The sequence below is a fragment of the Carcharodon carcharias genome, chromosome 14 (assembly GCF_017639515.1).
Source record: "Carcharodon carcharias isolate sCarCar2 chromosome 14, sCarCar2.pri, whole genome shotgun sequence".
Classification (NCBI taxonomy): Eukaryota; Metazoa; Chordata; class Chondrichthyes; order Lamniformes; family Lamnidae; genus Carcharodon; species Carcharodon carcharias.
In genome coordinates this window covers 148,299,695-148,363,271 of record NC_054480.1, presented here as the reverse complement: position 1 = coordinate 148,363,271, position 63,577 = coordinate 148,299,695, and the positions used below count along the sequence as shown (strand labels likewise).

At 41.1% G+C, this 63,577-nt stretch overlaps 2 protein-coding genes across 3 annotated transcripts; one reads left to right on the top strand and one right to left on the bottom strand.

The window, feature by feature from the left end:
* Positions 1-4,851: 4,851 nt before the first annotated feature.
* On the bottom strand, positions 4,852-9,966 carry LOC121287175 (protein ANTAGONIST OF LIKE HETEROCHROMATIN PROTEIN 1-like). 2 transcript variants are annotated; one of them, XM_041204797.1, is made up of 2 exons: positions 9,780-9,966; positions 4,852-6,117 (listed from the first exon to the last, which is right to left on the bottom strand). In XM_041204797.1, the coding sequence occupies exons 1-2, from the start codon at positions 9,939-9,941 to the stop codon at positions 5,002-5,004; spliced, it is 1,278 nt and encodes a 425-aa protein (XP_041060731.1). In that variant the 5' UTR covers positions 9,942-9,966; the 3' UTR covers positions 4,852-5,001. The 2 variants fall into 2 exon arrangements, with proteins under 2 accessions (XP_041060731.1, XP_041060732.1); XM_041204798.1 differs by lacking the exon at positions 9,780-9,966 and adding an exon at positions 7,382-8,117.
* Positions 9,967-10,370: 404 nt separating this feature from the next.
* fzr1a (fizzy/cell division cycle 20 related 1a) lies at positions 10,371-60,553 on the top strand. Its single transcript, XM_041204710.1, has 14 exons — positions 10,371-10,535; positions 15,781-15,891; positions 19,826-19,951; positions 27,280-27,343; positions 33,322-33,449; positions 33,906-33,988; positions 35,841-36,024; positions 39,263-39,328; positions 40,657-40,759; positions 44,346-44,530; positions 45,633-45,866; positions 46,880-46,984; positions 52,242-52,334; positions 58,199-60,553. The coding sequence occupies exons 2-14, from the start codon at positions 15,823-15,825 to the stop codon at positions 58,238-58,240; spliced, it is 1,482 nt and encodes a 493-aa protein (XP_041060644.1). The 5' UTR covers positions 10,371-10,535; positions 15,781-15,822; the 3' UTR covers positions 58,241-60,553.
* Positions 60,554-63,577: the final 3,024 nt, after the last annotated feature.

The following is a 63,577-nucleotide window of genomic DNA, read 5'->3' as shown; positions in this document are numbered from 1 at the left end:
TCAGTTTTTCACTCATTATGGCTACCAACTGAAATACAATCTGACCAAGATTCTAACTTCATGTCTAAAATTTTCCAGGACATAATCAGCAGTTTGGGTATCAAACAAATAAAGCCTACTGCCTATCACCCACAGACACAGGGAGCTTTAGAGAGATACCATCAGACTCTCAAAACCACGATTAAGACCTATTGCTATGAATACCCTAAGGATTGGGACAAAGTATTAGATTTCTTACTATTTGCTACCAGAGATTCTCCAAATGAATCAACTGGATTTAGTCCATTCGAATTGACCCATGAAATAAGAGGTCTGTTAAAAGTGACTAAGGAAAAGCTCCTAAAGCAGAAAGACAAATCCTCCATTTGGATTACATGTCCATGTTTCTAGAAAGACTCACAGGAGCATGTAAAGTAGCACGAGAGCACTTAAAAATTTCCCAAGCAAAAATGAAAGAATGGGCAGACAAACATGCCACAATTACAACATTCCAAGCAGGAGATGAAGTATTGATATTATTACCTTTGCAGAGTGAACCCTTGAAAGTGAAATTTGGTGCCCCCTACAAGGTAGTTAGGAGAGTTAATAAAGTGACTTATCTGATAGATACCCCTGAACATAGGAAGAAGAAACGGTTATGTCACATAAACATGTTGAAGCAATATCATCACAGAGATGATGGGAAAGAGCAAGTATGCCGGCTGGTCGGAGTAATGGAGGATGACAGAGACAGTAAGAGTAAGGTAGAGGTAGAAGTAGAGAGTGCAAAAAGCGAACTTCTGACAGACATTGTGTTTTCATATTTAAAGGAAGGGCCACAGGAAGATCTAATAAGGTTACTTAGAAAGTTTAAGGGAATTTGTAGGGATACACTTGGATGTACTACGTTAGCTAGACATGATGTGAACATAGGAGCCTCACTGCCAATAAAACAACATCCTTATCGGCTGAGCCCAGAGAAACAAGCTCAGGTAGAAACAAAGATCCAATATATGCTGGAAAATCTACTAGTTGAGACCAGCCAAAGCAGCTTTATAAAAACAAAAAACTGCGGATGCTGGAAATCCAAAACAAAAACAGAATTACCTGGAAAAACTCAGCAGGTCTGGCAGCATCGGCGGAGAAGAAAAGAGTTGACGTTTCGAGTCCTCATGACCCTTCAACAGAACTGAGTGAATCTAAGGAGAGGGGTGAAATATAAGCTGGTTTATGGTGTGTGTGTGTGTGTTTTGGGGGGGGGGGTGCGGGGAGAGAAGTAGGGGGGGGGCTGGTGTCATTGTAGGGACAAGCAAGCAGTGATAGTTGCAGATAATCAAAAGATGTCACAGACAAAAGAACACAGAGGCGTTGAAGGTGGTGATATTATCTAAATGAATGTGCTAATTAAGAATGGATGGTAGGGCACTCAAGGTACAGCTCTAGAGGGGGTGGGGTGGAAAGGCTAGGGCATAAAAGATTTAAAAATAATGGAAATAGGTGGGAAAAGAAAAATCTATATAAAGCAGCTTTAGTACTGGTTCCTAAGTTGGATGGAACAACTAGATTTTGTGTAGACTACTGGAAAGTGAATGCAGGAATGAGGTCAGATTCGTACCCAATTCCTTGGTTAGAAGATTGCATCAATAGGGTTGGCAGTGCCTAATTTCTTTCTAAAATTGATCTATTGAAGAGGCACTGGAAATGCCATTAACATCAAGGGTAAAAGAAATATCTGCCTTGGTTACACCAAGTGGATGGTATCAATGTCGAGTCATGCCATTTGGGTTTAAAAACGCTGAGCTACACTCCATAGACTTATGAATCAAGTTGTAGATGAAGTACATAACTGTGCAGTTTATCTAGATGATATTGTAATACGTAGTAATACATAGGAAGAACATGTAAATAAATTAAAGGACCTGTTTAAGCAATTGCAGTTGGCTGGCTTAGTCATAAATCTGGCCAAAAGTGAATTTGCAAAAGCAAGAGTAACTTACCTAGGTCACATTGTAGAACAAGGGCAAGTAATGCCAAGAACAGCAAAAGCGAATGCTCTAATAGAATTTCTCATTCCTAAAACTAAACGAGAAATTATGAGGTTTTTGGGAATGTGTGGGTTTTAGAGGAAGGTTGTGCCTAATTTCAACACAATAGCTGTACCTTTCACCAATTTGTTAAGAAAACGGACAAAAGTGGTTTGATCAGCAGAATGCCAAGCAACCTTTGAAAAGCTGAAGGCAATCTTAATAAATGAACCAGTGTTGGCTGCTCCTGACTTTGCCAATCCTTTTAAAATGGCCATTGATGCTAGTGACTTGGGGGTAGGTGCAGTCGTATTAGATGATAAATTAGGGATAGAGAAACCAGTAGGGTGCTATCCCAAGCAACTAAATCAATATCAGGGCAAGCACTCTACTGTAGAAAAATAAACTCTAGCATTTTGTCTTTTCAACGTTTGAAGTTTACGTCTGACACAATAAAAAAGAAACACTAATCTACACTGACCATAATCCGCTGGCATTCATTGAAAAGCTTAAAACTCGAAATGTGAGACTGTTTAGATGGAGTCTATTGTTTCAACCATTCAATGTAAAGATTGTTCACATTGCCAGCAAAGATAATGTGATCGTGGATGCATTGTCCCAGGTGTAAATTATTAAAACAAGTTAAAGGGGTAAGAGATGTTGAAGATTGTATAAGGGGAAGGATGAATGGAATTAAGTCTGGTGCTTTGTTGTCCATATGTCACATACCTTGTGATAAAATGCATTTTTGAAATGGTTTTTCATCTCTTTTAAGGGTGGAGACATGTAAAGGACTATCATTTTACTTCTGTTGGACTGTGGACTAAAATTACAATGGCTGCAGTTGAAAGATATGTCTACTGGAACAGTGTGAGGGATATATACACTGTTGCTATCCTGGAACAGAGTATGCCATGAAAGACAGAATGGCGCCGAGGAGGAGTCTGGTCTAATGGGGAACTGCCTGGAAAGAACATTTTAATTGGCTCCTGAGTAGGTGACCAGGCTTTATGTGAGAGCAGTGCAGCAGAATAACTCATATCCTGAAAGGAAAAAGACCTAAAACCTCTCTCTCCTGTGTAAGATTCCACTAATTCTACAATAATAATTAAGTGGCTTTTTCTTCTCATATCTCTATAACCTGGTCTCGCTCTGAAAATCCCTGTCAAGATGCAAAGGGAAAAATCACTGTTAGAGACATTGAACGGCAAGTGCTCAACCATTGAACTAAAGACTGAAAGTGTTGGGAGACCATCTTGCGTCATCAACAAAGAATTGAAAGCAATTTGGAAGGCATCAATCAAAATCAACTAATCAAATCCTGTATTCTGGTATTTGTGCTATTGAACTGTATAATCCCATCCTTAAAATCCATGTTTTTATGTGTCTTATATGAATGTGTATAAGGATTTAAGGAGTAGAATTTAGGTTATAGTTAGAAATTAGCAGTTCATATTTCTTTCTTTTGCCACTGGTTAAAGGCAATTTATTCAATAAACAGTTATTTACTTAAGTTTACTAACCTGGTGCTCGCACTCTGTTAGCCTAAATTAAACAATTAGGTGGGTTGATCAAATCTTTTCACATTTGTCTTGGCTTGGGGGGCAGTGGGGCTTGATATTGCAGCGTACTATCCCCGGTGAGTCATGACACCTGCCACCAGCGATGATTTGAGCACATGTATGCATTCAGGTCTTCCTGGTCCTGAACCTCCTTTAGAATTGTACCCTTCAGTTTACATTGCCTCTCCTTATTCTTTTTACCAAAATGTATCACTTAACACTTCTCTTAAATTAAGTTAGGTAAACATAATTTGCCTTTAACAAATCTATGCTGGTTTTCCTTAATTAATCCATTGTTGTCCAATTGACTGTTAATTTTTGTCCTGTGCTACATAATATTTCAGCCCTGGTCCAATTACAAAGTCTGCATTGCTTCTTGCTTTTACATTCAATGGTCCACATAAATTTCAAAATCCCATTTGTATTTTATGACCTTTTCTATCTGCAGTCGTATCTTTGAAATATATTGATCTTTCTGTTACTCCATTAAAAGAATTTCATACTGCTCAATACTTCATTTCTGCACTTAACCATTCATTCTATTAACCCATGTCCTCCGACAATCTTAATTTTTGATTTTGATCTTGATTTTTTTCTGCAATGCTCTTTTAACCTGATTGGTTTCCCTTAGTTGGGTATCTAATTTTTAAAAAAAGCTACGGGAGTCAAAACAAGTTCTGCAAAAAAACTGCCACTCTTCTGAGCTGTCTCACAAAGTTTTTACTTCCTCCTAGGCATTGGGTCTCAAAATGAGTATGGTACAAGCATGGTTAATTTGTATTTGTATGTTGTAGTTTGGAATTTGATGGTTTAAGTACAATCAACCCGATCCTTAAATGATTTCCTGAAAACTAATTTTGCTCTTACCTTTCCAGTGTATTTTGTTTGTCTTACTTTAATGATTGCTTTTAAAGTTTTTAATCTAATGTATTAAATTTACTAATATGTTGTGTATTTTTCTTTGGTAGATTATTCATGAATTTTGTATTTTTTTATTTTATCTTCACCAGATATTCAAATGATCTATTGATTTTCTAATCTTTAAGCTACTGATTAAAAATCTTTGCTAATAATTGTACAAAGTCCTGTTACAAATATCAGAGAGAAGTTGTTAAACCAAGCGTGACTGCAACTGAAACTTCTTAAACTGAGCATGCAAACAAAATATATTCTTAAGGATAAATCTCAGCTGCTATTCAGGTTTCAGCAGCTGCACATTTAACCAACTTATGGCAAGATGCCATTTGTAACAATGGGCTTTACCATTGCTATAATAAGAAAGGAGATAATATTAAGTGTTTTATTGCTACATCATATAAGTATACAATATCAAGGCATTCCTAGTCAGTGATGAAAATCCTATCGAAAAATTATCATACATTATTTACAGTTTCCATAAATGCTACTATTACAACCTAAAACTGAAAGGCTAACATTTAGCTTTCCTTTAGACCCATAAAGTAAGTAGACAATACTTGACGAATTTCTTCAGCTTGCCTATCAACTGTTCTATCTGACATTGTTTGATTTGGCTGAGGGAATTCCTCCTGCCCAAGAACACGCAGCCAGTCATTATTAAAACCATCGTTATGTTTTTCGCAGATATTGTGAAGAATGCAACAGGCAGTGATCATTGTTGGAATCAGTTCAAGGCTACAGTCATTCCTCTTAAGAAGACATTGCCAACGTGCTTTGAGTCGTCCAAATGCATCATCTATCACAGTGTGAGCTTGGCTTAACCTGCAGTTAAACACAAGTTGATGCTGTGATAGTTTTGCTGTTTCTGAATATGGCTTCAGGAGCCATTCCTGTAGTGGATATGAAGAGCTGCCTATCAGTAGGTATTTCACTGGTGTTCTCAGAATATTTTTTGAGCAGTCAGGGAACAACCTTCCTTCAGTAGCCATTCTCCATAGATCAGAATTCCTTAGAATTTTTGTATCAAGAGAACTCCCAGAAAATCCAGTACAGACGTCCCAGAAATTCCCAGTACCATCAACTACACCTTGTAATACAACTGAATGCCATCCCTTTCTGTTTAGGTAATCTTTGTGATATTGTGGAGGGGCAATGATGGGTATGTGGCAACTATCAATGGCACCAACACATTGGGGAAAATCCCACTTTCGACCAAACATCTGAGCTATCATTTCAAATTCTTGATTAGAAGGCATCCTAAGATACAGCGGCTTTAAGAGAGACACAATGGCATGACATACTTCCCTTACACATTTACAAACAGTTGATCTGCCTATACCAAACAAATGGCTAATAGTTCTATATTCGACATTAGTAGCAAGTCGCCAAAATGCCACTGCAACTCTTTTCTCCAGGGGCAGTGCGGGACGAAGGTGAGTATTGCGACGAGAAACCATGGGCTTCAGCTTATTACAGATGTGGAAAAATGTTTCCTTAGACATTCTGAAATTTTCCAGCCAATCATTTGGCTGAAAGTCCTTCATAACCACACGTTCCCACCAATCCGAACTTCTTGGCTTACACCAGATTCTTGTACGACAGTTACACCTACTACCTCCACGTGCCATCACCATCTGCAAACATCAAATAAAAGTGTTGTTACAACCATATGCCTTAAACATCCAGCAATTCTGCAAGATTTAAGAGAGATCTGTATTTAAAAGTTATAGTACAAAGGACATATGCTGTTACAGCTATTTCCTGCTAAGGTGTGCTGGGATCATAATGTGTATGAACATCACACAAGTATTCAAAAAGACACACTTCAGATGTGGTAACACAATCATAGTCAAGATTTCCTTTTTGATGAAAATCTTATTAACACAATGTCTGAAAATAAATAACTTTCTCTTTAAATCATTGGACATGGGGTTTTTAATCATTATGCCCAGGAAGAAAAGCTAAGCTAATTTATAACAATTTTAAGTGCATCAGAAAACATAATAGAGCTATATAATTCAGAGTGTGTTCATAGAAGGCATTTGCCACATTTTGAAGATCTTTTTTGAAAGGTTGAATAATATAAAGAATCATGGAATGAAAAAAGGCTATTTGGGCCTATCGACAAGATTTTATGCTTTTAGGAAACATTGCAGAATTTCACAATGATATAACTTTTAGCCAGCTTGCAATTTAATGCAATGGAATTTATTTTTCTCAAACTCAACCAAGCATTAACGTGAACTCCATTCAATTCATTTCCTACAGGCACAGACTCCATCCCAGAAGTAAATAGAGGTTTCAATCAAAACACTATTATGTTTAGAAGGAAAAATAAATTGGATTGGCATACAAACTGGTTTAATAAGGCCTTTGCAATTTTGCTTAGGGTTTAAAGTTTTGCAATTTCTTAATGCATAATTAGTTTTTAAACTTTTAAACATGATCATAAACAGAATTATTGCCAATTCAGTTGTCAAATTAAAGTGATACATAATGATAATAGCTATATCTAATTGCTTTTTTTCTGGCTGTAGGGGTTGGAAAAATAAGTTACTCTTCAGCTCTTGTCTACAAATGTAGTCTGCTAAAATTCAGAATAAACTCTGAAGCTTTGTATTCAGGGCAAGGGAAAATGATGTAAAGAAACCGATTTTTTTTCATTTCAGACACCCAGTGCCAGAACCTGGTACTTACAGCCAACTGTAGCACTAAGTTCATTATATTCTAGCCTGACAGTAGTTTACAGAGAAACAAAAATAACTGAAATAAATCTAATTTAAGAAGAGCACCCCTCCTTCCCCAATATTCATTTAACACGATCCTTACAGTCAGCATGTGGAAAATGAATCTAAATCTAATCCTATTTGGGAGTAGCTAATTGCTCTGTGCACTTACTCTCCCAACACGGTCCATCCAGTTTCTGAATAACCTTAAGCCAAGAAATATCACATTTGCAGGGCAGAGCAGATATTTGCGAAAGAAGGTTCGAACTTCACTATACAGGAGATCCTTTGGTCCTTTACACCAATTCTGCTTTTCTGAAAGAGGCATGTACCTAGTCCCATTCCACTATCTTTTATTTATGTCTTTTCAAATATTTATCTATTTCATATTCATAAGCTACTGTGGTGTCGGCCTCCATCACTTATTGATGAGCTACTCCAACGTTCCAACAATCCACTGTTTAAAACAAAATCCCAACCTGATTAGAATCAACCAGCCCATCTCAATTTCAGTCATTAATGGGAAGTATTTCAAAAATAGGTCTCCATGTACTTCATGCCTGGCGCTATTTAAATTGTATCAAATAATCTGATTTGACACCTCCCTTCCTGAAGTAACGGGATCCAAAAAGGAAAATGCATCTGCTCGCCAAAGTCACTAACTTTGCAGCATTTATTCTGAGTTTGACTGGGGTTACAAACTCCTCTCTGTTCTGGTGAAGAGTCACAACGGACTCGAACTGTTAACTGTCCCCCTCCCCCCCTCTGTCGCTGTCAGACCTGCTGAGATTTTCCAGCTATTTTTGTTACAAACTCCTGCTGGGTTTCAGCTAATGGATGAGCAACAATAGTGAGCATGAAGAAGCACTTTGCCTGTTCATGCGAGCCCCGCTGACAGGAGTGGGCGCCAGTGAAAGTTATGCCTTTTGTGTGGCCGCACACACTCGGGTTTTGGCGTTTGTTCCCCTTCTCCACCTTTCCCCTCTCCCCCCGGCAATACCCCCTCTCTCCTCTCCTCCCCCCCCCCATATACCCCACTCTCTCCTCCCCCCCCATATACCCCACTCTCTCCTCCCCCCCCCATATACCCCACTCTCTCCTCCCCCCCCATATACCCCACTCTCTCCTCCCCCCCCATATACCCCACTCTCTCCTCCCCCCCCATATACCCCACTCTCTCCTCCCCCCCCATATACCCCACTCTCTCCTCCCCCCCCATATACCCCACTCTCTCCTCCCCCCCCATATACCCCACTCTCTCCTCCCCCCCCCATATACCCCACTCTCTCCTCCCCCCCCATATACCCCACTCTCTCCTCCCCCCCCATATACCCCACTCTCTCCTCCCCCCCCATATACCCCACTCTCTCCTCCCCCCCATATACCCCACTCTCTCCTCCCCCCCATATACCCCACTCTCTCCTCCCCCCCCATATACCCCACTCTCTCCTCCCCCCCCATATACCCCACTCTCTCCTCCCCCCCCATATACCCCACTCTCTCCTCCCCCCCCATATACCCCACTCTCTCCTCCCCCCCCATATACCCCACTCTCTCCTACCCCCCCATATACCCCACTCTCTCCTCCCCCCCATATACCCCACTCTCTCCTCCCCCCCATATACCCCACTCTCTCCTCCCCCCCATATACCCCACTCTCTCCTCCCCCCCCATATACCCCACTCTCTCCTCCCCCCCATATACCCCACTCTCTCCTCCCCCCCCATATACCCCACTCTCTCCTCCCCCCCCCATATACCCCACTCTCTCCTCCCCCCCATATACCCCACTCTCTCCTCCCCCCCCATATACCCCACTCTCTCCTCCCCCCCCATATACCCCACTCTCTCCTCCCCCCCCATATACCCCACTCTCTCCTCCCCCCCCATATACCCCACTCTCTCCTCCCCCCCCATATACCCCACTCTCTCCTCCCCCCCCATATACCCCACTCTCTCCTCCCCCCCATATACCCCACTCTCTCCTCCCCCCCCATATACCCCACTCTCTCCTCCCCCCCCATATACCCCACTCTCTCCTCCCCCCCCATATACCCCACTCTCTCCTCCCCCCCCATATACCCCACTCTCTCCTCCCCCCCCATATACCCCACTCTCTCCTCCCCCCCCATATACCCCACTCTCTCCTCCCCCCCCATATACCCCACTCTCTCCTCCCCCCCCATATACCCCACTCTCTCCTCCCCCCCCATATACCCCACTCTCTCCTCCCCCCCCATATACCCCACTCTCTCCTCCCCCCCCCATATACCCCACTCTCTCCTCCCCCCCCCCATATACCCCACTCTCTCCTCCCCCCCCATATACCCCACTCTCTCCTCCCCCCCCATATACCCCACTCTCTCCTCCCCCCCCATATACCCCACTCTCTCCTCCCCCCCCCATATACCCCACTCTCTCCTCCCCCCCCATATACCCCACTCTCTCCTCCCCCCCCATATACCCCACTCTCTCCTCCCCCCCCCATATACCCCACTCTCTCCTCCCCCCCCCCATATACCCCACTCTCTCCTCCCCCCCCCCCCCAATAACCCTCTCTCTCCCCCTCACCAATATCAATTTCCGCTGCCGTTGCTGGAAATACTGCCTCAATCTCAGCCTCCTCTGCGTATCGTTCCTCCTCTCGACGCTCGCACTCTCATACTCGGCGCGGCGTTTCATTAACAGAAATAGGAATAAAAACATCACGGGCAGCACCGTCTCCTGCGCCATGTTGACTGACCTGGGAAGTGCTCGGCGTCCCCTTCCCCCTCCCCCTCCCCCTCCCCAGGGGCCCGAGCCTGGCGCCTGGGCCCTGGGCCCTAGGCCCTAGGCCCTAGGCCCGGAATATCCCCCATCGGCAATGGGAACCCGATTCCACCTCTAAAGCCCGGCTCCCTCTTTCCAGTTATTCACGGGGAGAAATAGAAATGAACAGTGCGTTGGAAAGACTGTTCCATTTTATACCTATGGGGTTTATTGTGATGGCGTAACCATGGTGACTTGACGGCGACCCGCCCCCTCCTCCCACCCCCCCTTTCCCGGGCCACCCGCGTCGCCATGGCAACGACGCACGTCCGGTGGAGATTTGAATTCCAGTGACGTCACAATGGTAACGGTCGCCGGAAGTGCGGCCGCCATGTTGTTGGGGGTGGGGGGGGGGTGGGGTGGCGTGGAGGGGTTTGGCTGGATGAGCGGTTCAAGTCGGAGCGGAGGGCACAGCGGGTGGAGAACGTTTCAATGAGAAGCTCTGACACGGGCAGCATGTGAGGGCCCGTCCGCCAGCCTTTTGGTCGGGATTCCTCAGCAGACGGTCCGAGGCTGCAGGTACGGGACAGAGTTAGTGTTCTCACTCTTATGCTGAGGTTACTACAGGTGCCCAGCCTGGTGCCTCACTGTCTGTAAAGGCGTTGATGGCCAGCACCAACCCTGACCCTTAACCCTGACCCTGACCCTAAACCCTGACCCTAATCCTAATCCTAACACCAACCCTGACCCTAAACCTTAACCCTGACCCTAATCCTAAACCCCAACACCAGCCCTAACCCTAACATCAACACCAATCCTGACCCTAACCCTAAACCCTGACCCTAATCCTAAACCCTAACACCAGCCCTAACCCTAACATCAACACCAATCCTGACCCTAACCCTAAACCCTGACCCTAATCCTAATCCTAACACCAACCCTGACCCTAAACCTTAACCCTGACCCTAATCCTAAACCCCAACACCAGCCCTAACCCTAACATCAACACCAATCCTGACCCTAACCCTAAACCCTGACCCTAATCCTAAACCCTAACACCAGCCCTAACCCTAACATCAACACCAATCCTGACCCTAACCCTAAACCCTGACCCTAATCCTAAACCCTAACACCAGCCCTAACCCTAACATCAACACCAACCCTGACCCTAACCCTAAACCCTGACCCTAATCCTAATCCTAACCCTAATCCTAATCCTAACACCAACCCTGACCCTAAACCTTAACCCTGACCCTAATCCTAAACCCCAACACCAGCCCTAACCCTAACATCAACACCAACCCTGACCCTAACCCTAAACCCTGACCCTAATCCTAAACCCCAACACCAGCCCTAACCCTAACATCAACACCAATCCTGACCCTAACCCTAAACCCTGACCCTAATCCTAAACCCTAACACCAGCCCTAACCCTAACATCAACACCAACCCTGACCCTAACCCTAAACCCTGACCCTAATCCTAATCCTAACACCAACCCTGACCCTAAACCTTAACCCTGACCCTAATCCTAAACCCCAACACCAGCCCTAACCCTAACATCAACACCAACCCTGACCCTAACCCTAAACCCTGACCCTAATCCTAAACCCTAACACCAGCCCTAACCCTAACATCAACACCAACCCTGACCCTAACCCTAAACCCTGACCCTAATCCTAAACCCTAACACCAGCCCTAACCCTAACATCAACACCAACCCTGACCCTAACCCTAAACCCTGACCCTAATCCTAAACCCTAACACCAGCCCTAACCCTAACATCAACACCAACCCTGACCCTAACCCTAAACCCTGACCCTAATCCTAAACCCTAACACCAGCCCTAACCCTAACATCAACACCAACCCTGACCCTAACCCTAAACCCTGACCCTAATCCTAATCCTAACCCTAATCCTAATCCTAACACCAACCCTGACCCTAAACCTTAACCCTGACCCTAATCCTAAACCCCAACACCAGCCCTAACCCTAACATCAACACCAACCCTGACCCTAAACCTTAACCCTGACCCTAATCCTAAACCCTAACACCAGCCCTAACCCTAACATCAACACCAATCCTGACCCTAAACCCTAATCCTAATCCTAACACCAACCCTGACCCTAAACCTTAACCCTGACCCTAATCCTAAACCCTAACATCAACACCAATCCTGACCCTTAACCCTAATCCTAATCCTAACCCTAACACCAACCCTGACCCTAATCCTAACCCTGGGCTGGGATAAATTTCTTCAAGGTCTGCGCTGTTTTGGACTATCCAGGTCCTGCTGTCTCCCGTCCTTTCTTTTTTATAATCATTTGGAGCTGGATTTGGGATTGCTCTTGGTTTTATTTTAATGAGCAGGAATGTGGCTTCACTGCAGATATAAAGATGCATTTTCTGTGCTGCTGTGGGAAATGTTTCTCAAAAGACATCTCGGTTTCCTTTGAACACATCAGAAATAGCTTCCATTTATTCATGTGCTCGACAGCCCAACCCCTTTCACGACTACAGCAAAATTTTGAAATAGTATAACTGTTAGAAACATAGTTAACAGTCAATCTGCACACACAAACTTCCTACAAACAATATTGAGATCACTGACCGGTTAATGTTACCCGTGGTATTGGTTTAGATAATCGTTGACTAGGACTCTTAAGGGTGTGTATTTGTTCTTCTATTAGTGCCCTTGGATTGTTTTTTTATCGTCCACCTGAAGAGACAGGTGTGGCCTTTTTAAATAATGAAAAACAAGGCTGCAGACGTTGGTAATCTGAAAAAGAAAACGCTGGAAACGCTCAGCTGATCAGGCAGCATCTGGAGAGAACTGATGAACTGAAGTCAACACATTTAATGCCTGTCTTCATCTAATAGACAAGATTCTGTACCAAAAGGAAAATTATGTTTATATAGTTTCTTTAATGTAATAAAACGTCCCAAGGTGCTTCACAAGAACATTTTAAAACAAAGTATGACACCAAAGCCACTGAAGTCGGATGACCAAAAGCTTGAGAGGTTTCAAGGAGTGTCTTAAAGGAAGAAAGTGTAGTGCTCCCACTACAAGTGACTGCCACAAACACCAGCCCTTTTCAATTGCAAACATAGGAATTGCTAGACATAAAAGGACCAAGGTTTATCTACTATGTATTCTACCATCTTTGCAGTTGCATGTTGCCATGATAATGGAGCTGATTAATCCTAGCAATCAGCCTCTTGATTAGTCTATGTGAGGGAAACCTCAGTGAATTGGGAGCCACAGGTTAAAGTCACATTCCTTTTAAGCAAACTGCGCTGACCACATGTCATATCTGAAATTATTCATGCATTGCACCCCAAAATGTTATTTACTGAAAGAAATCTATCTAATTTACATTTTAATAAGTTAATAGGAATGTTTTCCACTGTATCACTTGTCAGCCTATTCCATAAATTAACTGCTTTCTCACTGAAATATTGTTTTTGTGATTTAATGGGTTTTGATTTTATTCCCTTTCAAACGTAGAGCATATTCTACTGTTCTGCACAAGGTGAAATGGATTGTCATGGTCTGCATTATCTGGCAAACATACCACATACCCAGCTCTTTGTAGCGTGAACATGCCTAATTCCAGCCGCTTCTTCATTCTGAATGTTATCTCCTATCTTTTCAATAACACTGAAGTGTTATGTAATCAGTCAGTTCAGGATGGAAATATTTTCCTGGGAGTTCAAAACTGCATACACATGCTGTATTAGCTTATTGTTACCTTTCAATTGTTCCCAATTGGATGTTTTCTCTGTGTCAGTTTAATGCATCCCAGTTGTCAGTGCCAGCAACCATGTTGCCAAGTGCAAATTGTTATCTATGTGCAATTTCTAGAAATTGCATGCTACTTCATTTATCTCAAAATATTTGTATTCAAGAGAATGGGTGCAGAGAAACTTTACTACTTTCTTATCTGAATAGATGGGATTACTATTGTAATACTGATTGACAAATGCAACAAACTTGCTGTCCATTTGAATTAGTAAAATACATAGTGTGAGAAGAATAATTCAATGTTTTATATATTGCATTGTGTGAAATTAAATTTTTAAGAACACTTGTTAAAAGGGGTGAAGTGATGTGTTTTTGGGGTCTTTTGAAGGTAGAGAGCAAGGCATAGCATTTTTCGAAGATATTCAAACAGTGGCATAAAAGCTGAGGCATTGCTCTTCTATAGTAGACGTGGGCAAGCAATAATTGGGAGAGAGGACCGGAGGGCGTAGGTTTCGACTTATTGTACAAATAGAGTATAATGAGGTGGGTTAGGAATTTGAAAACTTGATAGTTTATTGTTGAATGTGGAATGAGTCATGGCCAGGAGGGACCTGTGGAGTTTTGGATTTATAATATTTACCATCACATCAAGAGTTTGTACTGATTTGTTAATTGTACAAACTTCCAATATTTAGGATCCAATTAGTCGCAATGTCTTTGGGATTTACCAAAGTTTTTCACAGCCACTGAGTTAATTTTTGTATGTGCTGTTACTTTTGATATCTAAGCTAATGCGACCACCAGTTTTAAACAAAGAAAGGCCCCAAAAATAGTGATGAAATGTAAGTTGTTAATGGTGTTCGAAGGGTAGATGATGTTAGTCAGGATGCCAGGAGAACTCTGCTCCTCTGCACATGGTGCAATGGGATCTTTTACATGAGTCTGAACAGAAATTTAACATTTTGATCTCCTCTAAATGATGAAACCTCCAACAATTCCTCAGTACTGTACAAGAATATTGTGGCTGGTTTGCTGTAGAGTACAGGCTGGAATGCAGCAGTCAGAGATTCTTCTGGCATTCAATCTTCGATGAAGTGTGAGTTTTGTCTTTTAGGCTTAGCAAGTGCATTGAATGCTATTCTATTCAGATCAATTCAGGAACTTTGTGTAGTGAAGTGTGAAATTATGAATTATGCTTTTTTTTTTGCTGCTAAATCCCTCATTATGTGATTATAATTGGTGGTGACAGTAATGTCAAAAGAGTTCCTTTATTTTTTGCCCTATTCTGAAAAGTCAAACTTTAAGCTCTCGCCATTCTCTGACAAAGTACTATAATCCCAATTTTAATAAATCATGTTTCCCTGATACCAATCTTTCCTGATATTGAGGAGACAATGAACACTTCTAAATTCTTTGTATTCTTGCATTTCCAACTCTGAATATTTATGCATTTTCCTCTGTCTCTATGCCACTGTTGGAGTCAGAGCCTTGAGTAACTTTGATCGTATGAAACATCTACTTTTTTTTTTAAAAAAACTTTTTCCAAGTCCACCTTTTCAACCTAATCTATCCTTTATGGCACAATGTTTGTTCCCCTATCAATTCCTAGTTTTACTCCATTCCCCTCCCCCTGTGCAGTGCCTTTGAGTGCTTTCTACATTAAAGCTACAAATATAAGTGCAAGTTATTGGTCCTACATGATCAGCTTGATGCTGTCATAAGGTCTTATTTCCAAGAAAAGTGAAGACTTTTAAAAAATTTGTTCTTTTAAGGAAACATTTGCATTACAAGTTGGAACCTTGGACAGTGCCCTTCAGTTATGTTACTAGAATCCCTTTCCATGCACACACTGATATCATTGAATCAGATGAACAGTCAAACTCATTCTGTATGATCAGTTCCAAAAGTGTCGTGTCTCAAAGTTCCGATTGAAAATATCCAAATAGTAATTTATTTGAATTCCAATTAGTGAATTGTTTTGTAATGTATATTTATCAAGGCTACTACCAGTGTAAAAGTTGCACAGTATATTAAATATTTACACTTGGATTGTTGTTTCCTTCTTTCCTGGTTTCAGAACTAATTCCTGATTAAGCCTCAAAGTTCAATTCGCCTAACTATGGATCAAGACTATGAACGACGACTTTTACGACAAATTAATGTTCAGAATGAAAACATGGTCCCTTGTGTAAGTGCTGACCTTTTATTGGTGTTTCATATTCCTGTTTGATTCGCTTTATTTCTTTTTCTGCCTTGCCGTGTGTCTCACTGGTGCACGAAAATTTCATCCAGTAAAATGACAGTTGAACTGTGGCTATCCTGAACCTCGCCACCTCCAAATGTCTAGCCTCCAGTTCATCAACCCCTGGTGCTGTCAGCTCAAGCTGAGTCAGGCAGTGTAGAATCTTGGTGTCTTACTTGACCATGAGCTCAGCTTCCTTTCCCATAATCTGCTCCATTATTGCTTCCTTAAGTGTATGTTCTCAATCAAAATACTCACTCCAAATACAACCCAAGTTTTGCAGGTCAAAATTTATAGTTATATAATTGAGTGTTTCTCACATTTCAAATTAACCACATAATTTATTTTGCACTTTTCTAAAACTCTAATGACAGTGTTGAATTAATGGTCAATATCACATAGGTGGAAATTATATGTTGGATGTATATTGACACAAAATCAGTAGAACTGTCAAGCCCATGTGGTATTGCCCCAATTAACATTAGTTATGTATATGTTCATTTAAAGTGAGGCTGGCTTTATCTATAAATTATGTACAAAACCTTTTTCGTTAACGGTACATGAAGTATTTTATGCCAGTCTGCATTTTTGACATTAGTCTATTATAACCTTCAATAAGTATTAACAAAAAACTTAACAGCTGGTGAAGCAAAGTGCCAGCATTGAAATTTGGAGGTGAAGTGACTAAGGAATCCTTGATCACATGACTACTTCTCCCCTGGAGTTTAAAACCAAATGAGTTCTCTTGACTGACCTTTAATTATCATAAGAAATATTATGGAGACTCTGTCACAGAGCTTTTGGTATATCTATAAAATGAAAAATAAGGAAACATAATGCACATGGAACTTGTGATGTGGAGTCCTGGACTCTGATCTTTGGGTAAACTATGTTTGAGCTCTATTATTGACTTCTACATCAGAAGTGGGACAGCTATGAAAGAAATTGTAATGTGAACAAGAACAGTGACTTTGACTTTAGATGTCCAGCTTGGAAGTAGCTTTTGCTTGTTAATTGACAGATTTGATGATTGCAACTGGATATTATCATAAAGTTGTATTAAATTAAATCTGTTGCAGCCAAGGAATCAATAAAAGTAGGTACATAGTAAATGGAGCTCACTATATAATTTGGGAGTCAGGTTGACAGTCCTTAAGTTAAGTGTGCAGCCAAATTGGTGGATTTTGTCCAGGTTAAAGTTGACATCTATCGAGGATCTATCGAGGTACCAATATAAATCAATGAGACAGATCACTATTCTATCTCCCAAACAATATCTTGAACTTTCTTCTTGAGCTGTACGAAGCCAGAATACTGCAGCTAGGGGGTCTGTTAGCATATCACAATGGGAAAATCTTATTTCATAAGTTAAGTAGATTGTACCAGATCGGAGGTGAGCCTGGCAACAACACCATATTGTCTGCATAAGGAGCACTGCAATATTTGAGAAAAAGTGACTAGAAGAGAAATCCTGAATCCATCTAAACATCAATGAAGACAAATTTGTCATACTTTTGATTTGTATTTAAACAGTGATTGATTATTTCTACTCTGTAGGAGATCACTTTGGATATATGGGACAGGATATTGAGGTCGGCGAGCAGGGGTGGGGCCTGCTTGCTGACATGTAAAATGACGCGCGATGACATTGGACTGAACGCCCGACGTCACCCCATTTCGTTTCAGTTTTCAAGTAGGTGGGGGAGCAGCTGAATCAGCCATGCGCCCACCGACCTGTCAATGGCCAATTGAGGCCATTTAAAAAGTAATTGAGCTAGTTAATGGACTTGCCTGTCCAGCCTTAAGATTGACAGGAAGGCTGGGAGTCCTGGCGGGCTTCAGAAAAAGCATGAAACCTTATCCACAGGTGGGATGAGGTCTCATGTAGGTTTTTAAATGTTTAATAAAGGTTTGAATGAAAGTGATGGATGTAAGACCCTTTTTCTGGAAACACATGTGAAATGTGAACCTCTGTTTTCTCTTAACAAATGTTGCCTGTCATATATTTCAAGACCACCTTTTAACATTACTTGAACCTTTATTTGGTTTCTTGACAAGACAGGAAGTCGGCAGACTAGGTGCGGTGGAACACATTAAGAGGATTTAGTAAGTAATAAAGTAATACTTAACTACCAGGTGACAGTTTACAAGTTACACATGGCTTTTACTCTCCGGAACAGCTTGGATAGACTAGTTCTGGTTTGGTCTGACTTCTTTCTCTGTTTCTTTTCTTCTCTCTTCAATTTTTTTTCTTCTGTGAACCTGTACAACTTTGAGAGCCCTTTTTACCCCTCTTTAGCTCTAGTATCCAGGATTTATTTTACCATATTTGGTAAAAGCAATTGACTCTCACCATTTATATCACAGTCAGTATGATCGATACACTATTCACGTTTACATCAATGCACCATTGATACACAATAGCTACATCCTAAACTATAATTAACTAAGTCTAAGGCATGCAGTCTTAGACTTGGCATATAAATTGTTGTTTGGTAATACGATTACAAATGCAGTTTAGCAATACAATGAAAAATATGCAAACAGCTTAGTCATTTCAGATCGTCCTTTCCCTGCCTTATTATTAAATTGTACATTCCACAGACACTCAATCATTTTGAACTGTTCTAACTTTCATTTAATCATTCTGAATTGTTCTAACCTCTTGCCCTTTTTCTCTATAAATGTCTAGTTTCATGCAACATTATCCCAAATCATCCTGTGACATCCTCTCTTGAATCTAACCTAATCAGTGTAAGCAGTACTTCTTCATAGGCAGTCCCTCAGGATTGTGATTGACTTGCTTCCACTCTGATTTGATGGGTTCTGAGATAGCTGATAAGTCCAATGTGCAATCTGCAGACTCTGCTACATGTGGGGCAGGTGGTGCTTGAAGGGTTGGGAAGATAGTTTGTTTTGAGGTTTGTTTGCTCTCTCCAACATCTTGACTTTGCCTCTGCACGTCCCCAGCGAAGTGTCTCGATTATTCAGTGCCTTCCCAAATGAGCCTTTGCCATTTTGGTCAGTCACAAGCCAGGGTCTCCCATTAATCAAGGGAATGTTTGGGGATGCTTTGAGGACATCCTAAAGCATTTCTGCTGTCCTCCTTGGAGTTTCATGCAGCAACCGAATTCCAAGTTGCTTCAGAGGCCAGGCATATGAACAACATATCCTGTGCAGTGGAGTTGGTATTCAGCGATTAGCACCTTGATGCTGAGCAAGTCTGCTTGGGAGAGGATGCTGCTGTTGGACCACCTTTCTTGCCATCAGATTTGGAGGATCTTATGAAGGCACTGCTGGTAGTATTTCAGTGCTTTAAAGTTCCTGCTGTTGGTTGTCCAATCATCTTGGAGCTGGTTGGAAGAGGACCTTAGTTTTCCAAGTGTTAAGTGAAAAGCTCAGGTTTTAACCTAGTCAATAGCCGAGATTTTCCGGTCCTGCTGTGGCAGGAGTTGTAAAGTTGACGGACCGGCAAAAGGTCCGTTGGCTTCAGGCAGGAATTTCACCATGGGAGCAGGAAAATCCCGGCCAACATAAGCAGTAATCTCCCTTAGAACACAACCCAGCAATTAACTCTTTGCTTACCAAAAGCGCTTTCAAACATTTATAAGGTACAGTACCTAAAACTCATAGTGCAAGGAAAATATATAAAAACCCTTATTTCTTGCATTCTTTTATTTCAGATTTCTAGTATTGCAGTTGTTTTTATATCCAGGTTTCTGAGCATCAGCCGAACTGCAAAAAATTGCAGAAGGAATTAATGCTGGGACTTCAGAAGTACCTGTGAAATAGGTTAATACTGCTGTGCTCTAATTTTATTGCAGATTTTGTATTTTTAATGTTAATTTAACACCATTCTCCATTTCTGGATTTTGTTCAGATATCAGAAGTTAGAAGAACATTAACACCTTCGAATTCACCAGTGTCATCACCAAGTAAAAGTGGAGACCGGTTTATTCCTTCAAGAGCAGCAGCAAACTGGAGCATAAACTTTCATAGAATTAATGTATGTTATTGTTGAAAACATTCAATAATGTAGACATTTTGGAGGGAAAATATCTGTACATTCAAAATTAATTTAGAATGACTTTAAATGCTTGCTTTTATGAGGGTCCATTTACTTCCATTGTTCCTTATTCAACATAGCCTACATAATGTTTGGGGAGCCACATGAAGTTAGTTATATATTACTTATTCTGCCACCAATACTCTGTAAAGTAACAAAGCATAATCCATAACTTGCTACCCACTGATGTCTAATATGGATTCAAATAAAATTTCAGGTTTCTGTAGGTTATAATGGATTAAAAAAACTTTTAGCTAAGTAGCATTCTTACTGTTGTGCTTGAACTTGCCTTTTGAATATAGGTAGACCAACTAAATTTGCTATGAATTGCCAAAGTTTATAGATTATTTACCATCTTATTTCATTTCCCAAGCAGTGGACAAAATTTAATGGAGCCTGCAGGAGCGGGCATGTTGGAGGGGAGCCGGGAGAATCCGGCAGGAGTACCTGTGTCTGATTTCCAGCATCTGGAAAATTGTCCTGAATTTAGTGAGGGACATAAGAGAAGTCAATTTAGCTCACTAATGAGCCTGTGCCTCCCGATGGTTGCACAGCAAACTCTATCAGGTTTGGCTGTGGCTCTAGTGGCTGGGTCCCATGTTCACAGGCACTCAGTGACCGAGTGAGAAACCTGGCACCGGGCAGGACCTGCCCTTGCATCCAATGCCCCACACCTCCCGACCTTGATCTTCCCCCCTTCTGTTGCCGGCTCCACAAAACCTCCGTCCCTCCCCACTCACCTATCTCCAGGGATCCTGCAATGGTCCCTGGTAAAGGTCTCGGAGGATTACCAGCATGAGGCACTGCTACCAGTGGCGCTGCTGGCAATGGAGACTGCTGGCCTCTCATTGGCCAACAACTGTTGGGGGCGAGGTTTTTGCCCTACTGGAGCCTTGACTGTGTGGGACGCAGGGCTCCCACTGGTTCTTCAACCTGCGAGGGACTCCTGTCACTCAAATTAAATTCCATCTGGTAAATGGATGTGAAAGGAGATGGGATTCACTGCATGAAATGTACATTGACTGGATTAAGTGTAGCATGATTCCCAGACATTTTCTGTCCTCTTCCCTTTCCTCACCCCTTCAAATAGTTCCAGTTGTGGGGATCCATTCCATCAAATCTTCAGATATGTGGGAGGAGGAGAAAAGGCATTAGTGTTCTAATTTTTCTACCCTTGCCTTGGAAGAGCAGTGCTCAGCCAATGCTTACAGCAGGTCTGCCAGTGAATGGTGGTCATTTGCTTATCAAAGATTGGCATCCTCTTATTTGAAGCAGTCAGGAATTTAAAACTTCAATCCTTGGTGGGAAAAAGTCCAGACGAGAAATAGACACAAAGTAGCAGTGAAAAGATTGGGGAAATGAACAAAAACATAGTTGAAAAGTGTAACAGAATAAAGGTCAGTCTGTTTTAAGTGGTGTATTTTTAATATGGAAATTTGCTTTTGCTTAGAAGTGTTTTTCTGAGATGGTCACATTATAATGAGCCTTAAACATTTATGACTAAGGTAAAAGGTTATGCGCAATATAGTTTGTGTGCACAATTGTCTGAAAAAGTAGGGGTCACAAATTGCAGATAGGCCTCCCAGCTCTTGGCTAGAATTTTGAAGTCAGTGGGTGGGCACGGTCGGCAGGCCCAGGAGCAGACTGGAAATGACCCAATACCAGCGATCAGTCCCTCACCATGATTTTATGCTGGCGGCCAATTAATGTGGCTCTCCAATGGTTGGGAAGGGGCGGGTGAGGGCCTGCTGACTGCGGGATCCAATGGTGGCTGGTTTAAAACCAGCACAGTCAGGCCCTGGAAGGCTGCTGGTGACAAAGACACCTTTGATGTCAGCAGGAGAGCAAATATTATGGATACAAATGCAGCTGCAGATGCCAGGCGGGTGGGCACTTGGCACCCCCATTTTTCTGATGAGTGCCAGGTGGTCCTCCTGGAGGAGGTGGCTGCCAGGAAGGTCATCCTTGTCCCCAGGGATGGAAGGAGGAGGTCACCGCAACTAACATAAGAGATTGGGAGGAGATGGCAGTGCTGGTCAGCAGCCATGATTTGGTGCAGCGTACCTGCATCCAGTGCCTCAAGAGATATAACGACTTGCTACTCTCAGGAAGGGTGAGTACCATGTTGGCATGGATCATTGTGTTGAAGTGTTAGGGGCTGGCCGTTCCCCTGTGGAGCTCAGGGGTGTTAGAGTCTGAGTGCCAACTGTCATTGACACCAGAGCTGGCCAAGGAAGTGAGCCTTGGCTGCTTGGACTGAGTGCCTTGTGGCTCAAGGGCCACGACTTGGATGTGCCCTGCAAGGTGTTGCTCAGGTGGTTTGGCCAGGCTGCAGGTCGAGTGGACTAGTCAATGCTCCTCTGTCCTTTCAGGAGAAGACAGCCCTTAACAACGTTGAGAGGCTGCGGACAGGCCGAGGCCCCCCAAACCTCCTAATCTTAACCAGGCACGAATAGGATGCTCTTGAGCTGGAGAGCCGGCATGCACCTCGGTCAACCGGCTGTGGAGATGCTGGGGTGTTAGACGAAGGTAAGAGTGCAGTGCACAGAGGTGAGAGTTTCGGATGGTGCAAAACCTTCTTGTGTAGCCTCATCGTTGATGGGAGCCTCAACACTGGATTCCCCATTGATCATTGAAAGATGATGGCACCTTGATGCAGATCTCCATGGTTTCACCAATGTGCCTGGCATGCACAGTGGCATTGTGGTGACTTAAACTAATGACATGTCCTTGTTCTCCCTTAGGTTTCCACCACGCATCTCAGGACCCTGAAGACCCACCCCTGATGCCAGAGGACCATTAGACTCTAGATGCACCTGTGTCACACCCGCTTTCTGAACCGGGCACCAGTGCAGATGCCAGCACCTCGGTGGGCGTTAGATCTTTGGCTAGAATGTCGGTGCACAGCAGTGAGGGCACTTCACACTCGCTTGAGGTGCACGCGGAGGCAGAGTGTTCCCAGGGCACCTGCAGTCGGAGGATGGCTGGAGACCAGGGCGATGCTCAGCCGAAGGCAGATGATGAACCACTAGAGTCGTCCATTAGGCAGCAGATACTGAATGTCCAGCAAGATGTGTGGGAGGATCTGGCAGAGATCCATGAGGGTACGCGTGCCATGGTTTCCATTATGGAGGAGCCCATGTGGAACATGAGTACTGTGTTGACCCATATGGCTGAGCGCACTGCCTCCTCCATTGAGAGAGTGGCAACTCTCATGGAGAGGCAGCTCCAGGAACAGAATCGGGGTTGCACTCTGACCTGCAAGCCCTCATACAGGCACAGAGCTCAGGTGGTCAGTGTGTGTGTGGAAGATGGATGAGGCACCCAGTATCCCAACCAAGTACCCGCCCATCATTGGTGAGCAGAGAGGTCCAGAGCAACTTCACATTGGCACATGAGCTGCCTGTTGTCTCTGCAGGCTCCTCTCAGAGCACTCTGGATGATGGCAGCAGCTCCTCTACCAGAGACCGTGACATCTGATGAGGCTGCGGCGACTGGGGAGATGCCAGCTGTGGCACAGGCTGCTTCTTCCCAGGCGGGGCCAGCATAGGCTGCACTAGCCAGAGGACGACTGCGAAGGTCATGGAGGCCAACAAGACAGAGTCAGCAGGCTGTCTCCAGTGCTGGTGCCAGCAAGAGGCAAACACCAAGATGTAGCACTCACAAATGTAAGTTTAAGGCACCATGAGCACAAGAGGGACTGGTCCAGGTAATCTTCTGTTGTGCAGTGTTTTGTTTATTTTAACTGATCTGGGGTTGAAAACCGAGAAGGTTCTGTTAATTTGTTTTGACTGTCAACATGAGATAAATTTTCTTTTGTTGTAATGGCCTGAGTATACTTCACCTTTTTTTATTTAATGAGGTGCAGGGTATGCCAGTATGTAATACTGGACTTGGATGGCTCAAAACTTTATTGCACAGGCACTGAGTACTTTGGGGTCAAAGGAAAGGGCCATTTCAGACATGTGGGATGGAGACGGCAGCCCTGGCATGAGGTGGTAGTGCTTGTTTGCAGCCTAGCTGAAGGAGTGTTGGATTAAGGTGTCCCTGCCTCCCTGGAGGCTACATAGGTCTGTCTCCATGCCCTCTGCGTTCACCTCACCGTGATAGTCTTCTTACTCACTACAGGAGTCATCATCTGTGCCCTGTGGAGCTGCGTCAGCATCCTCTTCCTCCAGTGGGTCCCCTCTTGCCAGTGCCAGATTGTGGAGAGAGCAGCATGCAACCAGTATCAGTTACACCCGCTCTGGGGGATATTGGAGTGCTCCCCCTGAACAGTCAAGGCATCAGAAGCGAGTCTTCAGAAGACCCGTGGTCCTCTTTATCATTGTCCTCGTGGAGGCATGACTCCTGTTATACCACTGCCCTGCCTCTGTTCTTGGGTGGCGGAGAAGCTTCATAAGCCACATTTTCAAGGAAGAGCTCCTGTCACCGAGCAGCCATCCATCCAGTTGGGCTGGAGCACTGAAGCATCTGGATGCCTGGGAGTTCCTCAGGATGATGTGTCATGGGAGCTGCCAGGGTACCTTGCACAGACTTGCAGAATATACATCCTATGGTCTCTCACTATCTGCACGTTCATGGAGTGGAATCCCTTCCTGTTAACAAAAGCACCTGCTGACCCCTGGTGCCTTGATGGCTACAGGTGTGCAATTGATTGCATCCTGGATGCTGGGGAACCCAGCCATCGCTGCAAAGCCTCTGGCTCGCTCAGCCTGGTTGGCCTTGTCCGTAGGGAAATGAATGAAAGTCAATGCTCACCTGAACAGAGCTTCTGTCACCAGCTTGACACAAGAGTGGACAGCTGATTGGGACGATCCACACAGATCCCCCACTGACCCCTCGAAAGAGCCAGAGGCATAGAAGTTGAGGGCCACTGTGAACTTCAGAGCCACTGGCCTGGGGTGTCCACCCACACAGTCGGAGCTGACCTCAGGGCCAATCATCTGACAGACGGAGGTCATCCTGTCCTTTGAGAGGTGGAGCCTCCTTCGGCATTGCACCTTGGGCTATTGAGGTAGCTGCATCGCCACCTGTAAACCCTGGCAGCAGGATATTAGTGTCTTCTGCGGCCCCTTCCGCCTTGGACTTCCTGCTGGCCCTGTGCCTGCGCCTCCTCCTACAGGTCGCTCCCCTGGAAGCTGCATAGGGACACCCGGCCTCCTCTCCCTACTGCCCCTCTCTTCCTCCTGAGAGGTGCCACCAGCAGAGACTACAATCTCCATTACCAGGGTTAAAAGAAAGCTGTCTGATACCTGGAAGGGTCCACACAGTATGAATTCTTCAGGGTCTTTGGAGACACCAAGGAGTCATGACATGAAGCCTGGAAATGCTAACAATGAAGCCCCAAACAGAGATGAAGTCTCCAGCAGCTAACTATCTACCAACTCCTCACTACCCATACTGGCAATGCTGCTGACCCTTTTTATCCCGCCTATGGATGAGGTTTTTGAAATTGTCGGCTGGCCGTCTGCCCATTTTGCACATGCGACAACCATGAAATCACATGGTCAATGAAAAATCGGCATCAGTTGACTTTTTAATTGCCTTAACTGGCCTTTTAATTAATGATGGGTGCGGCTCCGGCACCCACGCATGCCTGCCGAGTGAAATATCGAGCGAGTGCCCACCCGACGTCATGATGTGCTGTTTTACGCTTGAACGTGTCAGGTGCGCACCCGCACGCTGAGCGAAAAATTCTACCCCTTGTGTTACTGAGAGGAGGATATTGGCCTGCATTTTCTCAAAAGCAGTGTTGTTCCAGAAGCCATTCATTCTTAGTGGAATTTTTGCCACAATTGCTTTTTGCTCTTTGTTTTACTGAGAATTTTTAAGTAATGCAGCAGATCATCTAAGGTGTTACAAATAGTAAGGACATATAATGTACAATATATTGTTCTGTTCCTTTAAGGCTGCAAAATATAATTACTGTTAGAGAAATTGTCCTTGGCTTAATCAGAGTTTAATTTTTGTGCAGTGTGAAAAATGTTTAAGTTTTGGGTATTAAGTGACTGGCTTTTTCCATAAGGCAGTTTTGTATTTGTAGCAAAATGTGATTGCATCTCGTGTTTATCTTATCAATGTTTATATATTAATATAGTTGTTTAATAAAATAGTCACCTGATGAGACAGCATGTTAGCAGTTACTAAGTTGTAAATGTCTCATATCGTTAATAGCTCAAAGATTGTTACATGTAGATCCTGCCTTGTAACAAGTGGGGTTCAAAATGATGCCAAGCCTGCGTTCTGTATATTTACCATTCTGTAAACCTATACACTTGCGAAGATATTTTTGTTGTACCAAGCAGCACTCCTCCAATTCTGGCCTCTTGAGCATCCCCAGCTTTAATCACTTCATCATTGGTGGCCCTGCCTTCAGCTGCTAAAACCCTAAGCTTTGGAATTCCCTCCATAAACTTCACTTCCTCTCTTTTCTCCTTTAGGACACTACTCAAAATCTACCTTTATGACTAAGCTATCGGCCCTAATATCTCAATGTAGCCTAGTGTCAACTTTTTGTTTGGTAACTCTTCTATAAAGTATTTGTGCTATTTTGTTGTGTTAAAGTTGCTATGTAAATGTAAACCATGTTGCTATAAGATCTAGAAGATTTTGGATTATTTCCTGAATTGTGTTATTTTTTCTTTGGGACGTGCTGCATGTCTCAGCCCCTCATTATGAAAAATATTCTGAGCCTGAAGCTGAAACTTCTAGATTTCTACAGAGCCACCGTACAACTTCGGTATTAGCAAAATAAACTGTGGGCCATCTATTAACCCATTAACATAAAATGTGACATGCATCTTATTGCAGTGATCTCATTCTTTTAATTAAATTACCAGATTTTTTTTCTATTTCTGTTAAAATAAATGGTTATCATGGTCTTAACTGATTAACCAAATTTCGTTTTTTTAAAGAGCAATAAGCGTATTTTTTCTAGTTTTTTATGAGCAAACTGTAACTCGCTAATTACAAGATATATGATTTGACAGCAGTAAAACTATATTGTTCACTCTGATCCACAAACCAATAAGATGCATTGAACAGTGTTGAGGTGTACATCCGACTAAGTTAAGGTCACTAGATCAACAGTCAGGAAAACAAAAATTATTGGTCTGTGGCTTGGAAAGCACAATGATCTGCAAGTATCACCATTCATAAATAGACCTATTGACCATTTTTAAGATGGTGCTGCATAAATGGCCTACGTAAATTGAGCATTGAGTACATATACTGAACATATATTTTGATTTTTGTCCCTGTTCTAGGAAAATGAAAAGTCACCCAGTCAAAACAGAAAAGCAAAGGATGCAACCTCCGACAATGGCAAAGGTTCAGTACATATAGTTTTAGTTGCTTAATTATGCCGTAGTTACACACAGGAAACTAAAATGTTACAATCTTTAGACATTCAGAAAAGGTAGTTTTTCAAATATATTCAACCTTAAGGAAAAAATGTAACAGAATGGTTAAAAACAAATTTGATTAGTATGTGGGAACTAATTTATTTTGCCGTTGAGGTTGGAAATTAGGGCAAATAAGGTATTAAGTTAATTACAGGAGTGAGAGTGGAGCAGTATTGTCTCTGTCTATTCATCTTTTTCCTTCTCCATTCTCTACCCTTCACTTTACACTTCAATGGGATTCACTTTTCTGGGCAGGCAGAGGGGCCAGACACTGATAACAGTTCATATTAACACAGGTGACCCAACTTTACCTGTTCTTTCACCAACTTCAACAAAGTTCAAAAACAGAAACAAAATGCACCCAGGTATATCAGAGAGAAGGTCTGAAGAGTCCCACTGTTTACCAAATAGTTGATTACAACCCTTCTTAATATTAAAAATAAGTTAAAGGCATACGGGTATTTAATTCCTACATTTTTGTATTGGAAGTTCTTCACGTCTTTCTGCTTTCACAACTCTTGCAAACACATTAAATGCTTGAAATGCCAGCAACATAAGGTATTAAATTGTAATATTTTAAAATTAGGATTTGAATAAACAGGCTCATCGTCCCCAAAAAGAGAGCAGAGAGTGGTTAGAAAACCATTTATACAGCGGATTGTTGAGAAACATTGGGAGTAAGCAGAATTTATAATGGATTTAAAAAGAGAAATGGATGCATATTTGAGAAAGAAAAAGACTTAAACAAGTATGAGTGGACAGTAGTGGAGAGGGCTAGATAACAGCCTCAGCTGGTGCATTCTTCAATGCCCTGGCAACACCTGTTCCAGATTGTTGGGTATTGAGGAAATCCAATAGATATGAGGATAATGTGGGAAGGTGGAGTTGAGGTAGAAGATCAGCCACAATCTTATTGAATGGTGGAGTTGGCTCGAAGGGTCTTATGTTATATGAAAGATACAAAATACTAGGATAGGAATGGTTAGAAAAGATCCAAAAACCTGGTTGTTAGTCAATTGGCAAGCATTAGCCTGAGTTTTCTAACCAGACACCAGATGCGAGAATAATTCTCCCGGCCACACCATACCAAATCAAATGATGGTTCCGCTAGTTGGAGATGCAGAGCCTCAACAGTGTTCTCTCTTCACCCAAAAGAATGTGGATGAAGGTATCGAACTCGGGGAGAGAGAATGCAAGGTCCTTGAGCAAATTGATAAATGGAGTGACAAGGTATTGGAGGTGTTGGCAGGCTTAAAAGTGGACAAATCTCCAGGTCTGGATGATATGTGTCCCAGACTGCTGAGGGAGGCAAGGGAGGAGATCGCAGGGGCTCTGACCCAAATTTTTAATTCCTATCTGGCCATGGGGGAGATACCAGAGAACTGGAGAACAGCTAATGTGGTTCTGCTATTTAAGAAGGGTTGAGATAAGCCAGGAAACTACAGGCCAGTGAGTCTCACGTCAGTGTTAGGGAAACTATTGGAGAAAATTCTGAAGGAGAGAATCTATCTCCACTTGGAGAGGCAAGGTTTGATCAGGGATAGTCAGCATGGCTTTGTCAGAGGGAGATCATGCCTAACAAATGTGATTGAATGTTTTGAGGAGGTGACCAGGTGTGTAGATGAGGGGAGTGCAGTTGATGTAGTTTATATGAATTTCAGCAAAGCCTTTGACAAGGTCCCACATGGGAAACTTATAAAGAAGGCAAATGCACGTGGGATACAGGGTAATTTGATAAGGTGGATTCAAAATTGGCTTAGTTGTAGGAGACAGAGGGTGATGACAGAAGGATGCTTTAGTGATTGGAAGCCAGTGTCCAGTGGCGTACCACAGGGATCTGTGCTGGGTCCCCTATTATTTGTCATTTATATAAACGACATAGATGACTATGTGGGGGGTAGGATTAGTAAGTTTGCGGATGACACAAAGATTGGCCAGATGGTTAACAGTGAGGTTGAGTGTGTTGGGCTACAGGAAGATATAGACAGGATGGTCAAATGGGCAGATAAGTGGCAGATGAAATTTAACCCTGAAAAGTGTGAGGTGATACACTTTGGAAGGAGTAATTTGACAAGCAAGTATTCAATGAACGGCATGACACTAGGAAGTTCTGAGGAACAAAGGGACCTTGGCGTGTGTGTCCATAAATCTTTGAAGGCGGAGGGGTATGTTAGTGGGGTGGTGAAAAAGGCATATGGGACACTTGCCTTTATCAATTGAGGCATAGATTACAAAAGTAGGGAGGCCATGTTGGAGTTGTATAGAACCTCGGTGAGGCCACAGCTGGAGTACTGTGTGCAGTTCTGGTCGCCACATTATAGGAAGGATGTGATTGCACTGGAGGGGGTGCAGAGGAGATTCACCAGGATGTTGCCTGGGATGAAACATTTAAGTTATGAAGAGAGGTTGGATAGACTTGGGTTGTTTTTGTTGGAGCAGAGAAGATTGAGGGGTGACCTGATCGAGGTGTACAAGGTTATGAGGGGCATGGACAGGGTGGATAGGGAGCAGCTGTTCCCCTTAGTTGAAGGGTCAGTCACAAGGGACCATAAATTCAATGTGAGGGGCAGGAGGTTTAGGGGGGGATGTGAGGAAAAACATTTTTACCCCGAGAGTGGTGACGGTCTGGAATGCTCTGCCTGGGAGGGTGGTGGAGGCGGGTTGCCTCACATCCTTTAAAAAGTACCTGGATGAGCACTTGGCACGTCATAACATTCAAGGCTATGGGCCAAGTGCTGATAAATGGGATTAGGTAGGTAGGTCAGGTGTTTCTCATGTGTCGGTGCAGACTCGACGGGCCGAAGGGTCTCTCCTGCACTGTGTGATTCTGTGAACAGTGTCTCTTTGGAAACCAAATCTTGGTACAAACAGAGCCTGGATATTCACATGTTCTTCTACACAGATACATGTACCTCGAAACTGCTGACCCAAGACTGAGCATTGTCTAGCTATATGATGTACATTGATTTTTTTTCAGTACACTGTGTTTGTTGTTAATAAGGTGTGGCTGCCTGCAAAGATCAGAACCTTCCACTGCATGGGGCCAGCCATGCATTTTACTATGCAGTCCAAATGGATTATCAGGAGATTTCACTATTTCAGGATTCCTGGCCTCTTTAGCTGCTCTTGTACACTGACCACTGTTGCTACATGCACCTTGCCCAATATAAATGCTTTTGTAAAGCTCTGTCTTATCCTCCTGCATTGATCTGCTGCCTGTTACTGTTCCCTAGTTGGCATGGAAAAGTGGACTATTTTCCCTGACACTCCCTGAAGTTTGTGGGCTTTGGGGGAAAAAAACTACCCTACAACTTTGGGCCAGGTGCACCCATGAGTTGAGATACGGCCAGTCATATCTTCAGCTGCACACTTGTACCACTAGATGGAGCTTCCGATCTTCATACCAACAGCATCATTAATGCACTCTGATGGAAATGTGCTGTCTTCAATTTCTTTTTGCTGGGGTGAGGGCAAAGAATAAACCCACAGAAGATCCACTAATGTAATGTTTAAAATCATTTTCCAATTTATTGTGTAGAAACTATCATATGTTACATGCCTTCACCGCATTGAGATGGTGGCGTAGTGTTAATGTCCACTGGACTGGTAACCCAGAGGCCCAGACTAAAGCTCATGCCTCTGGAGCATGGGTTCAAATCCCATGATGGAATTTAAATACAATGAATTAATTCAAATAATTAACGGAGCTAGTTTTAGTAAAGATAACCATGATGCTATCATCAATTGTCATTAAAAACCTATCTGGTTCACTAATGCCCTTTAGGGAAGGCAATCTGCTGTCCTTACCTGGTCTTACCTACATGTGACTCCAGACCCACAGCAATGTTGTTGACTCTGAACTGCCCACTCAGTTGTATCAAGCTGTTACCACATGGACTGCAGTGGTTCAAAAAGATGGCTCTTACCACCTTCTCAAGGGTAACTAGGAATGGACAGCAACGCCCAGACCTGATTGAAAGAATATAAAAAACATACAACCTTGTAGGATAGAGAGGTGAAAAACTGAATTTATATTACACGTCATTGCTTTTGCAAAATGTAATAATCATTTTAACAATTCACATCAATTGTAGGGAAATTGTACGGAGCTAAAGCCGGCCTCTGCATAATACTGAAATGTGTGCTCAATATTAGGTGTATTTAGGGATATTATAAATGTTATGACAACTACATTGTGCACAGTGCTCAATTTAAAATCCTCCTGGGTGAATAATGAAATGAAGAAACTCTGAAAATGAAATCTCCTATGTGTGAAACTTTGACTTTAAAGTTAAACTGTACTCTGAGGGAAATGTGCTGTGTTCTGATATTTTGTGAGCAAAGCCACAGAAGGTCCAGTCTGCCTTTTCAAAACTGTGAAGTCAAGTTCCCTGGCTCTCATGATTTTGTGATCTTAAATCATCGGTGGATTAAAATAGTCATTTTTAGTGTGTTGTGCACGTCTTTCATCTATCCGTAGATTAAGGGTAAACTTGGTGCAGAATTTAAACTGTTTTGTGTTTGGAAAGCAGTTGGTAAAACTTTGTTTAACTGTCATTGTCAAATATAGAAAGAAAGTGTTGTACTCCCTATATCATTGAATTGAGTGTTGTACTCCCTATATCATTGAGTTGAGTGTTGTACTCCCTATATCATTGAGTTGAGTGTTGTACTCCCTATGTCATTGAGTTGAGTGTTGTACTCCCTATATCATTGAATTGAGTGTTGTACTCCCTATGTCATTGAGTTGAGTGTTGTACTCCCTATATCATTGAGTTGAGTGTTGTACTCCCTATGTCATTGAGTTGAGTGTTGTACTCCCTATGTCATTAAGTTGAGTGTTGTACTCCCTATGTCGTTGAGTTGAGTGTTGTACTCCCTATATCGTTGAGTTGAGTGTTGTACTCCCTATGTCATTGAATTGAGTGTTGTACTCCCTATATCGTTGAGTTGAGTGTTGTACTCCCTATATCGTTGAGTTGAGTGTTGTACTCCCTATGTCATTGAGTTGAGTGTTGTACTCCCTATATCGTTGAGTTGAGTGTTATACTCCCTATGTCATTGAGTTGAGTGTTGTACTCCCTATATCATTGAATTGAGTGTTGTACTCCCTATGTCATTGAGTTGAGTGTTGTACTCCCTATATCATTGAGTTGAGTGTTGTACTCCCTATGTCATTGAGTTGAGTGTTGTACTCCCTATGTCATTAAGTTGAGTGTTGTACTCCCTATGTCGTTGAGTTGAGTGTTGTACTCCCTATATCGTTGAGTTGAGTGTTGTACTCCCTATATCGTTGAGTTGAGTGTTGTACTCCCTATGTCATTGAATTGAGTGTTGTACTCCCTATATCGTTGAGTTGAGTGTTGTACTCCCTATATCGTTGAGTTGAGTGTTGTACTCCCTATGTCATTGAGTTGAGTGTTGTACTGCCTATATCGTTGAGTTGAGTGTTGTACTCCCTATATCGTTGAGTTGAGTGTTGTACTCCCTATATCATTGAGTTGAGTGTTGTACTCCCTATATCATTGAGTTGAGTGTTGTACTCCCTATATCATTGAGTTGAGTGCATATTGTTTCAAGTCACATGATTTGATCACAGAAAACGTCTGCCTTCCACCCGCTGAGATGCCAGCTGACAGTTAACAAATCAGTTGCAACTAATAAACATTACTACACTGGAAGGTACTGCATGCACCTCGAAATATAATGCTGGTAAACCACCCCATTTGCCCTTTCTCAGTTTAAAGTTCTTTCAACCCTGCATTTTGTAAAATGGAACAGGATAAAAGCCTGATAAGTATTATAACTATTTAAAGTGCTGTAAGTGAAAACTGCATCCTACTTGAGCTTACTTTTTAAATTCTATTTTTCCGTGTTCCCCTCTGGCCCTATTTTGTATGACAGATGGACTTGCTTATTCTGCATTACTTAAAAATGAGCTGCTTGGAGCAGGCATTGAAAAAGTTCAAGACCCTCAAACCGAAGATAGAAGATTACAGCCTTCAACGCCTGAAAAAAAAAGTTTATTCAAGGTATGTACTTTTCATCACTGAAAACAGAACAATTGAATCTGTTTACCTGTACTGTCACCATTTTATACCAAGTTTTACTTGTTAAAAATTAATCCCTAGATGATTTGTCAACTTTTAGTACTGTTAATTTCTTCTCCAGTATTTTAATAATTACTTTAGTTCCCTCACTTTCATTTGATACTTGACTCCCTTCTACTTAAGTAAATGGAAATAAAATGTGTGTTCGCTGTAATTACAGTTATGATTCTGTGAACTGATTATTCTATTAATGTTGACTTTATGGCATCACTGAAAATGAACAATCTTTATTTATTGAAAATCCAGATCTTAAGAGCTTTGTTCTCTATCTTGCCATGGAATACATTAAACCACCATTGTGTTCCCCAGTTGAAATATTTAAAAAAAAAAATTGGTGTAAACATCTCTAACCAATCTGGTATTGATTTTATTTTCTAGTATTCACTCAGCACTAAGCGTGCAAGCCCTGATGATGGAAATGACATTTCACCTTACTCCTTATCCCCTGTTAGCAATAAAAGGTAATGTATATCTCCTTATGCCATTTTGTAATGGGAATTCAAATGATGCAGTGATGCTACATTTCAAGTAACCTGAATGTTGAAATTATTTATCTCTTAAGTAATTTTAAATGTCGTTACTGAAAGTTCACAAAGTTCCCTCATTTTCTCTTTTTTGAATTGCAACTTTTGTGGAAATGACTATATATTCTGAAGCTTAATGTTGGTAGCTAATACATTGCAATCAGAATGCTAGGGACATGAGCTTCAGTAGCCAAATGATGTTTTCTTGTTGTAGACACTTTATTTCTAATCTGTTTTAGAATTACTAAACTCAATGTTCAGGATAATATCAAAATATATAAATTAATACATTAAACAGCAGAATATATATTGGCTCCGAACTGTACGTGTGGGTTGTACCAGTTTCTTTATTATGCTGTTTTGTCGGCTCTCCTTCAATCTTGAGCTTTGAATACTGCAGTCCTTTAGATGGTTTCAGTCAACAATTTGCTATTGATTTGTTTAATTTGCTAGACAGTTTTGTGATCTTTCTTGAACGGATTCTTGAACTCCACTCAACCCAACATAATGCCAAGAACTGCCACCAACTAACCTGGATCCTATAACAGACCCCTAGTATTTCCATCATGAAAGAAATTTGAGGAAACCTTGTCAAAGAATATGACATTGAGGATAGAAAATTGAACCTGGAGATTTCCTTACTTGCTGGAATTGTGCATCCAATTTAATTTTCTGCTGCAAAGCTTCAGAAAATTATGGCATGAAGAACTAAATCCATTATTCAAGTCGTGTCATAATTTTCTGAGACTTTTGTGCTGCCCTACCAATGCTCTAGTTGAAACCGTGCAAGGTTAATTAACGTAACTTTGCTGTCAAGTCCCGTCAATGGCGATTGTGAATTTCTTGGATTTGTACCAGTGGCTGCAGCCACTTAGACTGAAATTTAATGGTACAGGTGAATGTATTTAAATTTGAGATCCAAATAACTGATTAAATAACTTTAAAATCTTTTGTCCTTTCTTGGTATTTTCTCTGGATCAAGTTGGGCTAACCATGATGCTAGTACCATGCCTTGGGTAGATCTGGTTTGGGTGGTGTTGGTGGCTGGGTAGCCATATGGGTATGGGGGTGGCTGCTGGTGTGAGCACAAGTTGGCATCAGCCTGGAGTAGTACTTAGAGCTCTGCAGTAAGGTAGGTTAAAAAGCAAAATTTAATATTTCTTGTATTGATTATCTCCAATAACCTTTTTAAGGACCATGTTTTATGTCGCCAAAGGACCCAGAAAATCTGAGTGGCACATACTCATGCTTTGCCTATGCATGATTTGCTCAGTTTCTGACTGATTTTGATGCGGGGTCCTTAAGCAGGTATTGGCACTCTCATTAGCATACACAAGAGAGTCAACAACCAGCTGAGACCGCCGCTAGGCACTCCTGAATATTGCCTGAGCCAGGTTGCTGTCTGAAGTATTTCAGGCATCCTTGATGCATGGGACTTAGCCCCATAAGTTTAGACCTTTTTCACCTAAGAAATGGGCAAAAAAGGTCTATTTTTGCTTCCTATACATATCACAGCCCCTTTTCTTGAATCTGAGATGTCTTGATAGTTTGTTACTAATGCTCTAAATGTAAAACCTGTTCTTGCCTGAACAAAAAGCAGCTTCAAGGTTTGTCAGTACCCAGTTATGGATGGTCACAAGGAAATTATAACAATGCAGTGCAAAATAATGCTCCTTTTTCCTAAATGCTACCAGTGGTAGCACAGCACATATTAACCATCGTCAAACTTAAAGGGTACATACTGCTATTTGGATTGGCATTTAATTTTGTATACTTCTGTCTTAAACAGCCAAAAATTGTTGCGGTCACCAAGAAAGCCTACTCGCAAAATCTCGAAGATTCCATTTAAAGTACTTGATGCACCTGAACTTCAGGACGACTTTTACTTAAACCTAGTGGACTGGTCTTCTCTAAATGTATTAAGTGTTGGACTTGGCACTTGTGTGTATCTTTGGAGTGCTTGTACTAGCCAGGTGAACCTTTTAGCTTCCGGTCTCTTTCCGTCCTTGTTTCTGTCTCTCTATCCACCCCTGCTGGATGAACGATTTAGTTATTGCATGGTTTCTGCTAAAATGCATGTTTCAGTGACCAATGTCAGTATCGAAAAGGCTCATTTTTTTTTTTTAGTTTACTTCATGTTAACCAGGGATTACCACAATCAAACATTCTTTATTCAGCATTCTTCACAACCTCATGATGTTGAATCTGATCAATATGCTAGAGAAATCATGTGATGAATGATGCCTCCTGGGGATGTTTTTTGTTGCTGGTAAACATTAGTAACAATGACTCATGTTACTGATCCTGCATATGTGTCTTCCACATACATCGGTGTAGCAGTTCATCTTTAGAAAAATAGCAAAAATTTCTGCTCCAAGTGTTAGCTATTTGTCTTGGTAGTTTGATTTCATTACTGTTTCTACTTGGTGACTTTTGAAGCATTTTATTACTTTTGTAATTGTTGTGGCAAAGTTAACATCTCAGACTTTTTTTTTTATAAAAGAGGTCAATTGGCATGGCCATATGTAGGTTGGTACATATTATTGTATTTCATTTGTGAAGTTGTTTGTGCATGTGATTATATTCATACATTGGACTGTTCTCTTAATTGTGCTACTGTTGGTTACTGTTGCTCAGCCCTAACAGAGTGTGCAACACTGTGGCTTTTGCAATATCATAGCAGATGGAAGCCAGAGTCTGAGATTGGAAGTGTTTAAACAGGGCTGAATGGATAGTCACAGCTGTGCTGGATCATGAGCGATAGCTTCCTAGTTGTTGTGGCACATTAAGGAGCCACTGAAGCAAGCACAAACTGGACATCTGTGATTGGGAGTTAGAAACTGGGAGCCAGGACCTAGGTTGCAAGGAAGTTGGGGCCTAAAGCCAGGTGGTTAAAGCTGAGGGACCCTGCTGCCTATATAAGCAGAGGGCTGGATCTTGGGAGGGAGTGGCAAAACAGGAGTTGGGTCTTGTGGTTGATGCAGGAAGGAAAACATGATAACGAAGCCCATTCTGGAGATGGGAGAGAACGGAGTCTTGGGATGTGCTCAGCAATCAGGAATAATTACAAGGATTAGGGAACAGTTGAGTCCTAAACCAATTATTAAGATGAAGAATTTAATAATCTATTTTTTTTTTAAAGTGGCATAATTTTTTTTACTGTTTCTCGGGTAGACTTCATGTGACTGCAGTAGCATTTCAGCAACATCTTTTTTTCAAAGAACATGATAAAAGCTTCTTTGATTCAATGCACTTCTCTGTATAGAAGCATGGGATGTTGATTTGTTACTGGCTGCTTCATTGTATATATTTTGCAACATATTGCAAAGGTCTCTAGGATTTTTGTCCATCACATGGCTTCTCTAGTGCTCATCAGGACTCAGGTGTGTATATGATGCTTTCTATTTGTAAATGAGGCAGGTTCCACCATTTACGTAACAAATAATGCACTTTTGTACTCATGCTTATGTCCTCTGGTCCATCAACGTCGCACTTTTAAAATTCTTATCCTCGTATTCAAATCCCTCCATGGTCTATCTCTGCAATTTCCTCCAATTCTCAGCTCTCTGCATTCTTCCCACTGGCCTTTTGTGAATTTCCTGCTTCCTTTGTGCCAAAACTGGCTGAATTACCTTCAAGCTGTGTTGATCCTAAGCTCTGCAATTCCCTCTCCAAATGTCTTTGCCTCTCCAACACTCTCCTTTAAAATACTGCTTAAAACCTACCTCTTTTACCAAGGACTCCAAATGTTGTCATCACTAGCTTGCTGTCAATTTTTTGTCTGATTACACTCCTGTGTAGTACCTTGAGAGATTTTCCTACATTAGGGGTGCTGCAAAAATGCTAGTTGTTTTTAGATTCTTAGTATTATCATCTGTTCCTGTTTAAGATATTCCACTTTCTAAACACTAATAAACTACCATCTGGTGTATTTATACTTTTAATGTCTAGGGAATGAATGACCCAAAGAACATGTCCTCTTATCGTTATTTTAGCCATTTATTTTAAAATAGAGCTTAAGAAACCAAAAGTAGGTCACATGAATATTTCCAAAGATGGAATATTTATTCTAAATTTTCAAATCATGAGTAACCTTGTTCCTAAAACATAACCATTATGCTTAGTTTATTTTATAAATGTATCCTGAATTTCAAGGTTGTTAATCTTTTTACATAATTGTGTGCTCAGTTGATTCTATGAATAGACATAATATTTCATAAACAAGACAGTTGTATGTATAGTCGATTTGCAGCCACACAAATTGGCAACAGTCTTTATTAAAAGCTCTTGTTGGTATGCAATCTTTCAAAATATCAGTTTCTAAGAAAGTGCATCAATAACCTTTGATTGTCAGAGGAAAGATATTCATCTTGGAGATACCAAGCGGATGTCATTTATGGCTTTGGATAGGACTATTTTTTTTGTCGGCAATTGTGTGTGTGTCCTCACACTCTCATGCTCTCTCTCTAATTAATAAATTCACATTTTCTAACTGAAAGAAAGTGATTATTTGAGGCTGTTCTAATTGTAAGCACAGCATAGGATGATCAGGAGGCAATTAGAGGCTGTTATTAAATAATAGAAATTATAATGAGGAACAAGACAATTATTAAAGTTTATAGAACACAGTTAAAACAAGTGTTCAATCAGCCTGTCGTCTTCGTAAACTAAAAGCTTCTTGAGATAAAATATGAACACTTTTTTGCGTTTTAGAAAACTCAACAAAAACTTTATCTGAATTAAAACTTTAGAAATATGATCTATAGCTTCACACTATTTTGGGAAACAAAAAAAGCAACTGAAATTTCTAGAAGCTAATGGGAAAAATATTCGGCCTGTACAGCTGACAGTACAGGTGCATTTTGAGTATGTACAGTGTATAGAGTCTAGAAATCAGTCAAAACCCATGCAAGTAAAGTCTTTAAGATATTAAAATATGCAAAGACAATTTAATGCATTCATGTAATATTAGTGTGAAATATGTCATTTAAGAATGTTGTTTCAACCTTTATTTTGTGCATTAGATCAGGCATTAGAAAGAGCATTACAATAAAATGCCAGTGAAGCTTTGAAAATTTTCTGGAATAAATTGTTTGAATTCTTTTATCCAATTTTTGCTTTCAGCACACCTTTAAGAAAATGTTGATGCCCTACTTGTGCACGTATAGTAAAATGTATATCCTAAGTATTGACTTTCTTTCTGTCTTTTAGGTGATCAGACTGTGTGACCTTTCTATAGATGGAGATTCTGTTACATCGGTTGGCTGGTCAGAAAGAGTAAATATCATTCTTTTTATGTGAAAGTAAAGCTAAGCTTAAGTCATTTTTAAAGAGACCTTTTTCATCTAATTTTTATGTTTTATTCTTAATCACTTTGTTTATTTGTGAGTATACATTGCAGCAAGCAAAATAAATCTTGTTTCTGTTAAGCAAAGTACTTTAAAGTTATTTTGGTATTCCTATACAGTTGGTATGAATTTGTAACTTATAAAAGGAAAACTTATCACTCTAGTAACATTCCTACTTCTGATATAGAATGTCTTGGGTTCAAAGTCCAATTAAGAGAGCGCATTATAGACTAATATTTCAGTGCTACTCTGTTGGAGGCTTTGGCCTTTGGGTGAGACCTGCCCTGTTTTTGTAAAAGAAACTCGCACCTTTCAAAAGAAGCAAAGTTGTTCTTCTGGTGTCTGGCCAATGCTTATGCTTCAATCAGTAAAAAAAAAAATTACCTGGTCAGTTATCCCACTGCTGTTTAAGCGATCTTGTTCTGCACAAATTCACTGCCTTTTTTCTCTACGTTACAATATTGCAACACTTCAAAGTTCCTTAATTGACTGTGAAACATTGTGGGATAACCTAAAGTTATGAAATGCACTATATAAATGTGTTTGTTCTTTATATACTTTAGAGAACAAGATTGTTTTGCTGTGATAATTGGGAGGAAATTGAATTTAGAAAGTTGAAGTGATTTTCATTTCATCTAGCGTTCCAGAATGTGTAGCAGATCTTAATTTGTGTTCCCTGGACTGTGTATTACCCTTAGGAGATGATGGAAATCCATGCTAGATTAATTCTTGGCTACTGTTCAGTATAGTATTCATTGTCTTAGGGGCAGATTAATAAACTTTACAGAACTTAATGAAATTAATAAAAATGATTATTGCATGTGCAACACTGAGATGATTTGCTATTAACAAATATTAAGACATCTACTGGACATACCATTCTCTTGCAAAAATAGAAAAACAAAATACTTTCATAATTAACATCGTGGTCTACTGTACCATTCGAGGTAAACTTGGTTTACTCCTGATGGCATGAGGTGGATCTTTTAGTTTCAAGTATGTTGTGGATATAAGATAGCTAATCTTTTTTTATGTACTAATAAGTACTGAGACTTTACTGTGTAATATGTCAGAAAAAATACTTTGAAATGGGAATTTTAATTGCTGTAATTATACAAAGCCATCGTTTTTCAGGCAAAAATAAGTTTTAAAGTGTATTATCTTAATTTCCAGCCATTATTGGTAGCAATAATAGTTACCATTTATAGGTAGTAACTGAAAAGGATCTTGGAATCAAAATTATTTAATTTATTCTAGGGAAATTTGGTAGCAGTTGGGACACACAAAGGATATGTTCAGATCTGGGATACAGCTGCTGGGAAGAAATTATCCACACTTGAAGGGCACTCTGCTAGAGTGGGTAAGTTGTTGGATTGAAGTTCGTGGAACTGTTTTGATTTGCCAAGAGCATCTTTAAATTAGAATTTTGAAACCTGCTACAACTTTGTGGAGCACAAACGTGTTCATATAACAAATAATTAGTATGAAGGAACAGAGACAATATTTTGAATAAAACATTTGATTTTCCAGCCAATTTATATATCCTTCAGATATTGCCATTTTCATAGGCTCCAAAAGGTCTCTGCTAGCCCTTTTAGCATAAGACACTAGCACAGATATGCTGCCCATATTACCATGTTTATAATGCAACGCTTCAGAATTGGTGAAATGATTGTATGGAGGATGAAGGTAGTTTTTCAATTTTTGTTAAAATTGAACAGTTAATTTTTTTATTACTTGCAGACAGAAATCATTTTTTTTTGCCTGTGCTTGTTATTTCATCTCATCCAACTACCCCCCGCCGCCTCTTATTTACTTTCCTCTATCACGACCTCCACTTGTTAGACATATTATGATCCCCATAGAGACCAATAACTTTTTGAAAGATATTTGAATTCCCAGTGATTGACATGAAGGAATTGCATGACAAGTTTTAAGTTTTAAGACTTTTATAGTAACAAACTAAAATCAGCATCGATTAAACATTTCTTAGTAGGCAACCAATATTCTAAATTACAGAAATGATAACCCTTATTAATGTCTTAACACAACCGATAACCCCACGCTGCATATATACTTCACAGCACACTCTCCACCGGATTACAGTCTTTATAGGAAACAGTTCACAGTCGCTCCCAGCTTCCAATGGATTCACTTCTCCCCGTTTCACTGAGTTGTAATGTTCCGTGACTGTCAAAAGGCACTTCCCTTCGTTTTTGGAGAATTCCTGAACTGACTTTAAGCATTAAGGCCCATTCTGGCAATTCCTTCTCCAGCCTGGCCAGGACAAATCTTCCAGTGTCCTTAATATGCTGCAGGTGTTCCTCCTTAGACCAAAGGACAAAAATTCCCCTGCATTCTGCCAAGTAGTGCACAGAAAGGCAGCACTCTTCTCTTTGCAGACCACACAAGCTGCAGCCTTTGGATCTATATCTTTCTCTCTCTCTCGGCATCTAGGGTTTTTTTTCCCAAACACTGTCCGGGAGCCTGTAGGCCTATAGATAGCTGCTTCTCTCTCTTTGTGTTCAGGTGTGAAACATGGTACATGGGTTCAGTAAGTCTTAACCTAGGTGACTCACCCCCCCACCCATTCCCCCCAGTCTCCACGGTAACCAAACCAAACAGGCTTGTTTTCAGGCAGATCACATGTCTCTTCACTATTCCATTTTACCTTAAATTAAAGGGACAATCTTATAAAACTTTGCATTCATAACACACTTTCTTTTTTGTCCCCTATTCATCCAAATCTTGAAGCACTTTGTATAATGATTCATTTTTGAAATCCTAGGACAGTTCTCATGTAGGTAAATGTGGAAAGCAGTTCGCAAACAGCAGTCAGATGAATGCTGAGATAATCAGTTTTTGGTGGTGATGTTTGAGCATAACAACTAGAAAACTCCAGTGTAATCATTTGAATAGCACCATGGGACCCTTAATGTCCACTTGAACAAACAGACTATTTCTTGGCTTAACATTTTGACTTAGCAATGTGGCACACCTTCGCACACCGAGTGCTACAATAATCAGCAACACAAACAAAGCAGGGTTCCAGTTCAGGCTCTGTCTCTTTTTCCTCCCCTACCTATGTTCATGGCAGAAGTAGCCAGAATTTCCAGTACACTCTTGTCCATGCCATAAGTAGGACAGTTTACCCTAACCCTAATTTGACCACTTCCTTTAGTTTAAAATTCCTCCCCTTAAATATTGGCAAATCAAAAGTCATTATTTTCAGCCCCGACACAAATTTTCCTCCCTCATCATTAACTCCTTGGGCAGTGTCCCTGGGTAAGTTGAACTGTTTTCACCCTTGATGCCCTTCCAATTCAAACTGAGTTTCCAATTTCCATTACAAAGACTGTTTTTGTCCCTACTTAAGCCTGTTCACTGTTGACATCCTCATTTGTGCCTTTATCATCTCTAGGCTAGATTACATAAATGTTTCCCTTGTTAGCCTTCCATTTTCCACCCTTTTATAGTTTGTCCAAATTACATTTGCTCATATCTTATGCTGCACCAAATTTTACTTGCCTCCCACCTGTATCCTCCTTATCCATATTACCTTCCAGTACCCTAATGCCTCAAATTAATAATTCTTGGCACAGTCTTAAATGTCTTTAGGTCCTTTGCTCTTTCTTTCTCCATAACATCTACCAATCCTAATGTACAGTCCATTATCTCTCTGGCCCCAACTTCTTCTATATTCTCACTTCACCTTTGACAGTTGTATTTTCATCTGTCTAGGTGTATCATCCTGTGGAATTCCCTCCCTAAACTGCTCTGCCTCTCCACCTTTCTCTAAGATCCGCATATTTGGTAGTGAACTGAACTAAAGTTGTGTATTGAGGACAAGGCCTTACTGTCAAAGAAGTCATATATGCCACACATCTTGGAGACATTGGGTATCTTAATTCTCAAATGCGTTCCTTGATGAGACACGCATGCATCAACATTTCAAAGGGAGCAAGCTTTGACCTAACTTATGAGAACAGACTGCAGCAATTAAGTAGATGAATAGTCTGTCGTTGAATTTAAGAATGGATGTGAGCAACTTTTTTTATTTCATGGAGGTGGTCAACACCAAGTGGTTCCTTTTCAGTTACAACTAGTCACAACTTAAAGTTAAAAAGTATGTGCATGATGCTTAACCAGGTCTCCCTCAACCCCTAAAAATAAAATACAGAAATTTATCATATTTACTGGAAGAAGGAAGAGTGATTTGACAAAATAAGAAGCAAATTCCAGTGTGGTCATCAGAAAAATCAGCTGATTAATATGGACCAATGAGTAACATTTTTAGTTTTCAGTTTTCTACAATCATGTGTTCATGTACCTCTACATTATGACAGAAAACGTTGCATATGAATAGTATAGATGTAGCTCTTTTTTTAGATATAATAGCTTTATGTGTTGAGAGATACTGGTCTTTGACAGAAATAGTTCCTCTCATTTCTTTTCTGCTCCTCAAAGATTAACAATTATACTGTCTAATTTTATTTAAAGTATATTCAGGTGGACAAAGCAGTAAAACTATTGCTAGGTGTCCCAGTACGATTGCTATGTCTGCCTTTTTACTTGCAACTTAATTCTTCAAAAGTCTATTAATGTATTTACGTCATCCTGAACCTATAAGTCTAAGGTCTTGGAAGCTGAAATAAAATATTCATGAAACTGACCCACTTCCAAATGGGAACACAAAAGCGGACTTTTAAAGACATTACTGATGTCTATGCTATTCCATATTGTGTATGCAAGATTAAAATTTGGTAGAAATGAAAAAATAACTTTGTATTTACTTTCTGCTGGACTGTTGTCAGCAGACAAATTTGCTTCCGATCAACTCATTAAAGCAGCTTTCTGTTAAAATAAAGTCAACACAAGTTGTCACTGGTTGTGTACATTTTCAGCACTGCAAGCAGTTTACATTTAAGATTGATTTGTGCTTATAGGGGCTCTTGCATGGAATGCTGATCAGCTGTCATCAGGAAGTAGAGACCGTCTTATTCTTCAGAGAGATATCCGTACCCCACCATTGCAATCAGAGCGACGACTTCAAGGTCACAGACAGGAAGTTTGTGGTTTGAAATGGTCGACAGATCACCAGCTTCTGGCCTCTGGCGGAAATGATAACAAGGTAATAAAATCTATTTAAAAAAAACAAACATAATGAAAACTGAATTAGCTGATCTAGGCTGTAGTAGTCATAGGGGCTTTACAGTTGGGTTTGATGCTCCTTTCTTTTGGAAAATGAAATGGGGTTCCCACTCGAGTAATTCCATTTTTTAAAAAAAGGAACACCTGAACTGGAACTGCCTTGACTATGATCCTTCTGATGGGAGATAGCTGACCACGTTCACTTTTGCAGCTCATACATGAGTAATTGCCACCAGGGTGAGGTACTGAAATGCAATGAGAACCATTGGGGAAGCACTTTGAGAAGGATCAAGGAACAAAATGGGCACAGGGGAAAACTTGTAAACTAAGACGGTACTGTGGTGCTCTGTCCACCAATATCCCCCTCTCACTGCACTGTTGTGAGGAGGTAGCAAGTATAAGCCATAGTTTTCTTACAGGAACAGCTTATTCTGAGCTACATTGGTGAAAATAGATGCAAACAGTATACATGTTCACTTTTGAACATAGTTTGTATTACCGGGGCTTGCGCTTCCTCATTTCAAATGATGGAATTTTTTGAACTTGAGCTTTTAAAAACTAATGGCCTGTGCCATTGCTGTGTGATCAAGTACAGGCAGGTGTATATGCACACAAACAATGGTATTATTCAGGAACGATCAAGCCATCTGGTTTGCTGAATGAGCAGAATAATTAAAAAACAGATTACTCTCTATAGAGGTGTATTGTAGTTCCAATACTTAACTGATCCAGAGTTTGTTGATTAAGATTTTGTGCAATACTCTTATTAATGGGGGTCCAATTTCCATATATTTTTGCTTCATCTGAAGTGATTTGATTGACTTTATTGTCTGTTGCATGCTGCTTAGGACAATGAATCAGTCCACCAATCTATTAACTGCTGGTATTAGTGAAGAGTTAGTGCTACCCAGCTAAAATTCTTTCTGCTCCTGGGGAAAAAAATAAGCTGTATGTGATTTGTGGAACTCTGTTGTACTTTGATTCACTTAAATCTTAGGATTCAAAAATTATTTAAAGAGAAAATAGATTGTTCTTCATATTGCAAAATCTGATTATTTTGCATGTAACTTATCATTGTTTAGCTTCTGGTGTGGAACAACTCCAGTTCAGGACCAGTACAGCAGTATACAGAGCATCTTGCAGCAGTGAAAGCTATTGCCTGGTCCCCCCATCAGCATGGCCTCCTTGCATCAGGTGGTGGAACTGCTGACCGGTGCATCCGTTTCTGGAATACTCTTACATCTCAACCTTTACAGTGCATTGATACGGGTTCCCAGGTGTGCAACCTTGCTTGGTCCAAACATGCAAATGAACTAGTAAGTACAAAGTAATTCATTTGTTGTTTTAGTGCATCTGGTATCTAAAAGCCTAAGCTATTGAATTGTCTTAATCCCAAAAAGTTTATTGTCCTTTTAGAGAAGGAAATTTGCCATCTTTACCTGGTCTGGCTTATCTGTGACTCCAATCCCAAACCAGTGTGGTTAACTCTTACAACACTCATGCCTAGCAAATCACTTAGTTTGCCAGATCTAGGAGTGGCAATTAATGTTGACCATGCCAGTGATGGGCACGTTCTGAGAATGAATAAAATTACATTTTATCTGGATTTAGTGTATTTTAAAAATTTCATTTCATTTCCTTTAAGGGTATTGTTTTAATATTGTTTTCTTGGCTCAGTAGAAGTCACAAAGAATTAACTTAGCAAGTAAATTCGGGGCTGGTAATCCAGAGACCCAGGATAATGCTCTGGGGACCTGGGTTCAAATCCCACAACGGCAGATGGTGAAATCTGGATTCAATAAAAATCTGGAATAGAAGTCTAGTGATGACCACGAAGCCATTGCCAATTGTCATAAAAACCCATCTGGTTCACTAATGTCCTTTAGGGAAGGAAATCTGCCGTATTTACCTGGTCTGGCCCACGTGTGACTCCAGACCCACAGCGATGTGGTTGACTCTTAAATGCCCTCTGAACAAGGGCAATTAGGGATGGGCAATCAATGCTGGCATATCCCATGAACGAATAAAAAAAAAAAATTGCGGCCTCATCATTAATACATAATTGTGAGAACATAAAATGGGTAAGAAGTTATGCAGATTTTATGGTGGTTGAGAAAAGGGCTTTGTTGCGATTGGGCACTAACTGAACCCCAGAATAATTTAGGAATTACACAGTAATGTTGGAAAATGTTGGCGCTGTTGTGTAACAGTAATAATGACTGGAGCACAATTGATTAATCTTTTCTCTTTCACATATTTTATGTGGCACCACTGTGGCTTTATGTAAATTTTTATGATTATATTAATAAAACAGTTCTATTATTTTTAGGTGAGTACTCATGGATATTCACAAAATCAAATCCTAGTGTGGAAGTATCCATCATTAACACAAGTAGCCAAACTGACTGGACATTCATACAGAGTGCTATACTTGGTGAGTTACTCTTTATGATTTTCACATTCATTTTGTATAATGCATGGATTAAGATTATGACGTTTTTGGCTCTGTATAATCTACACATGCATTCAATGCTAAAAAGCTATAAGGCTGATTGACTCAAGATAACTGCATGGGCTTACTCCATTTTGCTAATGTTGATATTAAGCATCAGCAGCCTTCAAATGGTAATTTAAGCTATTCATTCTAAATGATTGTTGACAAAAGACCTGTTGTTAATTGCATCTCATTAATTTCATCTCTGCTCAGTAACGCTTGTATTATTTCATGCAAAGCTAATAAATATGGCTTCTGCATGACAAAGACCTGCACAGGGCAGTTTAGGGTATGCCAGTCAATGTAACACTGGGTTTGGATACCTAAGACATCAGTGAACCAACCCTACAAACTCAGCGCCAATTACTTAAACTAGGGGTTAATATGAAGGGCTTTGGTGAAGATATATGGCCACAATGAAAGTGGCTGCTTCTCCAGAATATGTATGGATAGGTCAGTGTAGGCTGGAGCCCCTCCCGTCCCTAAAACAGATTCCTCTTTTGCCATAAATGTACTTCATCCTTTTCAGTCCTAGAATATTGAACTTGAATGTAAGGAAATTGTATGCCAAGGCTTTGAACCAAGAAAAAAATTGCCTCGAAGAACTGTCACTTCTTCCAGCAAGGTTAGTATAGCTATCTCCAGTTGTAGCACTGCCTCCAAGAACTATGCAATACTTTGCAGATTTCAATTTGAGCCAATCTCCTGGAACTTTTCCTCCACTCCTCAGCCTGCTGCGTATACATTTCCACTCTATGCATTACCATACCACCAGAAAGCCTGGAGATCCAGGCTGACTGAAGTGAGGAGGAGGAGGAGTAATGAGAGGAGACCTGCAGCCAGATCTGAAACATCACTTCTGGCAAGATGGCCTACTAAAGGTCATACATTTCATTTGCTGCAAATCACTCATACCAGACCACAAAAACTCCACAGATTTCACCTATCCATACCAGGTAGTTGCACTGTGGCCAACAAGACACATTCCTACACTTACTTTGGTCATGTCCCTGCATCAAAGCTAGCACAAAGAAAGATGGTTGTGGTTGTTGGAGGTTAATCATCCCTGTTCCAGGACATCACTGCAGGAGTTCCTCAGGGTAGTGTCCTAGGCCCCATCATTCAGCTGCTTCACCAAGGACCTTCATTCCATCATAACATCAGAAGTGGGGATGTTCACTGATGATTGTGCAATGTTTAGACTGCTTCAGTATCTGAGGAGTCGTGTCCAAATTTGCAAAACCTGGACAATGTCCAGGCTTGGGCTAACAAGTGGCAAGTAACATATGCGCCACACAAGCGCCAGGCACTGACCATCTCCAACGAGAATCTAACCATTGCCCCCTTAACATTCAACGGCATTACCATCGATGAATCCCGCTATCAACTCCCTGGGGGTTGCCATTGACCAGAAACTGAACATATAATTACTGTGGCTACAAGAGCGGAGGAGAGTCGGTCAGGAGATTGAAAACAGCACGAGAGGAGAGGTGATTGGGAGATTGAAAACAGCGCGAGAGGAGAGTCGATGGGGAGATTGAAAACAGCGCGAGAGGAGAGGTGATTGGGAGATTGAAAACAGCGCGAGAGGAGAGTCGGTCGGGAGATTGAAAATAGCGCGAGAGGAGAGTCGATGGGAAGATTGAAAACAGCGCGAGAGGAGAGGTGATTGGGAGATTGAAAACAGCGCGAGAGGAGAGGTGATTGGGAGATTGAAAACAGCGCGAGAGGAGAGTCGATGGGAAGATTGAAAACAGCGCGAGAGGAGAGTCGGTCGGGAGATTGAAAATAGCGCGAGAGGAGAGTCGATGGGAAGATTGAAAACAGCGCGAGAGGAGAGTCGATGGGGAGATTGAAAACAGCGCGAGAGGAGAGTCGATGGGAAGATTGAAAACAGCGCGAGAGGAGAGTCGATGGGGAGATTGAAAACAGCGCGAGAGGAGAGTCGGTCGGGAGATTGAAAACAACGCGAGAGGAGAGTCGATGGGGAGATTGAAAACAGCGCAAGAGCAGAGTCGATGGGGAGATTGAAAACAGCGCAAGAGCAAAGTCGATGGGGAGATTGAAAACAGCGTGAGAGGAGAGTCGATGGGGAGATTGAAAACAGCGTGAGAGGAGAGTCGATGGGGAGATTGAAAACAGCGCGAGAGGAGAGTCGATGGGGAGATTGAAAACAGCGCGAGAGGAGAGTCGGTCGGGAGATTGAAAACAGCGCGAGAGGAGAGTCGGTCGGGAGATTGAAAACAGCGCGAGAGGAGAGGTGATTGGGAGATTGAAAACAGCGCGAGAGGAGAGGTGATTGGGATATTGAAAACAGCGCGAGAGGAGAGTCGGTCGGGAGATTGAAAATAGCGCGAGAGGAGAGTCAATGGGAAGATTGAAAACAGCACGAGAGGAGAGTCGGTCGGGAGATTGAAAATAGCGCGAGAGGAGAGTCGATGGGAAGATTGAAAACAGCGCGAGAGGAGAGTCGATAGGAAGATTGAAAACAGCGCAAGAGGAGAGTCGATGGGGAGATTGAAAACAGCGCGAGAGGAGAGTCGGTCGGGAGATTGAAAACAGCGCGAGAGGAGAGTCGATGGGGAGATTGAAAACAGCGCAAGAGCAGAGTCGATGGGGAGATTGAAAACAGCGCAAGAGCAGAGTCGATGGGGAGATTGAAAACAGCGTGAGAGGAGAGTCGATGGGGAGATTGAAAACAGCGTGAGAGGAGAGTCGATGGGGAGATTGAAAACAGCGTGAGAGGAGAGTCGATGGGGAGATTGAAAACAGCGCGAGAGGTGAGACAGTCGGGAGATTGAAAATAAAAAGAAGGGAAGCTGAAGAGGAGCGTTCCAGTGAAGGAGTGGAGCTTTGAGGCTTTGGCTCGAGAGGCTTCAGCGAGCAGAGGCTGAGGAGGAGCTTGCTCCCAGTGAGGTAAGGCTGGGTAAGTTCCTTGAATTAAATTAGGAGTAGGTAATGGAGGCAGCAGTCAGGGCAGTCGAGTGCTCCGAATGCAGCATGTGGGAAGTCACGGACAGCACAATTGTCGCCGATGACTACACCTGCAAAAGGTGCATCCAGCTACAGCTCCTGACAAACCGACTTAGGGAACTGGAGCTGGATGAACTTCGGATCATACTGGAGGCAAGGGCAGTAATAGACAGGAGTTTCAGGGAGACAGTCACCCCTAAAAGTCAGGAGGCAGGCAGCTGGGTGAATGTCAGGAGAGGGAAGGGGAATAGAAAGAGCAGAGCACCCCTGTGGCCGTTCCCATTAACACTAGGCATACCGTTTTGGATACTGTTGGTGGGGACGACCTACCAGGGACAAGTTGTAGTGGTCGCGTCTCTGGCACCGAGACTGGACCCTCAGCTCAGGAAGGAAGGAGGGAAAAGAGGAGAGCAGTAGTGATAGGGGATTTGATAGTTAGGGGGACAGATAAGAGGTTCTGTGGGAAAGATCGAGAATCCCGGATGGTCTGTTGCCTCCCTGGTGCCAGGGTCCGTGATATCTCGGATCGAGTTCTCAGTATTCTCAGGAGGGAGGGTGAGCAGCCAGATGTCGTGGTCCATGTAGGGACCAATGATGTGGATAGGAAGGAGGAGGAGGTCCTGCAAAGAGATTTTAGGGAGTTAGGTGCAAAGTTGAAGGACAGGACGTCCAGGGTTGCGATCTCAGGAGTGCTACCCGTGCCACGTGCTAGTGAGGCTAGAAATAGGAGGATAATGCAGCTGAGGAACATTAGGGGGAACTTCTTCACTCAGAGAGTGGTGAGAGTGTGGAACGAGCTGCCATCTGACGTGGTAAATGCGGGCTCACTCTTAAGTTTTAAGAATAAATTAGATAGATACATGGATGGGAGAGATCTGGAGGGTTATGGACTGGGTGCAGGTCAATGGGGCTAGCGGAATAATATTTCGGCACAGACTAGAGGGGCCGAAAGGCCTGTTTTTCTGTGCTGTAGTGTTCTATGGTTCTAAGAGCAGGTCAGAGGCTAGGAATGCTGTGGCGAGTACTCACCTACTGACTCCCCAAAGACTGCCCTCCGTCAACAAGGCACAAGTCAGGAGTGTGATGGAATACTGTCGGCTTGCCTAGATGAGTGCAGCTCCAGCAACACTCAGGAAGCTTGACACCATCCAGGACAAAGCAGCCTGCTTGATTGGCACCCCATCCATAAACATTCAGTCTGTCCACCACTGATGCACAGTGGCAGCAGTGTGTACCATCTAGAAAATGCACTGCAGAAACTCAGCGAGGCTCCTTGGACAGCACCTTCTAAACCCACGACTGCTGCCATCTAGAAGGACAAGGGCAGCAGACACATGGGAACGCCACTACCTGGAAGTTCCCCTCGAAGTCACTCGCATCCTGACTTGGAAATATATCAGTTGTTCCTTCACTGTCGCTGGGTCACAATCCTGGAACTCCCTTCTTAACAGCACTGTGGGTGTACCCACACCACATGGACTGCAGCAGTTCAAGAAGGCAGCTCACCACCACCTTCTCAAGGGTAATTAGGGCTGGGCAATAAATCCTGGCCCAGCCAGCGATGCCCACATTGTGTGAATGAATTTTTAAAAGTCCAGTCATTCTGAGCTGCAGTTCAGGAAATTACCAGGTGCATGACTAATGTTAAAGTCCTAAACATTGTAGGCTTGTGGTGTCAACTGAAATTGAGGAGCTCCCTGCCATGAGCAGACTAGCACAATTTTCATGAGGCAAAAATATCAGAATTCAAGATCAAACAATGAACCTCAACTTGATGACCTGCAGCTGCGGAAACTGTTGTAGGGAGGGAGGGAGGGCTGCAGCCTACATTGACCTGTGACAATGTACTCTGGAGAAGGATCCACTTTCAGAGTCGTACTAAAAAACTTTGTTTACCTGTATTTCTGTTACAAATATCATTTGTACAATAGCCTCAAAATAGATGGGTCTACACTCATATTTTTACGAATCCCCTGTAACTAGGTGAATGTAGATTTTGACTAGGAAGGTAAGTGATCTTTCTTGCCAGGCTTCTCATTTAAGCTGTATTTGTAGGAGTTTCCCATCAATCCTTTCCCTGTCAGGAGAGAAAATAAATGAGCAGATAGCAAAAGCAGATCTTGTGGAAAACAGTTTTTTTTTTTCTTTTAAAGCTACAAAGGAAATGTACTGTGCTAACAAATCATTGTAAATACACTGAATTGTCTTTTCTCTTTATCTACAGGCAATGTCACCAGATGGAGAAGCCATAGTAACTGGAGCTGGAGACGAAACACTCCGATTCTGGAATGTTTTTAGTAAAACTCGTTCAACTAAGGTATTCCAGGCAGCTATGGTGACATTAAAGCTGTACCAGGAACCTTTGATTTTAGTTAAAGAATCTGTAGATCCTATGTTTGATTCATTATAGGATCATGCTGTGTATGAGTTGTTGGTCTGTGGTAGTTTATTGCCCCATCAGAATTTACAGCACTATAGAACATAGTTTTTACCCCTTGATTGGCTCCTTAATTCATTAGACCGTTTTAGCATGGAGAAAAGCTGTACTACTTCCCACAAAATCAGAAGAGGGATTCAAAAAGAGGAGTAGATTATTGCACCAATCTGTCAAACCGCCAGCAGCTAGTTGCAATGCAGTATTTGTAGAGGCTAGGAAAGATCATCTTGCCTTGTTTTGTCATCGGGGAATAGAATACATACGTCCATAGCAGCATCTTAAGTATAATTGCTTTTTATCTACTAACCATTGTGATGTCATTGATGCATTCCAGATTGCAATGAGTCACCAAGTGAAACCCAGCTATCTAAATTGGGGTTTGGAATAGGTGTCATACAGATGGGGTTTCTCAAAATCTGACAAAGACAGTTACAAAGTTGGGCATCTAGTAATGACCATAAGATAAAAGCAAAATACTGCGGATGCTGGAAATCTAGAACAAAAACAAAAATACCCGGAAAAACTCAGCAGGTCCAACAGCATGAAGCGGGGAGTCATTCGGACTCGAGGCGTTGAATGTGTTCCTCTCCACAGATGCTGTCGGACCTGCTAAGCTTTTCAGGGTATTTCTATTTTTGTTCTAGTAATGACTATAACCTGATATAAGACCCTAAATATCATGGCACCTTCCACTCAGTGGGATGGGATCAAGACTATGGTCCTGACATCAGCTGGTTCATATCAATCAACAGCCAACCAAAACCCAGCATTGTATACTGTTCTCATCAACTTCCCACATAGTCAACATTATCCATATCAGCCTTAACTACCTCTCATCAGAAGGACAAAGAAATATTGATGGAACCTTAGAAAGCCAGTTGCACTTTGTTCACAGAGGCCAATGAACAAATAATTATAAAAACAAAAAACTGCGGATGCTGGAAATTCAAAACAAAAACAGAAATACCTTGAAAAACTCAGCAGGTCTGGCAGCATCAGCGGAGAAGAGTACAATTGACGTTTCGAGTCCTCATGACCCTTCAACAGAACTGAGTTAAAATAGGAGAGGGGTGAAATATAAGCTGGTTTAAGGTGGGGGGTGGGTGTGGTTGCAGGGACAAGCAAGCAGTGATAGGAGCAGGTAATCAAAAAATGTCACAGACAAAAGAACAAAGAGGTGTTGAAGGTGGTGATATTATCTAAAAGAATGTGCTAATTAAGAATGGATGGCAGGACACACAAGGTACAGATAGCCCTAGTGGGGGTGGGTTGAAATAAGACTAACAGGGCATAAAAGGTATAGATTTAAAAATAATGGAAATAGGTGGGAAAAGAAAAATCTATATAAATTATTGGAAAAAACAAAAGGGAGGGGGAAGAAACGGAAAGGGGATGGGGGTGGGGGAGGGAGTTCAAGATCTAAAGTTGTTGAATTCAGTATTCAGTCCGGAAGGCTGTAAAGTGCCTAGTCGGAAGATGAGGTGCTGTTCCTCCAGTTTGCGTTGAGCTTCACTGGAACAAAGCAGCAAGCCAAGGACAGACATGTGGGCAAGGGAGCAGGGTGGAGTGTTAAAATGGCAAGCGACAGGGAGGTTTGGGTCATTCTTGTAGACAGACCAAAGGTGTTCTGCAAAGCAGTCGCCCAGTTTGCATTTGGTGTCTCCAATGTAGAGGTCACCGCATTGGGAGCAACGAATGCAGTAGACTAAGTTGGGGGAAATGCTGCTTCACTTGAAAGGAGTGTTTAGGCTCTTGGACGGTAAGGAGAGAGGAAATGAAAGGGCAGGTGTTGCATCTTTTGCGTGGGCATGGGGAGGTGCTGTAGGTGGGGGTTGAGGAGTAGGGGGTGATGGAGGAGTGGACCAGGATGTCCAGGAGGGAATGATCCCTACGGAATGCCGCCGGGGGCGGGGTGAAGGGAAGATGTGTTTTGTGGTGGTATCATGCTGGAGTTGGCGGAAATGGCGGAGGATGATCCTTGGAATGTGGAGGCTGGTGGGGTGATAAGTGAGGACAAGGGGGACCCTATCATGTTTCTGGGAGGGAGGAGAAGGCGTGAGGGCAGATGCTCGAGAGATGGGCCAGACACGGTTGAGGGCCCTGTCAACAACTGTGGGTGGAAAACCTCGGTTAAGGAAGAAGGAGGACATGTCAGAGGAACTGTTTTTGAAGGTAGCATCATCAGAACAGATGCGACGGAGGCGAAGGAACTGAGAGAATGGGATGGAATTATTACAGTCCTACAACATAATGTCCCATTTGAGGATGCTTAACAAATGATTTTGTGGCATTCTACAAAGCTCTAAAATCCACAATCCTTCATGCTTTCTGGCACTTATACAGAGTGTGCCTGGATAAAGTGCAGTGTTCTTTTGAAACCAGACGACATAAGTCCATAGATAAAAACAAAAAAACTGCGGATGCTGGAAATCCAAAACAAAAACAGAATTACCTGGAAAAACTCAGCAGGTCTGGCAGCATCGGCGGAGAAGAAAAGAGTTGACGTTTCGAGTCCTCATGACCCTTCGACAGAACTTGAGTTCGAGTCCAGGAAAGAGCTGAAATATAAGCTGGTTTAAGGTGTGTGTGTGGGGGGCGGAGAGATAGAGAGACAGAGAGGTGGAGGGGGTTGGTGTGGTTGTAGCGACAAACAAGCAGTGATAGAAGCAGATCATCAAAAGATGTCAACAACAATAGTACAATAGAACACATAGGTGTTAAAGTTAAAGTTGGTGATATTATCTAAACGAATGTGCTAATTAAGAATGGATGGTAGGGCACTCAAGGTATAGCTCTAGTGGGTTTTTTTTATATATAATGGAAATAGGTGGGAAAAGGAAAATCTTTATAATTTATTGGGAAAAAAAAGAAGGGGGAAACAGAAAGGGGGTGGGGATGGGGGAGGGGACTCACGACCTAAAGTTGTTGAATTCAATATTCAGTCCGGAAGGCTGTAAAGTCCCTAGTCGGAAGATGAGGTGTTGTTCCTCCAGTTTGCATCTTCCGACTAGGGACTTTACAGCCTTCCGGACTGAATATTGAATTCAACAACTTTAGGTCGTGAGTCCCCTCCCCCATCCCCACCCCCTTTCTGTTTCCCCCTTTTTTTTTCCCAATAAATTATAAAGATTTTCCTTTTCCCACCTATTTCCATTATATAAAATAAAAAAAAACCCACTAGAGCTATACCTTGAGTGCCCTACCATCCATTCTTAATTAGCACATTCGTTTAGATAATATCACCAACTTTAACTTTAACACCTATGTGTTCTATTGTACTATTGTTGTTGACATCTTTTGATGATCTGCTTCTATCACTGCTTGTTTGTCGCTACAACCACACCAACCCCCTCCACCTCTCTGTCTCTCTATCTCTCCGCCCCCCACACACACACCTTAAACCAGCTTATATTTCAGCTCTTTCCTGGACTCGAACTCAAGTTCTGTCGAAGGGTCATGAGGACTCGAAACGTCAACTCTTTTCTTCTCCGCCGATGCTGCCAGACCTGCTGAGTTTTTCCAGGTAATTCTGTTTTTGACATAAGTCCATGTTGTTTACTGTGCCGTTGATACTCAAGCTAGTAATTTTTCTTTTCCATCCTGATTGATGGTATGAATCTGATGGTAGTGCTGCTTGAGATGGCATCTTCAACCAAATACTATAAATACTGAGTCCTATTTTTCATTTGCACAATGCTAGTACCTCTTGTGAACTTATTGTAAATGATTAACTTCTTAAAATGGGAACCTTATCCTGTTTGCTTGGCATCTCCCTCAACCAATCACTAACCTACAAAAACTATCTACTCGAGACTTAAAATAACCTAATCACAAATCATGTCAGATTTGCCTTAGGAGCAAAAGCCTCCACTTTAAGCTCATCTGCTCAATGCACTTTGCTATTTATATCGTAATAATGCCCTCTCGTTTAGACTTGCTTTCTACACTAAGGTGTTGAATACTAAACTGCACACTACTATAAGACATCTGTCAGGCACCTTGTGATCTGGTCCACGCACATGGTTACAGGTCCCCTGCAGCATAGCTGTTTCACAATTGGTAAATGCACCGCGACAATGTCATGTTACCAATTCACTCCAATTTTTTTATCCACCAATAGCGTAGCTCTCTTCAAGGCACCTAATATGGTTAACCTTTTCTGATTTACTTTTGACCTTTCCTCATCAACTTGATAGCATGAAGAGTGAGCAGTAGATACTTCTATAAATCAGGGCTTCTCAACGTTGGGTCAATGAGAAGATTTTAAGGGATCCATAATGAGTGGAGATGGGGAAGGGAGAAAAGGAGCCATCTCTGTCCATATGCCATTTGCAAAGGCTCCACCCACTGGATTGAGACTGCCTCCTTTCCCCACAATAGCAATGTTGCTTCAACCTAGGCTTCTGTACACGATGCATTGTTGTAGCAGGCCCACAGGGTGGGGGCTGGTTTGCATTACACGTCCCTCACCCACTAACTGTTGGTCACCCACGCCCTCCTAAGTGTTGGGAGGGGAAGCAGTACCACAGCACATCAACAGGGTCTGTCCTACTGTAGCTAATGATAAGGATTAAAAGTAACACAATGAGAATGAGCTTCAAGTGAAATCAAACTTATTAAAACTACTTTAGTAACATAAATCAAAATAGGCCTGGCAAGGGGGAAAAGACGCCCGTGCTTAAATAAAAAAGGGTGGCACTAAAAGATTCGGCATTCCCTCTGATAGTAACGTTGTCCAGTCAGAGTTGCTCCTTGACTTGACGATGCAGACGGGTGCTGGGAGCAGTTGAGCACCTGGCAGGTACTGTATAGTCACGTGGATGAATGGGATATGTTAAGTATTGACCACACTGGATCTCCCACAAACCCTCCATGTTCTATCACAAGGGCAAGGTGGCAATCCTTTGGGTATTGCAAACAATGCCAGAAAAGCAATTGATGCTTTGCACTCAAGTCAGGTATGTGAGGATATCCGTTTCCAAGTCCAGTCTAATTCACTTATCTGTTTTTTGGCACTGGTTTTGGACAGTGGTACTGTAGTTTCAAACACTGAAAGTGTTGATCCCATTTATTTTTATGTTAAGTAAGCAAAACAAAAACAGTATATTTAATTGTATGATTTTTTTGATGCAGAAAAGATACTTGTGTTGCATTGAATTTTTACAACACTTTGGAAGCAAAATGGTTGAGAACCTCTTCAATAAATCGACACTTTATCTCTGACCTTGCATACAATCAACTCAACAAAAATTCAACTAGATCACATCATAGCTGGGTGCTTCTCTATTACTTTCAAACTGCACAGGGACTGTGTCACAAATCTTCATCTTTGGGGTCTTCACGATGACAAATAGTCTTGTGGACAAATACAAACTGGCTTATGTTGTCGAATCATATCTACTAATTAAACTAACTGGTTGGCCAGGTGCTTTGAATGTTGGTGATCACAGCTATCTAAAATTACTGGAACAATCTGCTGAACCTACAAATGTTTTGTAATAAAATGGAATGTGTGTGCATGTACGAAAAGGAAGATATTATCTTGAAATAGCACAATGCTTTACATTAAATAAATACTTGATATGCTAGTGACAGTTGATCTACTAAGGAAAACATATCCTAGAAGGCATACCGAATATTGGGTCAGTGCAGCAATAATAAATGTGAGATAAATAAAACACTTGGGGTCGGGGAGTGGGTTAATGAATGTGGAAACTTACATTTTCTTTTAAATTGATTTACAGGAATCCATATCTGTGCTGAATCTCTTTACAAGGATACGATGATGATTGAGGAAATAGTGCATTAAATAGGGAACATGGCAATTATCCCATAAATATACAAGAAACTTTCATCATGCTGGTACTGATTTTTTTTTCATTTGGATGGACCTTAGAAAGAAGACACTTTGAAGGATTTTGCTGCTCATTCCAAACAGCTTGAATTTTTAAAAGTATGTTTTCAATTATGTTTGTTTACAAAGAATTGTTTGAAAAGATTGCCAAAGGTTTTGAATTAAGGTCTAGTTAAGTGCAGATGTTCTAATTTTCTTGTACAGTTCATATAAAAAGCCAGCTTCTTTACACTGTCAGATAAAAATGGAAATGTCAAGAGATATGTGAAGCACGTTTTATTTAGTGCTACCTGTAAATATTTTTCCGTTCGTATTGGAAAATGTACATTGAATATAAAGCTCTAGAAATGCAGTGAGAATGCTAAACAAAGCTTGATTATGGAGTTAAGCATAATGTTTTAAAAAAACCTGAATAACAGGCTTTCCTGTGTGCCTATATATATATTTTGTAACTGTATTACGAAGATTTTCAAAATATTAAGCAGGAAGATTACTTCCATTAAGTATTTTGTTGTTAAACAGTCTGGCTTCAGTAGGTTAACATCATGTTGAACTGCACAAAATAGTAGTCTTATTTTAATTAAAATTATGAATTGGCTAAAATTCTAATACTAGATATAAAAATCCAATGAAGCATGAACCTCAAATTGTATTGGAGAGATTAAAATATCTTGCTGCTTATAATGTTGAAAATGCTTTTCTTTCTACCTGTACAAATATGGATGGAAAAAGCACTTGAATTTTTTAACCTTTTAGCGGCGACCATTACTAAGACTGTTATTTTTTGTACACCTGTTTCTGTTACTTTATGCCATCTGTGGTCTTTTGTTGAGCTGTAAAACTGCTTTGTGTTCTGTAATAGTGAGTGTGTGCCTTTTCAAGTTGTTTGTATTTGTGAATGAACATTCTGACGCCCATCTGAAGTGAGTAAAGCTGTTGAAAATGGTAAAATGGTGTTGCGCAACGTGACTTGAAATCTAATATTTGCACCTAGGATAATACACTGAGGTCTGCAAGTTTGCTATGTAAAAGTATTTTAGTACATTTCAAAACTGGAATTGCACAGTGATCCTGCAAGTCATGTGTTGTAACTAAAACTAGGAAACTCCAAATATATTCACCAAATATTAAGGAATAGTTTCACAAGAATCTTTATATAATACTTCATTCAGGTCCTTTATAAAAATTCATGACCTTTGCATTAATTATGAATTGGAAACTTAGATGGGCCCTGCAGTGGAACCTTTTCATCATTTTCCTTGCTTTTTCAGGTTACACTAAGAGAAGACTATGTTTTAGAGTGAGTAATAGAAAATGTGTCTACCTCCTGTGTTCAAATCTACCTTTGACAGCATAAAACATGTCCACTTTGATTTGAGACATCTAAATGTGTGGGTATTGATTTTGTTTCCAGTGGTCATGCCTGTGCAGATTAAAATCGTTTATAATTTAGAAAACTTCTGGAAAGCACTTGCAGTTTATCAGAATAGATGGTACATTAGATTGATGAAATGCTTCTCGGTTTGGATTTCCACCTGTTTCAGGCAATGTAGAGGGAACATTACATTACATCTGACTTCTGAACCCTTAGAGCTGTTCATGGACATAAAGATGAATAATGTTCCCTACCCTCTCCTTCTCTTTCATTGTTATTTTCCTTATTTCTCTTGAAAAGACAGCTCCTCTAATTAATAAAACAGGATCAAAACTTAACAATAAATGTCTGTCATCTGTCAAGATGAAGTCACTACACTATAACCAATACCAGGTAACAGTGAAATTTTCCAGGTCAAAATGAGAAATACAGTTTAAAATGGGATGATTACTTAACAACAACATTGCAGGATTTCAGTGCTGCATGGTTGTCTCATCTTAAAGCATAGTGTCTCCTGGCTGGCATGCTGAATTTACAACAGTACATAAAACTGTTGTAAATGTATGGTGTATAATGAGAACTGAGCAGTTTGTGTGCTATATATGATAAATGCTTTACAACTCTGTTAGTACTGCCCTTGCCGACTAAGTAGAATCCCAATATATACCTGTTTGCTATTTGCCAAATTAATTTCTGTGCAGAATATCCAAGAGTTAATGACAAGTTATGTATTCAAATATTTGTATTCATTTATGAGGTTTTACAAAAAGATGTTTAACGTATTGGATAGTAGTATATAGTTATGATAAAAGTTATTCAGCTATTTAAAAACAAAACCTAAGAGGCATTAAACATAAAGAAGACCTTTCAGTGATGTGTTTTATTTGAAAGAATAAAGCTCTGAATAGTAATTCTTTATAAACATTTTAAGGGCAAAAGCAGTGTGCCACTAATTACATGACTACCTGGTCTATTTACAGATTATTTTTAAAACAAAAGATTATTCTGGTAATGTGGTCAGTCTGACAATATTTTTTAAAAAGTCAAAAGCACTCTCTTGGTTGGCAATTTCTCAGAGTAGAGTGTTTCTGCACAACGGAAAATCAGGGGGAAGAACCACTAAATGCAGGACACTGCGGATACTAATGGTTCTAATCAAGTTCATGGTGTGAAAATCCAAACACAAATTACCTGAATTGGACCACTGTTGCCGTACACATCTTTTAAGAGGCAAAGTGTAGCCTTAATAGCAATTTTCATTCCTTTTTGAAAAATACTAACTTTTAATCGAAGTACCAACTTAAGACCTATATTCATTAACTGATGTATTTTCTTTTTAAAGAGGAGACACAACATTACTGATCCAGTTCTAATCTGCTGTTCTGGAAGAATATGTCAATGTAACCTTTAATCTGAATACCAAACAGACACATTTTATGGCTGAGGAATAATGCTTCTGTGTTGGGTTTTTTTGGAAGCATCAGCATTACCTTTAATCAAACTCATGTGAAACTCCTGGCGAACAAATGATAACAAAAATCAGTACCATACCAAATAATACAAAATGTTTTAGCCATGCTTAAAAGACCAGAATAAACATTGTGTGTCATTCTGCTGAGTAATGTTTAGCTGTTACAAAAAAGTAAAAGGTAGAAATGCTAAAGAGTGATTTAACTCAAGCCAACCATCCCCCAAATGGATTGACCAACTTTAAAATAAGAGGACCAGATTGTAACTCCATTAACATTGATGTGAAGTGAAATGATAACTAAAGAAAAATGAAATCTGTCTCCCTTGCCTCCATTTATCCTGTGCCAGATGTTTTATTTTTGCTGTAGAGCCAATCATTTGCAGATCTGCAAGGTGCTGCATCCGCTGATTTCTCTTTCTCCACTTCAATGCTTATTTTCAATGGCTCCCTCCTCATTCTCCTCCCCAGCCCTCAATAAAATAACCAAGATCAGTTATTAAAATGTGGGAAGAAGGTTTAATCCATGTTGTACCATTCCATGGTGCAGCTCATGGGGAGCAGTTATTTTTGTTTCCCTCTCCATCTTGAGGAACCTTAAGAAGGGGAAGGAACTTTTGTATTACAATTTTAAAGGACCAATGTTTATGAAATATGGAATCTTTTATACTCAACACTTGGGGAAAAAACTACTATGGAACATCATAATGTGGGGTTTATTCATGGACAAAAACTGTTTGGACAGTATTGATTGCTATGTTGTAAATCCAGGTTGTATGTAAGTAGCTTTTGGTACTGTATTACATCGGGATTTTTCAGTAAATCAGTAATTTTCATGAATCTCAGAATTCACGCTGAAAATAATACTTCTATGGATTTCTTTTAGGAAAAAAGGAATATTACAAGACAGTAGTGTTAACATTTCTTCTCTCCATGTAATGTTATTTTTGTCTGAGGGTTGCTAATCATGACACTTCATGATATCACTATGGGGCAAGATGAGGAGGCAGGCCCAAGAATTACCTTGTCAGTGTGGCAGTTGAACTCAAGCTGTTGCTGTTATTCTGCACCACGCTGTAGCCAACAGAGTTGATCAGCCACCTAAGTATGTTTACCCTTTTAATTCAATAGGCTAAAGGCCGTTTTTGTTGTTTCTCTCTTCTTTAAGATTCGAGATGCCGATGCTTGGGAAGCAAGTTGGGAGGTCATCCAGTCTTAGTTCAAGTCAATTGTTCAAGTTAAATGTAGGGTAAATGTCTGCCAATATACCATTGCAATATGCTATCTAATAACAAAATGATATGCATTAACAGGAAAGTATATTTAACCTTATTGCTTTATAAACCCTAAATCTATATAATTAAAAATCTTGTGTCTCACCACAGGAGCTTCAGAAAGTATTATACTTAATGTTACACTGACAAAGCATCAAAAGAGAGAACTATTCAACTCATCTGATTACCTTTAATAACTACTCTCTTAAATGAGCTGATTGTCTCAAATATGCATAGATATAAAAAAAACTAGCAATTAACCAAATTACTTTTTTTTTAAAGCTGCAAGTAAGAACCAGCAACTGGCACAAAACAGGCAGTTGTGCAAAACATTTTTTTTCCTGTAATGGAGATCATCTGCCAGCAGAGATTGACTTTCTAAGTGAACTGAATTTTCTTATTTTTGAAGTTCTGCCAATTTAAAATTGGTGACTTTCCCACCCCAACTATTCAAATTTCATCAAATTCAGGTAAAGAACATGGTATGCAAGGTGATGATTTAAAGCTTCACAGGACAGTGAGGTCAAATGATGGGGAAAGTTGAAGATAAAAAAAGTCAGCTGATTAAAACCCTTAAGTATGAAGAAAACTGTTCTTGCCTTTCCAAGGTTAATTCAGCAAATAACTGACACCATCAGATGAAGTAGGTTGTTGCTGTAAATTTCTAATAGTTGTTGACACTGGAACTTTCGAAGCACATGCATTTCACAAGTGGCAGCCATGTTCTATAATGAATATATTAGTCATATTACATATTTCAGAATTGTGAATTAAAAATATTTTTCACATTTGTCATGTTTGACTACTTTGATTTAAAATCTGTTTTGAATTGTTTGAGATTGCAGAAACATTTGTCCAAAGAAATAGGAGTATAATAAATTCACAGGAATTTTTTTTTTTTGCTAGACTGTTGGAAGACATCTTACTCAATTTGGCAAGGAATGACGATTGTTGAGGTACTTCTACAATTTTCATTAGCTTGGTTCAATTGGTAGCACCTGAGTCAGAAGGTTGAAGGTTGTGGGTTCTGAAGCCTAGTGTGAACCTGAACATACAATTTGGGTGGCATTCCATTTTTTTGGGGAAAATAGGGGTGTGGTGTGATTGGTACTATATTTGTTGCAAGAACAGTACTATCATTTATTACCTGAG

What these genes read in the sequence shown, in the direction of transcription:
- LOC121287175 (XM_041204797.1), bottom strand. Translation starts at nt 9,941, where the DNA reads ATGGCGCAGGAGACGGTGCTGCCCGTGATGTTTTTATTCCTATTTCTG. An exon ending in GGCAGCGGAAATTGATATTG is followed by an intron (nt 6,118 to 9,779) that starts GTGAGGGGGAGA and finishes TGATGTTTGCAG; the next exon opens with ATGGTGATGGCACGTGGAGG.
- fzr1a (XM_041204710.1), top strand. Translation starts at nt 15,823, where the DNA reads ATGGATCAAGACTATGAACGACGACTTTTACGACAAATTAATGTTCAG. An exon ending in CGGTTGGCTGGTCAGAAAGA is followed by an intron (nt 39,329 to 40,656) that starts GTAAATATCATT and finishes AATTTATTCTAG; the next exon opens with GGAAATTTGGTAGCAGTTGG. An exon ending in AGGGCACTCTGCTAGAGTGG is followed by an intron (nt 40,760 to 44,345) that starts GTAAGTTGTTGG and finishes TTGTGCTTATAG; the next exon opens with GGGCTCTTGCATGGAATGCT.